The sequence below is a fragment of the Octopus sinensis genome, linkage group LG16 (genome assembly GCF_006345805.1).
Source record: "Octopus sinensis linkage group LG16, ASM634580v1, whole genome shotgun sequence".
Lineage (NCBI taxonomy): Eukaryota > Metazoa > Mollusca > Cephalopoda > Octopoda > Octopodidae > Octopus > Octopus sinensis.
In genome coordinates this window covers 44,575,491-44,647,579 of record NC_043012.1, presented here as the reverse complement: position 1 = coordinate 44,647,579, position 72,089 = coordinate 44,575,491, and the positions used below count along the sequence as shown (strand labels likewise).

The 72,089-nt window shown below is 39.3% G+C and overlaps 1 protein-coding gene across 5 annotated transcripts; it reads right to left on the bottom strand.

Annotated features, from left to right (window-relative positions):
* Positions 1–15,149: 15,149 nt before the first annotated feature.
* On the bottom strand, positions 15,150–70,124 carry LOC115220257 (methyl-CpG-binding domain protein 2). Of its 5 annotated transcripts, none has more exons than XM_036510119.1 (9): positions 70,115–70,124; positions 67,347–67,350; positions 58,036–58,146; positions 45,702–45,859; positions 42,990–43,132; positions 40,448–40,538; positions 29,245–29,408; positions 19,018–19,117; positions 15,150–17,502 (listed from the first exon to the last, which is right to left on the bottom strand). In XM_036510119.1, exons 3-8 carry the CDS (start codon positions 58,128–58,130, stop codon positions 19,022–19,024), a joined length of 747 nt encoding a protein of 248 aa, XP_036366012.1. In that variant the 5' UTR covers positions 58,131–58,146; positions 67,347–67,350; positions 70,115–70,124; the 3' UTR covers positions 15,150–17,502; positions 19,018–19,021. The 5 variants fall into 5 exon arrangements, with proteins under 5 accessions (XP_036366012.1, XP_036366011.1, XP_029646213.1 ...); XM_036510118.1 differs by having other exon boundaries at positions 70,119–70,124; XM_029790353.2 differs by lacking the exons at positions 67,347–67,350; positions 70,115–70,124 and adding an exon at positions 20,845–20,905 and having other exon boundaries at positions 58,036–58,308.
* Positions 70,125–72,089: the final 1,965 nt, after the last annotated feature.

Below are 72,089 nucleotides of genomic sequence, written 5' to 3'. Positions count from 1 at the left end.
TTATGTACTACTAGTACATATTTATGTAGTACACAGTCTTTGCATGTGTATGTACTCTTATAATGCTCCCTTTTATTTTGGAATAAATAGACATAATAGAATGTCTACCGGCTGATGTAAGTCATTTTTGTATCTCCTCCATTTTCTTTTTGCCGCATAAATTAAGGGTAAACCGCTTTTTACCCCCGCACATCATATATGACACACGATTGCGAAATTGCCACGCAATAACCAGCACTTGGGTATTAATAATTGGGCACACTACCAGCAGTATATTGGATAGGTACTACTCCTTAACTCCTTAGTTGGTTGGCTTCCCAACCTCGAACTCTTACGGATATACAAATATATATATATATATATATATATATATGTATGTGCATATATCTATGTATGTATGTATGTATCATGTATGTATGTATGTATGTATGTATGTATGTATGTATGTATGTATTTATGTATTATGTGTGTATGTATTTGTGAATATATATTCATTTTTTGTGCGTCTATGTGAGTGTGTGTGTGTGTGTGTGTGTGTGTGTGTGTGTGTGTGTGTGTGTGTGTGTGTGTGTGTGTGTGTGTGTGTGTGTGTGTGTGTGTGTGTGTGTGTGTGTGTGTGTGTGTGTAAAATCTCAGTCAAAATTCCTGTTTTAGATTTCCGTTTATTTTTTTCTCCTTTTCGTTTCGTTGACATTTCTGAATAATTTAGTTAATAAGGTTTGATTTAATTTCATTAATTCTGAATAATTTGGTAAAGTAAATTATTTTGATTTACTCTCTTTTTTTTTCTATTCAGTTATCTCTTAGGTTGTTGTTTTTTTATTTGTTGAAACACTGAGTCACACGGAATACAAATTTTATCATGAAGTCGTTTCATCTGGTGTTGTCCTCCTCCTCCTCCACCTTCTTCACCTTTTTACCTTCCTCACTCTTCTTCTTCTTCTTCTTCTTCTCCTTCGTTTTCTTCTTCTTCTTCTTCTTCTTCTTCTTCTTCTTCTTCTTCTTCTTCTTCTTCTTCTTCTTCTTCTTCTTCTTCTTCTACTTCTTCTTCCCCGGGCATTGTGTCCAGTTGAACAATGTGAAGCGGTAGTCTTTCGTACTTGCTTGAAACTAGAACTTTCTTTACGGTTTTGTCAGATGCAGAACGAGGACGTTCTTCAACTTTTCCACCGTTTCCGAGGTTGGTGATAACAAAATAAACAGCACGGGAGTATCTTTAAACCGGAGACTTGATCCAAAATGCAAGCAACACATTGTAAGCTTCGATAAGAGCGCCTACAAGCCAGAAGTTAAACTGGGTCATGAAGTCTGTCTACCACACAAGAAAGAATGAGGAGATAAAAAATTATGTCCTTTATTCTCAGCCGAACAATTTTGTAAAGTTGGAGTCAGCGGTACTTGAAACCAGAAGGTTCAAATCCTGCTGAAAGACATAAAGTCACTTATAGTCACGTTCCAGCCTCCGGCCCACTAGCACCTATCCTCTCCCTCCCACTTTCCTGTTGCTACTTCAACGGCGTCCGTTCCTTGGAACTGGCTTAGCTCATGACATCTCAGCTCACTCATTTCTAACTCACTTATCTCTTCTCCTCTCATCACCCTTGTTGAATCCAATCCCCTACCCCTGGCCTCACACTATCACTATGCCAAGTCCTTCGTTCCCAGAACGTTGACCCTCTAGAAATCCATCCCTCCCAGCAGAAGTTGATTGCAATGTTTCAAGAATATTGATGGCTGATCCATAGACACACGAAGGAAAAAGTTGACATTGTTTTCTGGCCATTCCGGAGTTTTCGAAAATAAAGAACCTATCAAGAAGTGAGATCGACTCAAATTGATAGTTCTTTCCAATACAAGTAGCCTTGTACCTAGCTATATACTTTGCTTATTCAATTTTTTATTTCTTTTTGTTAGCGCGTTCCTTGACAATATGATACTGCTGGGTATTAAAGTGAGAGAGAGAGGGGATAGACAAGGAGAATACTAGACATACCCTTTACACTTTACCCTAATATAGCACATAGAGCAGTAGTTCCTAGTGTTTCCACTATTAATAACTCCTCTTATTTAAATGAATTTCCCACGTTCCCCAAGCTTTGAAAGGTTTGTCCGATTTTATTAACTAATAACAAACTCATTTTCCCAGTTTCATCTTTCAACTAGTAAAAAAATGTTACTGAATAACTATATGTTAAACTGCAAACTATTGAATTCTTTAAGACAGTTCACGGATCCCAGGGCTACTTTTGTGGGGCACCCAAAGGGACGTGAAGCCCAAGTTGTAAATTGCTGACATAAGGTATTGAATTATTAAGTTGTAGGTGATGACTTAATGCTGTTCAATAGCGTCTTTGTACAACGTGATTCTACATATTTCAATTAAAACACAGTGACAGAACCTCTACACTGTCGCTCGAGACTAGAAATAGCAACTAAATCTCCCTCAAACCCCGTTATCTAAAATAAGAAGAATACATTTGATTAAATATTATGTCGTCAAGTATGAAATTTGTAGTAAGCTATATGGTAAACTTTGACAGCTGCTCATTTTGTGCCCTTATTATATTTTGACAATCTTTATATTTTGTTAGAAACTCACACATCTATTTCTTTATTCTATCTCATTTTGTGCTTTATAAAATACTTATAAATCGTTTTTTGCTGTTTTTGTTTAGAGATGGGTAAGTCGGAAATTCGTACAGTTTTGAAATATGAGTTCTTTCTTGGAAATACAGTATCACAGACAGCTCGAAATATTATTGGAGTATGAAACTGGTTTGCAAAATTTCGTTCTGGTAATTTTGACCTCAAAAATGAGCAACGCGGTCGGCCAGAAACAAAGGTGGATAATGAACTGAAAGCCACCGTCGAGTCAGATCCATCTCAGAGTGCCCGTGAATTATTGTTGCTGTTTGGTGTTAGCAAGCAAGCAATATTGACTCTCTTAGTTGAAATCGTATTGACAATATGGGTGCATACTTTGATGAATAAAACTCTTCGTATTTATAAAACATTCGCAAACATTTCTTCTTTTCTACAAATTTCATACTTGACGACCTAATAGTTCTCCTGATTTACATACAAAAAGTGGGGATGATCAAGACTGAAATGCCTTTAATTGCAGGTCTACTCGATAAGGACTGACCCGGGGCTAAACAATTACATGTTTCAATTTCATAGATTTCAAGGAATAAGGGTCCAATATTTGGGGGCATCGCTTGCAGACGACTAGCGTTCACTCCAGGTAAAATCTAGAATCATCTCTCCACGAAATACTAAATAATCCGGAGATTAGGTCAGAACTGGTTTTATGAATTCCTTTGATGTATCAAAGCATTTCACATAATTATAACATCACAAAATATTGCACTCGGATCGATAACTACCTTTATCAAATGTGCGCGTCAGTTATCTACTACCGCCTGACCGTCGTACCTTGTCCCGACCCTACCATCACGAAACTAGAACGCATTCTCTTTCGCTTCTTGTGGAAAGGATGCGTCCCGATGGTCAGGCGATCCATTTGCTGTCAACACCCGTTAAGAGGAGGACTGGGCATGCCGTGGTTGATGATGCGCAGACACGCGCTGAGACTGCGACATCTCAGGCTCTACGTAGACGACGGTGAACAGGTGTGGTCGCCGTTTGTGAGGCACGCTTCCCGCAACTCGTCTCCATGACCGAACTGCAGTTGTGGATCAAAAAGAGGCCGAGAAAGGGCGAATGGCACCGCGATTGTCGCGTTGCTCTCAAACAACTATGCCGTCCCGGATCGACCTTGAGTGACTTCAACACAACCAAAGCAGTCTATAGGGGATTAGTGGAGGGGTGGTACGATGACGAGCTCGGGGCGAACCTGGACGTCGACGAGGAATACCTGACCCGCCTGTTCAGAACGACTTTCGGGCCTGGGCCCATGGACAACTTCCATAGATCCCTGGCCTGGCAGTGCTATCGAGAAGCGCTACCCGTTCGGGATAAGCTCTACAAACACGGCTCGAGAAACACGGGGCCGATCTGCCCGAGATGCGGTCAGAGCGACGAAACTGTTCTGCACGAACTCGTGCAGTGTCCAACAATTTCCGACCTGTGGGCTTATGTCGAACAACTGCTGTCACGTGTGGGACGAGTCGGTTTATCAGCCGAGTCTATCGTCAATATTGTCACGCCTCCTTCCTTCAAACGGGAAGGAAGAGCTATTTTCATCATCCTTGTGTCTATGGCGAAAGAATGTATCTGGTGGACGCGTCTGAAAGGATTGGTCAATCTCTCATCAACTTCTTCAAGTATCACTTGAAAAGGAAAGTGAGAGTAGAGAGGCAAGTTTTGTCTAGCGAATGTTTCAAAAAAGATGGGTGAATGTAGCAAGGATGGCACGTATGAATGACGAAGCCACCTTGAGCATAATCCTATGAACCCAGAAAATTTAAAACAGAGGGTTACCTACTTGCAAACAAATGTGGTAGCATGTAACACTATTGACCGAGGTTATCGTGGTCTTTTCCATAGGCTTTTTTTTCCACGGATAAACCTTATCTGCTTCCCTCTTTACACTTTACATCATGACACTGTGATACACGATTGATAATTTTTTTTCTTTTTCTTCTTTCCCTTTTACAATCCCTTTTGATCGAAAACCTACCCCACTTTTTTTTCTCTCCCCAAAAAAGAAAAGCTCTACTTTGTAATCTGTCTCGTCTGTGTGCAGCCCTGTGTGGCTAATAAAGAAACATAATAATTATAACTAATAACTAATAATTTATAACCCCTTGATTTGTAACTAGTTTAATAAGTGATAACGCATGAAACCCTCGGCGCTTGACTCACTGTGTTACGTCTGCCAAATATTAATCAGAAGAAAATAATAATCATTAATTATAATTTACAGATTGTAACTAATAATTTTCAAACGTTAATTTAATTAATCCAGTGATATTCCTTTCTATTATAGGCACAAGGCCTAAATTTTTGCAAAGTACTTAATTTATCGACCCCGAAAAGACGAAAGACACCCTCGACTCCAATTCTTGACCGATACTTTATTTGATCAAACCCAAAAAGATGAAAGTAAAGTTGACCGCTGAGGGATTTGAACTCAGGAAGTAAAGAGCAAGTACAAATGCTCGACTGCAATTTTCTCCTGCAGTTCTACATTTCCCTCCAGTTTGCCGCCTTCGAGTATAAACAACGAAATTTTCGGCTATTTGCAGGGAAAATGCTGCTATATAGGGGAAAGCACTCTGATATGATAAAATGGAGTTACTTACCTTGAAAATCATGTAGCTTTCAATAAATTTTGTGGTTTCAGTTTGTAAATCCGTTATCATAAAATTTTATCATTTTCTCTCTCTAAGGCGGCGAAATGGCAGAAACGTCAGCTCGCCTGTCTTTACGTTCTGAGTTCAAATTCCGCCGAGGTTGACCTTGGCTTTCATCTTTTCGAGGTCGATAAATTAAGTACCAGTTGTGTACTGGAGTCGCTCTAATCGACTGGACCCTTCCCAAAAATTTCGGGCTTTGTGCCTAGAGTAGAAAAAATTATTTTCTATCTCTCCTTACATCTTTTATTTTTCACTTGTTTCAGTCATTAAACTGCGGCCATCCTGGGGCACTGCCTTGAAGAATTTTAGTCGAATGAATAAAACCCGAGTACTTGTTTCATTTTTTAGTCTGGTATTTATTCTATCACACTGCAATATGGGGCGAAAACACACCAGCACCGGTCTTTACCCTTTTATGTATATATATACATATAAAAGAGTAAAGACCCAAATTCGGTCATAAATGACCATGGCATTGCACCTAAAAAGATCCCCTCCGAGGCACAAGTCCGGGTAAGGTTTATGGAAGACCAGCAGTCGCCCATGCACACCGGTCACCCCTCTCCACGTCACTGATGTTATCCAAGGGAAAGGCAAAGGGGCCGATAGAGCTTGGAACCAGTGACGACGCAACTCATTTCTACAGCAGAGTTAACTGGAGCAACATGAAATAAAGTCTCTTGCTCAAGAACACAACACGCAGCCTGGTCTGGGAATCGAACTCACTAATCTCATGATTGTGAGCCCGATGCTCTAACCACTGATCCATGTGCCTTCGCGTGTGTGTGTTCTGTTGTGTCTGGGGAGAGTCATTTTCTTTTTGTGCCTTATAATGTAACACACTCACCGATAAAATTTCCACTTATTTCTTATTTCTATTTTCCTAAAATTTTCGTTGCGTCTTGCAACCTTTTCAATAGTCTTGACTAAATTATAAATTATAAACCACAAAAACAAAATGACTCTCCCCAGACACAACAGAATATGCTTCAACACACGAACGCACATAACGAATCTTGCAAACTAAATCCAAACACGAAATATATATATATATATACACATACACACACACACACACAAAACAGGCTTCTTTCAGTTTCCGTCTACCAAGGCTTTGGTTGGCCCGAGGCTGTAGTTGAAGACACTTGCCCATGGTGCCACACTGTAGGACTAAACCGGGACCACGTGGTTGAGAAGCAAGCTTCTTACCACACAGCCAGTCTTATTCACTTTTTTTACTGCCTCTGCTATATTCCTATGTATGCAATATTAATATATATATATATAGTATGAACATAACTTTATATTAACCTGGGTTTCCGTAATACATTTCGCAGCAAAAAGAATCCTTTTAATCTGATCAAGCAGAAATGTGATCAAATGCATTCTCGCCGTGACCATCCAGTCTTATTTTCAAATATAGTATTTGAACTACATTATCCAATGTGCCTTTTCATTTTTTAAAGATGGTATTGTATGATTCGAGGGTCAAAGGTTTGGGCTTTCTAGCAAGTTGAGCCACCACATTGAGCTCTCTCAAGTAGAATTACTTAAGTATAATTTTGGTTTCAAATTTTGGCACCAGGCCAGCAAGCTTCCTTCTTTGTTTGCGCCATCAGATCGATGAATGACTTTTGGTGATTTCCATGACAAATTAGTGACTCTCAGTTTTCATGCGAGAATAGAGTTTTCTATTAACTTTCTTCTTGTGTTTTTATATAAGGCATCACCTAACCGCCTGTAGCCTATTCTGGGAGAATGAGCAAGAATAAACCTCAGTATCTGACTGGTATTTTATCTATTGACCATGAAAGGATGAAATGTAAAGATGACTGCGACGGATTTGAACTGAAAGAATAAAGACCCAATGCAAATACTGCGAGACATTCTACTAATATTATAATTACTGCCAACGCACTGTCTTATTATAGAACATTGGGTTATTTCTAAAGTATTGGAAATTATTCCGTAAAATTTGATTTAAGGCTGTTGAAGAGAATTGTTCGTAGTTGCTGGTTAGGTTTTCATCACTAAAATTAAATATAGGAAGAAATGTAATGTAATTCTGATGGTTGATTGTGCAGCGACGGATTACAGAAGCAAACTTCTTACCACATAGCCACGCCTTATTTTTTAACTAATGCGCCCTTACGAAATATCAATGTGCATGCCTGAGATATCTTGGTAATAAAAATCTGTAAATCCCGATCCCAGATTTTGTTTAGTAGAAGAGACAAACGTGAGGCTTTACCAGAACTCTGCTGTAACATGTTCGATATATATATAAGTATATCCGATATATAAACATATCCAAAATATAAACATACTCGATATATTAGAAAAGAAAATGAAAGGTTCTGCCCAAGCTCACAAAGCTGGTTTCCCGGATTTTGCGGCGTATAAATTTCTCCACTGGTCGGGAGGCCGTTCCGTCTCAAGATTACTCATTTTTGCCAGACGAGTAGACTGAGACAATGTGAAATGAAGTGTTTTGCTCAAGGACACAACGCATCGCTCGGTCCAGAAATAGAAGCCACAATCTTACGGTTAGAAGTGCAACATCTCTGACCGCTAGACCACACACTTCCGCTGTTCATTCGTAAACATATTCAGTATATAAACGAGTTAAGTTTAAGTTAAGTTAAGTTAATTTTTTGGCTCAAAAAGCAAAAAGCAAGGTCAGGTAGGGGGCCATGGAGTTATGTACAGGGAGGGTGTTCATGCAAAGAGTTCAGGCCATTTCTGGTCAAGAGAGACTTTGAACCGAGCGGTCGTCGGCATCTTCACTATCTCGTCCGGCAGCTTATTCCACGGATCCACAACCCGGACGGAGAAAGCCTCTCTCCTTCGATTGAGATGAAATCGTCGCAGATAGAGCTTTTCGGAGTGACCTCGCAGCCGACACTCTGGAGCAGGAGTGAAGAACAGCTCTTTCGAGAGGTTACACTTTCCGCTCATGATGTTGTGAGCGAGAATGAGATCACCACGGCAGCGGCGTTTTTCAAGAGAATAAAGGTTGAGCGTCTTCAGCCTTTCTTCATAAGACAAATGCTTAAGACCAAGAACCATGCGGGTAGCCAGCTTCTGGACTCTTTCGAGATGATGTATGTCTTTGAGGAGATAAGGAGAAGAGGCTTGAATCCCATACTCCAATATGGGTCTCACCAGCGTGACATAGAGCGGTAGGAATATGGCTGCTGTGAGCATTCCGAATGACCGTCGAATCAAAAACAGAACTCCGCATGCTTTGTTAATAGCAAGGAGCTGGGGATAAGTTCATTGGTCGAAGATGTATTATTTGGCAGCATTGCTTTGAGTTTCCCACCATGGACTACAACTATATTTCACTCCACAAATAAAAAAATATTTTGACTAAGACGATAGAATATCTTTCCAGTAGATGAATTGTACTCGTCTCTGACTAATGCATTAACTCACATTGGTCTCAATTAAAAATAGATTGTCACCAAGATATCCAGTTCATTGCTGAGATGCAGGCGCTGCATGTTTGCCGAGTGTTTCATGAGTCTGCTAAGCTCAAATCTGCATCATTAACCTCAGCCATGTACAGCAGTGATGGAAGCATATGTAGGCTCGGCCAACATTATTGTTGCCTTTCTACAGAACGGCAGAAACATTGAATGATATTGTCTCCATGCTGGCGGGGTTGAGTAGTAAGAAGACTGTTTCCCAACCACATGGTTCCAGGTTCAGTCAAACTGCTGACACCTTGGGCAAGTGTCTTGTAATATAACCTAAAGCCTTGTGAGTGGATTTGGTAGACGGAAACTAAACGCTCGTAGTGTGTGTGTGTGTGTGTGTGTGTGTGTGTGTGTGTGTATGTGTGTGTGTGCGTGCGTGTGTGTTCCCCACCAGCGCTTGTTGGGGTGTTTACGTCCCCGTAACTTAGCGGTTCAGCAAAGGACCGCTAAAATAAGTACCAGGCTCAAAAATAAATAAGTACTGGGATTGATTCATTCGACTAAAAATTCTTCGAGGCGGTGCCCCAGCATGACCGCAGTCTGACGACTAAAACAAGTAAAAGATAAAAAATAAAGAAACACCTAAAATCAGGGGTAGTAATTTCTGGAATATCTTTGATTATACAACACTGATTAAGTAAATCTTTGATTGTACATTTGCTCAATCAGTTTGACCTGGAGCTAAGCAACTACAGCTATTCTATTATTGTAGGGATAGGTTTTATCTCAACTTCATAATCTTCCAAACTCCTCGGTTGCTACTTAATTCAGTACAGTTTTCTATATTTCCTCGCCTGTTTTACCATGTATAACGTAGATTGACGACTCGTGTTAAAATGTCATTCTAAATACGTTCAGCTTAGTTTCAAGATTCAAAAAATCATTCATCGCATTATCTCTAAAAGGAAAGAAAAGTCACAAGCCTCTGGGTATTCAATTTATGTGGTGGAAGAAAAGAACTTTAAATAAAAACTATGTCACTTTTATCTTTTAATCCATTGGTCGCCTAGGTGTACCCACATACATTCTAATAAGTCATACAAATATTCGGGTTTGCGAGCAAAGAAAACAGATACAAAAAATAAGAGGACAAGAAAGATTGATTTTTTCAAATATATTTTAAGCTGACATATTTTACCTCTGTGGGTTTAGAATTATCCTGAAACGGCAAAAATAAGTCTAAGACAGATCAATAAATAATATATATATCACTGCAAGCAATTCATCATATTTTTGGAATTTTTTTTTTTAATTCCTCAAATAGAATGAATATTTTTGTACTTTTACAGCTGCTCCTCGTTCCATACTTTTATATTCATAAGGAAGAAAATCTACTTTAACACTTTCTATCTAACAACTTACGGACGTGAGATGCTGTGGTCTTCATGTCAATAGTACAAAATGATGACATCCAGCGATTGTTGTTGCCCTTATCTAACAGATAAAGACTGATTTGTGTTTAGACACACGCACGATATAAAACCAGTATGATTACGTCGCTTAGAAGAAGAGAAGACGACGATGATGATGATGATGAATTAAGATAGTATTAAAAATAATGCAAAATAATACAACCTCGCATAATAACACTCCTAAGCCAGCTTCTTGTCTTCCATATTGATGGCGAGTATGCCTTCATCACTCTGAATACACTTCTCACCAATAACATTTCGGTTCTCACTAACTGTCCTGAACACTTCACATTGCAGGACATGCGCAAATCTCATCCTCATCCTCAGCCAAGTATACATGTAGCCTAGATGCCCTTCAAGCCATTGGCAATGCTCCATACTACCACCATCTCTCCAGATTTTCCAAGCTTATGTCTCATACCTTATCATTCCAGTGTAACTTTTGGCTTGATCGGGACTTTACTCCAGTCTCGGGTATCAAAATCTAACTCACTACAGTTATATGCGTCAGTCAGAACTTCTCTAAATATATTCCCAACTGTGCAATTTTTCTTCCATATCTTTCTTCTCTGTGTCGTCGTTCATTCCTGCGTCTGTCTAGCTTTGACTCAGAAGTCGTTAGCGACCAATTTTTGTTGTATAATGCATTCTCTACACGGAAAGGTCTGGCATTTTCAATAGCTCTTGTCGCCTTTTCTTGGTGAGAATGTAAACAATCTGGCCTGTGTGCATGCCAGATTGATAGGTGATGAGGTGGTTTGCTTGTTTCTTAAAGTGTGTGTTGCAAATTGTAAGATCAGTTGCGTCACAAAACTCCAGACTTACACCCTCCTCATTTATCTCACGATATCGATAGCCCCTATATATGTCAAAGAAACCATTGGACCATTGGTCAACACATCCGTTGAAGTCGCTGTCGATCGTCTGCTGAAGGGTCTTACAAAAACGGTCCTTCTGTACATCTGTTAATTCCGCCTGAGGAAAGAGTGTTGATACGTTCAGCTTAGTTTCAAGATTCAAAAAATCATTCATCGCATTATCTCTAAACTATTACCGTTTAGTTGCCTTATATCTACTCATCATCATTTGTGTATTGCATACTCTGACAAACACGATTACTTTATCTATTTCTCTACTCCACCCCTGCTTTCAGATACATACATATATGATGGTGTATATATATATATATATATATATATATATATTACTTGTTTCAGTCATTAGACTACGACCATCCTGGGATACCGCCTTAAAGGGTTTAGCCGAACAAACTGACCCCCAGTACGTATATATTTTTTCAAGCCTGGTACTTATTCTGTTGGTCGCTTTTGCCAAACTACTAAGTTACGAGGACATAAACAAACCAACGCCGGTTGTCAAGCAGTGGCGGGATACACACACACACATATATATATATATATATACATACACACACGACGGACTTCTCTCAAGTTTCCGTCTACCAAATCCACTCACAAGGCTATAGTACAAGACACTGGCCCAAGGTGCCATGCAGTGGGTCTGGACGAGGGACCATGTAGTTTCGGGTTTGGTCCTTTGCTGTGCACAGCTCATCATGTAAGGGTTGGGCTGAAATGTTCATAGGCTGACTATGAAGGAGAGATGTGAGATCTTGCATGCATTAATTATATTGTTTCTTTCCAGCTAAACTGACATTTGGCCTTTGAAAGAGGTAACCAGTAGTGACTTCTGAAAATGGACGAAATTTGGCATTGTACCTGCAGAAAGGTTTAGCCCCTAAGGATACTCATGCTAACATGGTTGCTACATTAGGGGATGACGCTCCAGCTTTATCAGCAGTGCAGAAGTGGGCAGCTGAATTTAGGTAGGGGAAAGGAGAGTCTTGAAGATGACCCAAGGTCTGGCCATTCTTCAACTGCCACCACCGAGGAAAACATTGGTCGTGTTCACCACATGATGATGGACAACAGGCGATAGACTATAAATCAAATAGCGAATATAATGAGCATCTCCCGTGAGAAAGCTGAAAATATTCTGCTCAATGAACTTGGCGTGACGAAGGTTTCTACTCTGTGGGTGTCACATCTTCTGACACCTGATCAAAAGCTCACGACTCTGATCACATCACAGGAAAATCTGACATTGTTGAGATCCAGCTGGTTTCTTTAAATGTTTCCTAACCCGGAACGAGTATTGGGTATCATTTGAGCCAGAGACAATCGATGCAGTGGAAACACTCCTCCTCACCTGCTCCAAAGACGACCAAGGTCGTTTCATCTGCAGTTTTGGGGGATGCAAAAGGTGTTGTGTTTATTGACTATCTTCAAAAGGGCTATTAATGGCGGGTACTATGCCAACTTGTTGAAGCAGTTATGAAAGGCTATGAAGACCAAACGCCCAGGAAAAATGATGAGCGAGTTATTTCATCAGAACAATGCACCAAGCACACAAGTCCTTGCTTTCAATGGCTGCTGTGAGTGACAGGCTCTGGACTGTCCCTGCTTTCCTGATTTAGCCCTATCTTACTATCATGTTCTGCAACATGAGAGAAAACAGTTGGCTGGGAACCAGTATCACAATGATGATGATGCAATGTATCTGCTGTTAAGTACTTTTTGACCAACAGGATGAAATCTTCAGCAATAAGATTCAAGTACTGCAACATTGATGGAAAAAGTGTGCGGACTTTGTAAAATAAACCTCATTTGGTTACATTCCATGAGAGTTTCTTGGTTAGCCTATGAACTCTTCAAGTGTTTTGCAATCCTATTATCCTCCATACACACCACAAGGCCTGACCATTGCAGCTGAGTGGATATGAGTAACTGAATGTTTTTATAAAGTCAGGTGTTTTACCTTGCTGTTTCATGTTCAGTAGGAGTCTCAAGTATTTTTCATAGAAGTACTCAAAGTAGCTTGAGATGCCTACGTTGTACTGAGAATGTTTCAAACCTTGTCAATGCCCAGCTTGGCTTTGTTGGTGAGGCTGTAACTTGCCCAGACTTTCTTTTCAAGCTTCCCAACTGCTATGCTTTCTGAATGCGTAGATGTGTTTCAGCATCTAAGGAGCCACCTCTCAATCACATGCTGCTCAAAGCTGTCACCTACATGCAATCTTCTACCATATACTACGATATCAGATTCGACATACGGTTTGCCTGGTGTATATGTGAACATTACCTTGGTTTTTCCAGAGCTATTTTAAGATCAAAGGCCATACAAAATGATCCGTGTTCTATGTAATCAGCAGTGTAAGCCAGTTTGCATCATCTGTGTAAAGGAGTTTCCTATTTGAACATATATATACATATACACATGTATGTGCAGATATATATGCATACCCACACATACACCATCATTTGCTATCTATATTTCAATAGGATCCAATGAACCAGAGAAGTGCATTGAATTATAGTTTCTGCAGTAGCAAGCCTTCTATATCTGAATGTCCTTCCTAATGCCAATCACTTTACAGTATCCACAGATCATTTTTCACCAACCCACCCCATGAATTCTTGGACCTGTAGCTACCACAACCTCCATCCATTTTGAGCAACCTGCTCTTCTCATAGTAGTCATCTTCCATATACCATCATATCCTTGTATCAGTAGTCTTCTCTCATGCACGCTATATTTCCTCTTATACTCAGTCCTAGATATACAAAAAGATATGAGGGTCAAGTACGGACAACCTTTGATTATATGCCATTTCTTCAATCAGAGCTATCATGCAAAGAAGCATCCTAATTTAGAAATCACTATTTTCTGTTACCTTCTTGGTGACCGCCAGCCTTGTCCAGATTATTTATTCCTGTGATTCAAAGACAATATATTGGAAGTAAGAATGGATATCAACTGTTTTATTTTCACTTAACATGTTAAGTGTACAACATTTAAAACTTCATAGCAACAATTATGCAGCTAATTGTCCTATCTTATTCTATTCTCTTGCCTATATTTGCTGGTCTCGGTCACTGTGAATTAGTTTAAGTAGCCCCAGAGCCATGTAAATGCACCCATGCCCATAGCATGTAAAAAGCATCTGTTACACTTTGTAGAGTGGTTGGTGTTAAGAAAGGTATCCAGCCATAGAAGTTATACCAAAACAGAGTCTGGTGCAGCTCTCTAGCTCCTATCAAACTGTCCAACCCATGCCAGCCTGAAAAACAGATGTTAAATGATGATGAGCCAGTGATATTTCATTTCTTTTTTTTTTTTTTGTTACTGGCAAAAATTACCATTTAAAACTAATCACATCAAAATATTTTTAAATAAATCAGTATCTGTGTTCCCATCAAGGTCAACCATCTCCAAAAGAATCATATTGAGTAATTCATTGTTCCCAACAATAATGAGTAGTAATGGAGGTTTTGAGAAAATTCACAAACTATATGAAATACACCAATCTCCAAGCACCAAAACAATACTCAATTTAATGAAATATTCATCAGTTACAAAGAGATCTTGCAGTCTATTTGGCTTCCTTACTATGGCTAGACGACATCCTGAAATACTGGTTTCAAATTTTGACACAAGGCCAGCAAGTTCAGGAGGAGGAGAAGATGATTACATCAATCCCAGTGTTCAACTGGTAGTTACTTTATTGACCTTGAAATAATGAAAGACAACGCTGGCCTCAGTGGAATTTGAACTCAGGACATTAAGACTAAGCATTTTGCCCAGCATGCAAACAATTCTACCAGCTCCCCATCTTCACATCCTGAAATATCTAAATGTAATGCCGATGAATAAATGTGTATCTCTTCAAACCAATAATCCCTACTCCTCAAAATGTTCCAAATATCGAAAAATCATTCATCATAATGAAAAAAAAAAAAGTTATTTGGTTTTTCTAATAATTTATATTGATATAAAAGAGAGAAACTGGAAGAACATGGAAACTGGAGGAAAATAACTGCAAAGAAATACAGAAAAAAACACCAACAAAGTAATGAATGGATCGGTTGAATAGAAATGTGAGAAACAATATTGTTTTATAGATTTATTAGTTTAAATATTTGTAGTCTTACTTGATTTCTTTATGACTAGGGTCAACTTGTATAATTAGAGGCAACAGTATGGCCAGCTGAATCAGTGACAATATTAGCATTGTTTATGTATTTTCAGTTTTCTCCTTTTCAATATATTTATTGAACAGAAATGTATCTTGAAATAAATGATAATATAAAAACTATGGCAAGTACTACAGAAGAGCTGATCTGCCAGCGAGCAAATTCCACGGCTCCAATTTTATTTCGCAGCTAAAAGATTATTTTCTTTCATTTATACTTATATCCCATTTCCCCACTTCACCTATAAATCTGGAGCCCTGTGTTTAGTGGGGGGGGGACATAAGTATATATGACAAAGTAATTGCTAGTAATCAACAACCCTAAAGCAACCTTAATAAGTAAAACAATAAAGTTGAGTATGTGGTCCCTGACATTGCCAGAATCTCTGGCCCCACAGTAAAATTAAAACATTAGCTCAAGCCACTTAACAGAAATGATTTATGATAACGTTAGATTGATGAATGAAGAGAATTTATCAAATAACATTGGTTCAAAATTCTCTTCTGATACTAACAAGATATACTGATGTGATTCTATATCTGAAATAAATTGGAGATGACTAATATTGTGACTCCAGACTAAGTCAGGAACTCAGCAGTCGGAACAATGTGGATCAAATCAAAAATTCAACAGAGTAATGTTGTCAAACTAATCATAACTGAATTATAATCATCAGGATATTGTAATGCTGCTGATCACTGAGTCACTGAACAACACTTTACTGCTGCTACTATTGATAATGATGATAATCTTGAAGCTATTTCACATACATACACAGAGCTCTTTATTACATTCGTTTATCACGGGGCCAGGTTAACCATGATAATCTTGTTACACAATGGATTTGAACTATCTTCTAATTTATTTCAAATTCTTCATTTTTGTCTGGCACTTTTTCTGTATCTAATCATCTGGGTCTGTTTCACAGTCTTATTCACTAAAAAATTGTTTAAATTTCAAACAATGCTCTTACATTGGCAAAAATACATAGATTTATAGTGAAGATGGGACACAGAAATGGAGATTTGATGCCCAAAACATTTTTGCTCCTATAAGTAGCCTCATAATAAGCACTAGAACTGTCATATGGATCCAGTTTCCCAACAGCTTGCTGTTTTACCATCATGCCCAGCTGCCCCATGAATCCAAATAAGGACTTCTGTTGTTAAGAACAAGGCTGTTTTTGTAAAGAGAGTAGAGTACAGTTCATTGATTCTACCACAATATTATACTGATACTTTATCAGCCCATGGAAAGATAAGAGGAATTTTGGGCCTGGCAGAATTTGAAAACAGAAATATGTGGCGCCAAATTAGATATTGTAGAGTACCTGTTCCACTCTACAACTCTTTCTACCCTCTCTGCCACCCTTATGTGAATACAAATAAACTTTAAACTTCATATGATAGTATATAACAACTTTGAGTAAACACAATCAGTCACAGGCCTGTTATTTCCTCTTTTACAATACAGATAGAATATGAAAGTCTGTGACAATAAGCTGAATCATAAAATGAAAATATAATTTATCTCAAATGTGTCAAAGAAACTTAAAAATGAAAGTGAATGAAATGAAGGCCGATGGCGTGTGTGTGTGTGTGTGTGTGTATGCAAAGAATCATGTCCTTTTTGAATAAGTGATTGACTGTTATAAGCATTTTGGCTAGCATCATCACACACAACAACATGGCCAGCTCTGAAGAGAAGATGGAAGTCAAGATTTATACATGTAAACATGGATGGTTATACACGTACACACATGCATACAGATATAGAGGCATACACAGACACACACACACACACACACACACAATATTGTTAAGTTCTGAATCCATGCATGTATGTACACACAAATCTGTACATCATTTATACATACATATATTGTGTTTATGAATCAGCTTCATCACTGACAGAGGTGACAGCCAATTTGACCCAATTATATTCTATACATTTACATGTGTGCATGTGTGTAGGTATGCTCATATATATATATATATATATATATATATATATATATATATGTAATGCATTGTTTATATATAGAATTACACCTAATATCATGAGAAACAGGAACAAAGAAAAAGAAACATTATAATGTCCATGGTTGTAGTTCGGTGGAGAGGGAGAAGAGATATCAGCCATCAATGCCATCAGTGCTCTTGTTACTGCTGGTGCTTCTGTTGTCATCTGTTGTAGCTACAATTGCTGCTGTGGCTGACATTTAAGAAAAGCTCTGGAAGAGAGAGAGAGATGAAAAGAAGCAGGTTATTAAAATGAATGACACATAAAACAGGGGGGAAAAAATGTCTTAAACTTAATCTCTATTATTTGCATTGCTTTCAGTGGAAGAAACTTGTTGGTTGAATTCCAAGAGGTTATGGGCTTAGATATTTCAAAGACTATCTCTCTGTTTATCATCCAAAAAGAAAAAAAGAAAAGAATGAAGAAAATGAGATGTTTGTTGAATGATGTGAGACAAGAACAGAAGATGAGAGGGAAGAGGGAGAGAGAGATCATCTATAAGTGATTGGGTGTTTATGAAAAAGAAAACAAAAAAGCCTGGATCTAAGAAAAAGATTTAAAGTAGAGACTAGTGAATGGAATAAAGACTGGGTGTGTTGTTTTGGAAAAGAAATGACTAACAGTTTGGTCATGGCATTAGAATAGGAGCAGAATGAACAAAATACAAAATTGATAGTAAATGAAGTCTAAAATAAAGGATATTGTAATAATACTAGCACAGAGGCATAGCTGTATGGTTAGAAGTTTGGTTCCCAACCACATGGTTCTGAGTTCAGTCTCACTGCATGGCACCTTTGGAAAGTGTTTTTTCTACAGCCCAGGCCAACCAAAGCTTTGAGAGTGGGTTTGGTAGACGGAAACTAAAAAAAAACCATCATCTGTTTATATTTATATATATATATATATATATATATACAAGTATGAATGTATATATATTTTTGAGTTTGTGTCACCTTGTCTTGACATTGCATGATGGTTATCAAATGAATGTCACTGTCATATAAGCCAAGCAGTGTCATTCCTTTCCAATATTCCACAAGAACATGTCTGGCCATGGGAAAATGTTACTCGTTTGGAAACAGGTAAGGGTTGGCAACTGCCTCAATAAACTCCATTTGACCCATGTTAGCATGGAAAAGTGGATGTTAAAATGACAATAATATACAAAAAGTGAATTAGAGGGGCAATGATGAATAATTAATTTTTATGTTATTAGCCAGAAGAGGATACATTGGAGAGATTTCTTATTACCATTTCAACAAACAATAAGAGGATTTTGGTCAGCATTATAAACTAGCATTCCTCACTCCATTTTCTACATTAATTTCCAAGTCACAGCATTGGCCGGCATAAAGGCATAACAGTCAACACATGCAACCAGAGAAGTCAGCTTCTTCCATGAGAATAGATATAGTAACCAATGAAGAGAGCAGCTATACAAAATCAATGGAGACAGTTGTTACCATGCACCATGAGAAAACACCTCACAGTACAATCTACATTGAGTCACAAATACAAGCCAATGCTGGTAATGGGTCACAAAATCTTTATTCTTCAACTAACAGATTAGTATACTCAATTTTCGAAATTCAAGTATGCAAATATTTTAAAAGCTGACCATAATAGGTGGTTGTTTAATTCAAAAACAGAATCAAATCAATGACAGAAAAATTTATACTACCAAAACCATGAAATTGTCAAAGACAAACAAGTAGATGAAACTCACAAAATTATGAAACTCCTACAAGAGCATCTTGAAGTTTCTTTCTAGCTTCCACTACTTTGTACTCTTGGCGTTTCACATCTGTATCAGAGACCATCATGTACTGGAGAGAAAAAAGAAAAAGAGAGACTCTCAAAATTAAATAATTGAAATTTAAGAACAAACCAAAGTGATGTTTTAACTTGATGCAGGAAGTAATTCTTTGAAGAAAAGAAAACACATTGAGAAAATCATTTACTTTAGAGTAATCACCTGATCACCAGAAACTGTTTTTTTCTCTTTTTTTTACTGGTTTTACCCATGTACAAAAATGAACATTGGTTTGTTTTTAAAGAATTTACAAGTTTTTCTTCACCAAGGATAGTTGTGACAATGATTAGTAAGCATGACAATAATGATAATAACTGGTTATTAAATTTGCAGGTCCTCAGGATTAGACAGTCACATCTACCCATAAATGCTCAAGCCAATACCAACTATTTCATAGGCATGTTGCTAACTAAACTTAATATTTTCAGTTTGCAGAGACTGTAGCAATAAAGGATAAAAAGTTTGGCTCCACTTTAATACTTTAGAGAAAGTAAAGATGAAAGAGACTACTTCAAATATATTGAAATCACCAATAAATGAAATGGAAACTAACGAGATAATTTACTTCATTTTCAGAAGTAGAGATGAAGTCGACCATCTCATGATTTGGAATGAGTTCAAAAATATTAATGAAGTGATCTCATTAATTAAAAAATTTAGACAATACCTTATGAACTAATAATGCATGAGCTGGTAAATAAACATACATTTGTGTCACTCAAAATATGTCACTTATTTCTATATCAGTTTACATCGGTGGAAAATAAGTACCAAGGCTTCTTAGGAAAAGCTATCAATTGTTTACTAGATGACTACATTCTAAAAAACAAAGTTTTTCGGGAAAATCACTTTAACTAGATTCAAAGACATAAAATTTATCTCAACCTATAACTGTTGCAACAGAAAAACAAAAAAAAACACCAATTTCACAAAACCAATGATTTAGTTAAATAATTCCTGTGTTAAGTGAGAACCATATGCTCTACTGTTTAACCCCAGGGTCAAACTGCACAGTGCAGCCAGAAGGTCACCAGTCTAATCTCGTATACCCAATAGTTTATAATGTTATGGTCAAATCTTACCAGGACTGACCCTAATTCATACACAGACCACAATAGGTAAAACAACAGGATAAAGACATTTTCTAGTACAGAGCTTACTGTTCAGAGGTTTAGTTTTTTCATTCCTCACAGACTGATAAGATAAGTACCAGTAACAAGCAATCTTGGGTATTTTGACCAACATGTTTAAGTGATTCAGAACTTACTCTAGATTTCATCTCTGCTCACACACATATGAACTATGCACAGGGATAGAATCCCACCCAGAGTTGGTTTTGTGGGTTACCAGTAAAATACTTGGGTAGATCAGCAGTGGTTGAAGGTATATACTGTATAATAGGTATTTTTGACAAACTAGAAATAGCAGCCAATTTTCCCACAATCACAGTCATCTTCGTAAGGGCTGGGTATACAGGACAATGTAGTCATGATGTAAAAATCAACAGTATAGTTACAATTAGGTCACCTTTGGTCTTAGGTCTGCTTAATTAGGAGTAACCCAGGGCTAAACACAACAACAAACAATGCAAAATGTCACTGGGTTTCCGGAATCACTCAAGAACGGAACAAGATCAATTGATTTTTAGATGGGAAATAAATTCATAAAAAAGAAGAGAAAATTAAAATAGATTTAAAAAAGTGGGAAGGAAATTGACAATTTAAAAAAAAGATAACTAACCAGGGCTGTTGCTGCTTAAATTTGCTGATCCATTGAAAACTTGTGTTTCAACATGATTTGGCTGTAAGTTGGAAAAATGAAGTAAATAACCTCCTAGTTTAGAGTAAACAAATGATGTCATTGCAACTTTGGATTCCACATGACCAGTGAATACTATTGCAAGTCTCTAGTTCAAGTACTAAGTGGTAACAGTTAAAAGTTTTGGTCTTAGGAAGTAACAGCTTCAATAAAATTGTGAGAAGATATATATATAAATCATTGTTTTTCATTCGAATTCAAAGAGGGAATGTAACTTGAGATGTAGAAGTTTTAATAATAAGGGGGAAATGAGGAATTTTATCTGTAGCAAAAATAAAAGCACTGACTGTGTAGGTTCTCTTACAAACAAAACCCAATAACACAGAGTTTTGTTTTCAGGATATGAACAAATCATTTCTTCACCAAATGAATGTTTGACTGCAATGACACCTCCCCAAATTATTTCTCTACAGAATACACAAATGAAGTAATTATTCCCTACATAGACATGTACACTCAAAAGAACCAAGAACTACAAAGTATTTTTGAAGAAACAAAGAAAGGAACCGAAGAATACCTCTGAAGTTTTTCATTATCTATCCATCAATAAATCTAAAATACTAAATTCCTTATCTACACATAATCTCTTATTTACATGTAATCTTGTTCAGTAACTATCATATTTCTATATTATGAGGGAAAACAAAAAGATATCTAATTATATACAATTTAATGCCCATTTTATGAATGTTTCTAGAAATATATACGATATTTCAATTCCCAATTCTTCAATAGCAGATATTGTTTAATTTTAGCTAATAACAATCTAAAAATCATATCTCAATGATTTCTGTTTCAGCTGAGAATAACAATTATCAGTAAAACTTTGGTTTTTATATTACATGAAAAGCTGAGTAACATAAGAGAAAGTAAACTTAATGCAAGCAGCGTTTTTAGTAATTTAGGTATATTAATTTTTTAAGTTCTTGTTATAAAAAATTTGTTTCTGTTACTAATTGATATTTTCCAAAATATATGATGCATAAGAAATAAATCCTAAACAAAACTTCTCTAATATCGGCTGCATGCAGACACCACCAAATTTTGTTATAAGCACATTTTCAGTAGCATGCAATTAGGTACAAAAAGGTTTGTGTTTAGACAGAGCTGAAACTTTATTACAATCACTCAAGTGTTAGAAAAAAAGTGTTCACAAATATCCACACCTTTTACAATAAAATTAACATTATAAATGGATTTAAAATGCCTACGACCAGAAAACTAGACAAGTCCACAGATTTAACTCGCAGAAAATATGTACCCATATTACTTTCCAAGTGAAAGCAGTCACAATTTAAAATTTCAGCAAACTGGGCCCAGAAGTTTGTAATAAACAGAACTGAATCTGTCAAAGATTTTAAATGGGAGTCTTGGTTATTTTGTCTATATATGTTGATAAAAACTATCACTAGAATTACATTCTAGTTTATTACTAGGAAGGACAGAGTTAGAATTTAATACTTTTTCTCCAACATTTACACTAGCAAATATTAAATGGTATTTCTAGCTGGAGAATCTGTGAACTTGACTAACTGTGAAAACCTAAGATGGGGGTTTGCTTCAGATAGAATTCAATTCTACAGGAATTTATCAGTAAATAATTACAAACAAATGTAACTTGGAATGAGTAACAAACTTTGACAGTACTTTTATTATCATCCACTCAACTGTTACTATCCAATAAACTAGATTCATGTTCTATTTGTCCTCTATTGTTCTCTTCTTACTGTCTTATATATATATATATATATATATATATATACACAGATGAATATGGTACTTACGTTGAGACACCAGAATTTAGTACGGTATTATCCTTACAATTTCAAAATAAGGTGATTAAAATCAAAATGAGCAACAAGGATATCCAGAGGTAATGCAGTATGATCGTTTCATGCAATTCATCTTATTTGAACAATGCAATCATTTCATAATTTAAATGCAGAGCATTCCTCAGCTGCACAAAGACATAGAATTTAATTAAATTAAAACAGATGGACACATTAGTATAATTATACCTAAAGTCTCCAAGAAGTTAAGGAGATAGACAAAGAACATGCTGCCTTCACTCCAGCATAGAAGCTACTAAGGTATCAAGAAGATACACATTGTTACAGACTCTGCCTGTCACTGATTTTTTTTTTGTTTTTATGGGGTCAGATTTAATTTAGACTAGTTTTTCAAATCCTTGTATATCTAAGGCCGAAAGAACAAAGGGGCAGTGTCTGTTAGGGGTAGGGCTGAGGGAGCAGACAGACGTCATAATTGGTATAGTTATAAAAATCAAGATTTATTATAAGCAATATCATGAGGTTTGGTAAAGGAAAACTTAAAACAAGATGTTAGCTGACAATTAAGTGGGTAGCCCACTAGCAGACCATTGATAATGGAACAGTATAAATCTTATCATGTAGTACTATAGTTAAATGCTTTAAACACTGTTGCTAGGGTTATGGATTGTAGTTCCAGTACATATACAGGCATGGAAACTATTTGTATACCTGATGATGCTGAGGTGATTTTATATGATAATACGATTGAAGTGGAGTTAGAAAATAACAGACGTGAACATAACATACTTGATAGTAGAATTATTAATAGCGAAAATATTAACAATAAATATGAAAATAATAATTTAAATCTTAATAATACTAATATTAATAATAATTCTCCTAATTGCAATTGTAGAGTTAAATCCGGCTGTCCATTATTAGGCCGATGTCTTACCCAGAACGTAGTATATAAATGCACAATAATAACTACAACTAATAATTATATTTACTTCAGTTGTTCAATTAATTTGAAACAGCGTATATACAATCACATATCGTCCTTTAAACTTAAACATAAGGCAAATTGTACAAAGGGGCAGCCCACTAGCAGACCATTGATAATGGAACAGGGGAAGTCTTATCATGTAGTACTATAGTTAAATATTTTAAACAATGTTGCTATATTGTATACAGTTAAAGTTTAGGGTTATTCAGAGGATTATTAAGAATAATATTATATCAAAAGGATAGAAATTAATGAATACTTTTGAGTTTACACCAAACTTTTACCACAATAGAGGGAGGAAAAGAAATTATTCAGAAATAGTTTAATATTTATACATATTGTACACTTAAATACTAACTCATCAGATGGTGTCTGTGAATATGGATTAATTGGTAAATGCTGGTATTAATAAAGGAGTATTGAGGTAAAAGCAGTTTTTTTATAAGTAGTGAATATACCAGTATAGTTTTATATAAGCTAAGTATGAATTTATAGAGGTACAAAAATTAGATTAATTTTATAAATAAATAAAAGCTAATTATAAAATAATACAGAAATAAAATAATCAAGTATGGCAGAACACCATAGAAAAGGAAATAAGATAGCTTAATCACTAAAACCGTGATATAGTACATATTAACACCAATAGAGAAGATTTATAGAAAATGTATAATAATTCAAAATATATTAGACTAAAAATTATATATTTATTTATTTAGCTAATATCAATAATAGACTGATACCTGGTATTAGCTAAAGGAATATTCAAGTTATGGGACATTCATATTTTATATTGATTTTTTAAAAAAACTAAGGGTTATATTATAGGTTTAAGAAGTTATTGTTGCTCCCTACATGATATTTATATTTTCTTAGTGGTACTTGTTTAGAAGGGTTAAAGGCCCTTATAAATACTAAGATCAGGAGGGTAGAGCCATTTAACAAAGGGATAAATCAAGTAATTTATAAAGATCATTTCCAAAAATATAGTCTTATTGTATAAAGTTAAAATTTAGGGCAATCAAGAAGATTATTTAGAATGATATTATAACAAAAGGATTAAACTTCTTTGAATATTTTGAGTATATACCAAATTTTACTACAATAGAGGGAAGAAAAGAAAATTACAAAGAAATAATTTAATATTTTTTCTTATTATTTATCTAAATATTAACTTATTATATGGTTTCTATGGAGATTGATCAATTGGATTTAACTGGTATTTAATAAGGGAGCAACTGAGGTTGAAGAACATGTCAACTATATACTGATTTAATTAAATTGAAATATTTTGAGTTGTGGAGATACCAGTATTACCTTATATAAGCTGAGTATGAATTAACAGTGGTACAAAGATTAGATTTATTTAAGGCTACTATAAAATAATAATAATAACAATAATAAAATGATCAGTTAGGGTAGAGCACCATAGAAAAGGAATAAAGACAGCCTAATTACTAAAAAACCATTATAAAATATCCATACCTTATTAACTTCAATAGCAAAGATTTATAGAAAATCTATAATAATTTAAGTATTATGAGCTAAAAATTGTTAATTATCTTATTTAGCTTATTATAATCAAGACTGAAACCTGGTATTGGTTAAAAGAATAATTGTTATTAAAAGGACATGCTAATTATATTCTAATATTAAGAGGTATAATATAGATGTCAGTTGATACCATCTCTGGCAAGGGCTTTGAAATAAAACCAAGAAGTTCCAGACACCCAGCGGAAATACTTGACAGACACTAACTTTGCTGACGACATCGCTCTTATCAGTGATTCTCTCTCCAATGCCCAGTCTCTTTTACAATCTCTTGAACAAGCCTCAAATTGTGTAGGTCTTTACCTCAATGAGGCCAAGACTGAATATATAAACAAGTGCCTGTCCAACAGTGATTTCATCATCCATACTCTCAACAATGTGCCCTTAAATATGGTTTCTGATTACAAATATCTTGGGTCATACATATCATCATCTGGAAAAGATTTTCTAACTAGAAAGGGTATGGCCTGGTCAGAAAGGGTATGACATGCATAAGATCTGGTCATCAAATCTAAGTAGAGACTTCAAACTTGAAATCTTCAAAGCCACAGTCGAACCAATTCTACTATATGGCTCAGAAACCTGGACGTTATCAAAGAAGCTTGAGAGGCGGTTGGATGGAACCTACACTCGCCTCCTTATGAGAGCTCAAAATCTCTCATGGAAGCGCCATCTAACCAAAATACAAATATATGGGAAACTACCACCTGTGTCATCTCTTGTGAAAGGTAGGAGAGTCCAGTTTGCTGGACATTGTTGTAGAGCTGAAAAAGAGGTAATTTCTACTCTCCTCCTCTGGAAGTTATCTACTCGCAATGCCAGATGGCGCACACTCTCCTACCCTGATGTAATCTCCAGGGATACAGGCATCCAACAACAGGACCTCCGTAATGCCATGATGGACCGTGAAGTCTGGTGTAGCATGGTAAATTCCATTGTCTCGACCACGGTCGAACAATGATGATGATGATAATATAGATTTTAAAAGTTATTTGTGTTGATCCATAAATGATATTACAGTTTCTTAGGGGTACTTAATTAGAAGGGCTGCTTCTATAAAGTCAATATAAATACCAAAATTAGGAGGACGGAACACCTTAAGAAAGAGATAAAAAACTTAGTTACTAAAACTATTTTAAACAATATATCCATATTGTATAAAGTTAAAATTTAGGGTTATCAGGAAAATTTTATTATTAAGATGAGAGCAAATTTACTATAAATTAGTTAAATCATAATTTAGGCAGTTTAATTTTAAGTCATGAAGATACCCATATTGTTTTTTATAAGCTAAGTATGAATTTATAGGGGTACAAAAATTTAGGCTTATCTAAAGGCAATTATAAAGTATTAAAATGATCGGGTAGGTTAGAATTTGATAGAAAAGGATATAAAATAGCTTAATCACTAAAATTCATGATGAAGTATACATACAACTTAGTAACATCAATAGAGAAGATTTAGAGAAAATGTGTAATAATTCAAGTATTTAAAACTAAAAATTGTTTATTTACTTAATTAGCTTGTATCTATAATGAGTGTGTTAACTAAAGGAAAATTAATGCTGTAGGGCATGCCACCTATGCACTGATTATAAACTAAGAGATATATTGTAGGTTTTAAATCACAAGATCAATAAAGTACTACTTTCTAAAATATTTAAAGGTACGGGTGACATTATGTACACATGATAATCTAAGGTCTAATCGATTATTAATCAGGTTGCCTTTATCTTTATGTTTAAAATTTCATATGCTTCCATAGAGCACAGCTCACACTCATATCTGCTATTTCTATAAGGCTGAGCTTTTCTTATTATTTCCCATTTGAGGCTAAACCCAATTCCACTTTCTTTCAATCCCCAAATCTTACTGGATGACGTACAATTTGCCTTATGTTTAAGTTTAAAGGACGATATGTGATTGTATATACGCTGTTTCAAATTAATTGAACTAAAGTAAATATAATTATTAGTTGTAGTTATTATTGTGCATTTATATACTACGTTCTGGGTAAGACATCGGCCTAATAATGGACAGCAGGATTTAACTCTACAATTGCAACTAGGAGATTTATTATTAATCATCATCATCATCATCGTCGTTTAACGTCCGTTCTCCATGCTAGCATGGGTTGGACGGTTCGACCGGGGTTCTGGGAAGCCAGAAGGCTGCACCAGGCTCCAGTCTAATTTGGCAATGTTTCTACAGCTGGATGCCCTTCCTAACGCCAACCACTCCGTGAGTGTAGTGGGTGCTTTTTACGTGCCACCTGCACAGGTGCCAGGCGGAGCTGGCAACGGCCACGGTCAGATTGGTGTATTTTATGTGCCACCGGCACGGAAGCCAGTCGAGGCGGTGCTGGCATCGGCCACGAGTCGGATAGTGCTTTTTACGTACCACCAGACCAGGGATCCTGGCTGGTTCATTCGATTTCGATTTCGCTTGCCCCAACATGTCTTCACAAGCAAAGGGGGTTGGCAAGGGTGCCTGTCGTACGGTCGCATTGGGGTATTTTACGTGCCACGGCCACGAGTCGGATAGTGCTTTTTACGTACCACCAGACCAGGGATCCTGGCTGGTTCAATTCGATTTCGATTTCGCTTGCCCCAACATGTCTTCACAAGCAAAGGGGGTTGGCATGGGTGCCTGTCGTACGGTCGCATTGGGGTATTTTACGTGCCACTAAGATTTAAATTATTATTTTCATATTTATTGTTAATATTTTCGCTATTAATAATTCTACTATCAAGTATGTTATGTTCACATCTGTTATTTTCTAACTTCACTTCAATCGTATTATCATATAAAATCACCTCAGCATCATCAGGTATACAAATAGTTTCCATGCCTGTATATGTACTGGAACTACAATCCATAACCCTAGCAACAGTGTTTAAAGCATTTAACTATAGTACTACATGATAAGATTTATACTGTTCCATTATCAATGGTCTGCTAGTGGGCTACCCACTTAATTGTCAGCTAACATCTTGTTTTAAGTTTTCCTTTACCAAACCTCATGATATTGCTTATAATAAATCTTGATTTTTATAACTATACCAATTATGACGTCTGTCTGCTCCCTCAGCCCTACCCCTAACAGACACTGCCCCTTTGTTCTTTCGGCCTTAGATATACAAGGATTTGAAAAACTAGTCTATAAATTAAATCTGACCTCATAAAACAAAAAAAAATCAATAACAGGCAGAGTCTGTAACAATGTATATCTTCTTGATACCTTAGTAGCTTCTATGCTGGAGTGAAGGCAGCACGTTCTTTGTCTATCTCCTTAACTTCTTGGAGATTTTAGGTATAATTATACTAATGTGTCCATCTGTTTTAATTTAATTAAATTCTATGTCTTTGTGCAGCTGAGGATTGCTCTGCATTTAAATTGATGTAATGATTGCATGAAACGATTGTACTGCATTACCTCTGGATATCCTTGTTCCTTATTTTGATATATATATATATATATATATGTATATATATATATATATATATATACACTCTGCAGTATATATATACATATATACTCTGTGGTTGGTGTTAGGAAGGGCATCCAACTGTACAAACCCTACCAAAACAGACACAGTAGCCTAAGGTAGTTTTCTACCTGGCCACCTCCTGTCAACCATCCTACTCTTGCATGCATGGAAGGCAGATGTTAAACAATGATGATGATGACACATATATATATGCCTGCATGCACACAAACACACTTAGCTAGTCTCATATACAGTAATTCATAATAAGATATCTTCGAAAGGTAAGTCATACATACACATCTATAAGTCAAACTATATTGTAATGTATTATCATATATGAAGGTAGTAATTTATTATACAGATAGAATTCAGTGTTATAAGGAAAGGAGAAATGGCAGTGTTCATGCCAGTTTCAAAGGTAAGCAAACTGAATATATCTTACCTCTATAGCACTATATGAAAGTAGTAATAAACAATGTATACAATTAAAATGGTTTGGTTACCTGCATTTTAGGTTGGTTAGCATCCATGTTGACTCCAGGATTTTTCTGAATTGATTTACTAGAGTTCTGGCCAGTTACAGGGATGTTACTAACGTGTAAAGCTGCGGCAATGCTCTGCAGAATATTTTCAGTGGTCAAGTCAGGCCCAACACCTACAAAGAGAGCTAGAACATTTCAAATATGTCAATTCTTGTTAACTTGAAAGAATGTTTGTTTCATCATCATTAAAAGCAGACAGGTAGCTGCAGATAGCTTTGGAACAGAGAAATGAAACCCCCAATATGCATGCATATACACACTCACTTGGGAAATTATGGAAATAATGGAGAAAATAACAAAACAGAAAGAAATTTCTGGAGCATATTGTCAATGAATGCCCAAAAGAAATAAAAGGTAAAAATAGATTGATTCTGCAATTGACAACATTTATGACTAGAAAAACTAGATGACTGGAAAGTTAAATGAAAATTATACAATGTCACATAAACAGTAAAAAACACATTATACAACCTGTAGTGACCCTATAACGGCGCGCGCTCGCGCACCGTCCATTTGTATTTCGCGCGTGTTGGTGCCTTCACCAAGTGAGAGGAAGGGCCCTCTCAGGCATGCGCGAAGCACCGGAAGAAGAACCCTATTGCCTACGTAGCAGTTAGCGAGGTAAGGGGGTCATAGAACGTTTGACCGCTAGTAGCAGCAGCGGCGACTTGGGACGGCAGCGATTGAAGGCGGCGGTCACGCATATTTTCTCTCCGTTCGAACTTGCTTCTAGCAGTCCTTACCAAAAGGCCTTTAACCAAATTGTTGCAGACCAACATCGTCTCCATTGTTCGACGCCATCTTGAATCCGTTCTGGTTTTAGCGGCTGAATATTGTAAATATTACAATCGATTAACTTTCAGCCTTGCGCGCCCCGAACCAAGGACATCAGATAACACACTTATTGTTACTGTTACCAAGAAAGAGAATAAAGTAGTTATATGTATATTTTACGTCTGCGTCTTGTTGTTTCTGACTGGTAGAATTCTGGATTATTAAAGCAACGGCTAGTGAGTGATTGCTTTCTTGTACCCCGAAAGTACAAGACAGATATTCACTTCACACATAAGTTTGTTACAAACCTAAATAGTAAAAGATCTAAGTGAAGCAAAGACTAATTTGAAGGTAGAACAAACATGACTAATTGAACATTAGTAATAACAAAAGTTATCATCATCATTTAATGGCCATGTTCCATGGACAGTCGCACTTATCAAGACATAAATGAAAGAATTATAAGACAAATTATAGAAAGATAAAAACAGAAAATAATCACAGAGGTATTCTGGATACACAACAAGTAACTAGAAGCCCATCTCATCAGTAATAGGAACAACAACTGAATGCCACAAGTTCTTAAATCAGATCATGAACTCAAACTTACCATGTGTTAAATAACAAAGCATGCAGAAGTATTTGACAGAGAAACCTTTAACAATACTTTCGGTTAATCACTAATAACATGAAAATAGTTCACTGAAGAGAAAAGTAGCTAAGGCTCAGATTCTCAAATATCTTTCAAACCACAAATGTACAATTTATATTTCAGCTGCTTAAAAAAATATCACATATATCTGAATAGAAAACTTAATCCATGGCCATGTTTAATACTACAATATGGCACATGGGTGATTTAACCCTTTAGCATTTAAACTGAACATATCTGGCCAAAATAATCTGTTTTCTCACACATACCCTACAATATTATTATAAAAATAAACAATTACATCATTGAAATCTCAAAGCTACAAGGTAAAGTATGACTACCTCATATCAAAGAATTCTAAATGCTAATGGTTCCATGGAGTTTGTAGTACACATTTAAACCAATCTTTAGATCTAAAGATAACCTACAAGCCATGCTTTCTTCCTCTCAATGTCTCCACCAGTCTCAGACTCTGCAAGAAAGTCTTGGGTGCTGGGCTTCCTTCCTCATGCCATTACAAATTTTCAAAAGTGCCAGCAAGAGAATAAGATCGCACCAGAAGCAAAACAAATATCTGAAATGGCAATCCTTGCTGTAAAAATTTATCAAACCCTGATTAAAAATAGCCACGACTTTGTGAATTGACCCACACACACAGAGTCTGAAAGCACTAACCATGAGCTGTCAAAAACCAATCATACATGCTCTGAGAAGGTGAAACACAACAATACACTAACACAAAGATAACAGACTAATTAAAAGTCATCAAATTCCCTTTCCTTACAATCTACCATGCCTAACTGACTGAATTTCAATACAACTGGTATAACCATCAACCATTTTCTTCTACAAAGTGATTGAATAAAAAAAGAGAGACAGAGAGAGTCCATCATTATCATTACTTTAATGTTCACTTGCATGGGTCAGACAGAATTCAATAAGGTAGGTCTATGGAAGTGATCACTGCATAAACAAACTGTTACACAGAATGTAAACAAACAGTATATGCCAGGAAAGCCCACGAAATGGGGGATCAAAGTATGGAAAATTTATGAAGCAAATACTGGGTACTGTTGTGGATTTAGTTTTTATACAGGGAAAATAATGTTAGTCAGCATGGCCTAGAGTACGATGTGGTCTGGAATTTATCACTTCTATACCATAAGAAGGGCCACGTATTATTTTTTGACCGATTTTTTTAGTTCAGTCAAACTTGCAGTGGATTCCAGTATTTCAGTTTATTCCACCTTTATGGTACACCTGTTCTGTTGTGCATTAAATTCTACTGATAATCTAGTGATGTGCACAATTCTTCTATATCAAAATTTTGTTGCATATCTCAATTAAATATTAGCTGATGATTCATATTCTATGGTAATGTTTAAACAAAATTTTAATATTTTTACCTTTTGCTCAGTTTACCTGGATTTACCTGTAATTAAAATCACTTTGAGACAAAAGTTATGCAATAGAATTGATTAAGAACCCTTTCTTTAATTATGCTCCAAATATCACATTAATATGTTGATAAGTAAAAAAGTTACAGTTGTTTAGTGAAACTAGTCTAAATTCATGATTATTTTAGAATTTAATTGAAACTCATAGGGGTGTTTTACATCAGAAATATAGTAATGAAAGGGTTAATCATAGTTATGAATGTGGGTACGTGTGTGTGTGTATAAACAAAACTGAGTGGCCAATGGTTTGAATACAGGCAATAAAGACAAATAAAGATATATCAAATATCATGCAAAGTGTAGCTGTGAGGTAAGAAGTTTGCTTTCAAATCACATAGTTCTCAGTTCAGTCTCACTGCATGGCACCTTGGGCATGTGTCTTCTACTATAGTCCCAGGCCAACCAAAGCCTTGTGAGTGGATTTAAAAGGAGAAATAATCCCAATAATCAAGAATTTTCCAAAACAGCATGCCATCGTAATTGCCACAAGGCATTCCATTTACATTTCTCTTAAAGAGAAAATAATTTCAAATAAATAAAAAAGAAAATGGATCATATAAGGTATCTGATATACCTTTATTCATCATTTGCTGTTCACAGCCATGCCACTGGCTACTCTGAAATATTTCTCATAGCAAATATATGCTTAAATTTTGCAAATTATTCCTCACAAAGCTTTCTACTCTTTTTTGTATATGTGCAAGTTTCACATGTGCTGGAGTCAGAGTAGAACTACTGGTGTGCTGATAACACCTACTGAGACAGAAACATGTGTCCACTGCTGTCCTCTTGTTTCCAGGTAATCAAACTGTTTTTCGTTAATGACATATCACTTTCAGAGAATTCCTGATTCTTGGAATTATCTCCCCTTTTCAATCAGAATTGGTGACAAATACCACAAGGTAGTTGCTTACTTACCTCTTGAAAGGAAGATAATTTCAATAAACCAAGGATTTATCTTATCTGATATTTAATATACTTAAATATGCATTTATTCCTCTTATTTATTTATTACTATTATTATTATTATTTCCTCTCGAGCGGACGGATGTGTCTCCAGAAGCTGCGTAAGTTTTGCATCATTTCTGTTGGAAATTTGTTTAAAAGTGTAAATATTTTTGGATATTTGTGTGGCCAAGCCGACTAACTTCTTTCGGAGCTAGTTGGCTAGGCAAAATTTTACCCCATTAGGGGTAAAATTTTCGTTTGAAATATTGACTTTTTAAAATTACATTCACATACATATTGAAAAAATGTTGTTAAAAAGAACAGTTGGCTGTTCCCCTCTTGGAACACCATCCCCTCCACAAGAAAAAATTGATTTGAACATTTCTCCAAACCACCCATTTCGTGCCTTAAAAAGCAAACAAAAGTGTTCGAAGGAACGTGCTGGCAAGCCTAACGTTCCAAATGAAAATGAAAACGAAGGCGTCACTTTTGACGCCATCGAAGATTTTCCTTCTCTTCCTTCCACCAGTGCAACAGTACCGGAAAAAGAAGCAAAAAAAATGACCAGCAGCCACACTGACACCACCACCAGCAACAACACAACAAGCCACCATAGCAATTTTGCCTCCGCCACAAAAGAAAACTCGGAGGAAGTAAAAGTTACAACAGACCAAATAAAAAACGCAAAGGAGTTGTTGAGAAAAGAAGGAAACTGTTTTCCTCAATACACCTCAACAACTCATAAATGACACAAACAAGAAAACAATACATTACAAGGTTTTCGACAAGAAAAACAAGAGTAATAAACGCAACACCCCAACAATTGGAAATAGCTCTGAAGCCCATATGGGGCAAAAAGAACTATGTCACCAGTGGGAAGCGGTTCGGAACCGTGGAGGTTCGCTTCCCAACAGAGGAGGATGCAAGGGCGCATGCCATTTCGCCCTTACAAAATGAAAATTTGTTGCTTGTCCCATCATATCTCGGGCGTAAGGTCCAAAAAATAAAAATCGACACAGTACCCCCCCGAACTCAATATATCATGGCTGGTGGCGGCTGTCCTCTATGACATAGCGAACACTGCCACTATTCTAGATGTACGAACAGTGAGGGAGAAAAACTGGTCAGGTATGGGAGTTCAACTGCTGGTACAAATCCAGCAGGAAAACATCAATGCCATACCTGACTCGGTAAATTTGCCAGACGGAACCAGGCTGCACGTTACTGTGGAGGGGCAAAAGCCAAAATGTTACCTCTGCAGCAGCGAAAGCCACCTAAAGAGGGACTGCCCCATTCAAAAAAAAAGAATGGAGGCAGACGGCAAGAGGCGGTGGCGGCGGCAGCAGCAGCAACAACATCATCATCATCATTGTTCGACCGTGGTCGAGACAATGGAATTTACTATGTTGCGCCAGACTTCATGGTCCATCATAGCATTACGGAGGTCCTGTTGCTGGATGCCTGTATCCCTGGAGATTACATCAGGGTAGGAGAGTGTGTTGCGAGTAGATGGCTTCCAGAGGAGAAGAGTAGAAATTACTTCTTTTTCAGCTCTACAACAATGTCCAGCAAACTGGACTCTCCTACCTTTCACAAGAGATGACACAGGTGGTAATTTCCCATATATTTGCATTTTAGTTGGATGGCGCCTCCACGAGAGATTTTGAGCTCTCATAAGGAGGCGAGTGTAGGAGGCAACAAAAACAACAACAGCAAGAAACACCAAAGGCTGCCACACCACCAACACCATCACGACACCACCTCCAACAACAACCACCAAACCAACACCAACCCCAGCACCAAGAAAAACAACAACAAAAAAAAGAAGAAGAATCACCGACACCGTCACCATCACCAACAGATACAGCAACACCACCGCTACCAGCAGAACCAACAATATTTCGCCCTGCAGCTGAAGCGGACCCGACAACCATCCCCTTTCCGGATCAGGACAGCTCGGATTGTGCAAGCACTGATACCGAGAAAGGTGAATGGCACACAGTGCCTCCAAAGAAGAAGAGGAGGAAAAAGCAAAAAGAGACACAGGGGAAGCACAAACAAACAGTGCTTCCCAACAACAACACACACTCACAACAACAAACAACCACAATTTCGACACCACTACTGCCACTGCCACACACCAACAAACACAGACACAATTACAGCCATTAACACAAAAAATGAAAAACTTGTTTCATATCTAAAAGACAACACAAGTACAAACATTACAGATTTCATTATACCTACACACAACACACCACCAGCACACATTCTCACAATCAAAATTAACCCAAAAACATACAGTGACATAAAACAGATATTCCCTAACGATGTAGCATCGCTAGGGAGAAGTTTCTCAAAGAAACTTTATAAAAATATTGTAGAAACACCCGTGCAAAAGCACAAGGGAGCCACCCCCACCACCAACAACAGTAAGTAGAGCCTTTTTCTCCTTTTATTTTTTTGTCACCTTTGAAACATGGCAAAACTTAGAATCGGTTGCTTGAATGTGAGAGGCCTCGGGTCACCTTGGAATCAGGGTCACCTGTTAAACGACCTGAGGTTTCATGATGTGGATGTAGCAGCCATTAGTGAAACCAGGCTCTGCGACCCGCAGGAACTCGCAGCCCTTTTCGGTGGATACGAGATCTTTCTATCTCCATGTCGGCCGGGAGCGGGCGGTGGTGGTACTGCAGTGTTGTTTCGGAAGGGCCTGGACTTGAAAATAAGGACAGTCTTCCTGGATCTGGAAGGTAAGTTAGTGGTCCTCGACGTAGACAGTAGTGACTGCGGTGCTTTCAGACTGCTGGCTGCCTACGCCCCGACAGGAGCAAGGCAGTCGGATTATTTCAAACGTCTGGAAGTTTTCCTGGGAACGTCACGCACTCTAGTGCTAGTTGGAGATTGGAACGCTGTCTTAGACGAACGTTTCGATCGGGTGAGCAGGGGAGCATCTGATAGGAGAGGAGGGTGCAAGAGCCTCGCCAACCTACTCGGACGCTTCCAGCTGTCCGACAGGTTTCGACTAGACAACCCGAATGTGCCAATGTGGACTTGGACCAATCGCATCGGGTCGTCTAGATCGTACTTAGAGTGTTTTGTAGGCCAGCAGATAAGGACAGCATAGGGTGTCCACAATTCCACCTAGTCGACTACACGGACCACAAATTCGTGATCTGTACGGTCGACTTAGATAGGCTACATAGACAGGGACCCGGCTACTGGAAGCTGAACGCGTCTATAACGGCGTGCAAAGCTTACAGAGACCGGATTAGTTTACTAGTTAAGCGGGCGCAATCATCAACAACAACTGGTGGTTTGCCCTCAAGAGAGCAATTAGAGTAGAGTCGATTAGGTTTAGTAAGACTCTAGCTATTGAACGTAGGAAGAGAGAGCAGGATTTAGTTAAGAAACTAGACGAGGCTCTTGAGACTGGCATCGCGACCGACGTGTTGGCCCTCGACCAACACTTTGACACAAAACACGAAGGCTGCGTTGTCAGAGCTAAGGCACGTTCGCTAAGCGGGGAGGGGACTAGAGCCACTCGATGGGCCCGCGTGGCGGAGGCGAAGCGAGGCAACAAAGCAAACATTCGGTCTTTGGTGGACCAGAACGCGAGGTTACTGAACCGAAGCATGTGTGCGGTGTTTCAGCGGCACTTTGCTCAACTGTTTGGGACAAGCAGTGGAACGGACAATGGTACAGACTTGCCTGCCGCAACTCTCGGACAGCGAGGCAGAGTGCTGTGAAGGACCGATATCTGCCTGGTAAGTGGAGGAAGCGATGAAGAGTTGCACGAGAGATAGATCGCCAGGTTTGGATGGTTTGCCCTACGAGCTTTACACTTCAATGCCAGATTTGTTTGCGGGCCTGTTGGCAAACGTCTACTGCAACTGGCAGCAAAACGGGAGAATTCCTGCTTTTGTCTGTCGAGGGGTGGTGGCTTTGCTAAAAAAGGACCCAAACAAGGGGGACATTATAGGGAATTTTCAGCCCATCACTCTGCTCAATGCAGAGTTGAAGATTTTGGCCAAGGTGCTAGCCAAGAGATTGGTGCTTGTCGTGGACAAGCTGGTTGGCAAGACGCAGACATGCGCCATGCCGACCAGGTCGATACACGACAACCTCCATCTCATGCGCTACATCATAGAGAGGGTGGGTAACGACGCTGGCACGGGTGGGGCTTTGATCAATTTAGATCAGAGTAAAGCCTTCGATAGGGTCGACCATCGGTACCTAGCAGCTGTTCTCAAGGCAGCTGGCTTCAGTCCAGTCTTCTGTGGGTGGATCACTGCTTTATACGGCTTTATCTGCTCAGTGATACGGGTGAACAGTCACCTTTCGGAACCGTTTGACATCTCGCATTCGGTCCACCAAGGATTCCCCTCTCTCCTCCATCTTGTACATATTGACTCTCGAGCCATTACTGCGCAAGTTGGAGGCTTTGAGGGGTATCCCGCGTGATCTAGGAGGTGGAAACAGCATGTCTGCCTATGCCGACGACGTCACTGTGATGGTGTCGAGCCACAGGCACATTGGCCTGATTGGCGAGACACTAAACGAGTACGAAGCGGTGACAGGGGCAAAGATTAACGCAGAAAAGTCTGTGGGCTTGCAACTGGGCACCTGGAGAAGCAAGCCCATGCCATCCAACAGCGTCGTAGGGCGCTGGACAGACGGACCCGTTAAACTGCTCAGGGTCTGGTTCGGTCCGGACCTCCAGGTGAATAAAAACTGGGAAGAAGTGATGAGCAGGGTGGCACGTCTCACCCAGAAATGGGCCGAGAGGAAGCTGTCCCTGAAAGGTCGAGCAGAGGTAGCGAATGCGTACATCACATCCGTCATCTATTACCGCTTGAACATCGTCCCTTGTCCCAACCGCTGGTTGGCCAAGCTGGTACGCCTGCTCTTCAACTTTTTGTGGAAGGGTCAGGTGCCACTGGTCAGGTGATCCATCTGCTGTCAACGACTGCTGAACGGAGGCCTTGGCATGCCGTGGTTACTGATACGCAGACATGCGCTCAGGCTGCGACATCTCAAGCGTTTCCTAGACGATGAACAGGCGTGGTCGTCTTTTGTCAGATGCGACTTTCCGCAGCTCGTCTCTTTGACAGAGCTGCAGACCTGGATCAAACTTCGAGTGCTGTCAAGCTCTCTCTGCCCTCCGCCAGGCGGGCAATGCGATCGGTTTAGTTCCACTCTAGCGTTCTATAGAGGGTTAGTGGAGGAAAAATGTGACAACGTTTTCGGGGAAACTCTAGGCGTTGATGATAACAAACTGAGCGGTCTGTTCGGAAGGACTTTCGGGCCGGGGCCAATGGATAATTTCCAGAGGTCGCTCGCCTGGCAGTGCTACCGAGGGGCTCTGCCTGTTTGGGATAAACTCAGCCGGGCCTGCCTGAGGTGTTGCCAGGACGACAAAATCGTTCTGCACGCACTCGTCCAGTGTCCGAGTATTGCTGAACTATGGGTTTATGTCGAACAGCTACTGTCACATATAGGACGGATCCGGCTATCAGCTGAATCCATAGTGAAGATTGCCCCGCCGACCTCCTTTAACAAGGAGGGCAAGGCCATTTTCCTGTGCCTAGTGGCTGTGGCGAAAGAGGTTGTATGGTGGACCCGTTTAAAAGGGCTAAAGTTAGACACTTTCCTCTTTGGTCAAGGCCTCATCAACTTTTTCAAGTTTCAGTTGAAAAGGAAGATGAGGTTAGAGAGGAGAGTGCTGTCTGATAGCAAGTTTTCTGAAAGGTGGGTGAATTGTGCAAGAATGGCCAGTGTAAATGGACCAATTCTCAGGTTTCGCCTGTGATTGAAAAAGGTTTTATAAAAGGAGAAAGGGGCTCTCTACCCCCCTTTTGACCAGGCTCCCGTTGGCTTTTATGGGTTTTTTCCACCAGGAACCTTTCGTAACGCCTCCCCCTATTGGGAGTTTTTCATTGTTAAATATTTTCTTTGTTACACTGTTTTTTACACGGATTTTTACAAACGGACAAAACCCTTTGTAACCTTTCATCCTGTTTTGTCCCTTCATGTTTTCTAATCATGTGTGTCAGCCCTTGTGGCCAATAAAAAGAATTATTATTATTATTATTATTACATACTTAAGTGCTTTTAGATCCACCCCAACATCTGAAAAATGCAAGCACAGGACCACCCAGGCTGGTGCGGCAGTACTAACAGAGGTGAAACTTCCTACAAACAGAACATGACCACAGGGGCAAAAAGAAAACATGAGGTACACACGTCCAAAGCCAACTCCTTGCTTTCATTCCCTGCAGACCACCAGTGCCTGACCTGCTGCAGAACCTTCTAAGCACGCATTGGACTGATTGGCCAAAGCCAGACACTTCTCCCATGTTATGTCCTGGTCATCATCGACAACAATAGACAAAATTTTATAAAAATATATATATATGTGTATATGCATACACACACACACATACACATAAACACACTGTTATACATGAACATGTGTACCACGTGAACATAAAGAATGAAAATATCTTTGTATTTACACTCCTCATGCACACACACATCAAAAGAAAAACATTTTTATAAGCTGGTTGTTTTTAAATGTTTGAAAAGACAAAACTAACAAAAGTGGAAATATTGAGTGATATCAATATCCAATCAGTGAGTCTCTTTGCTGTCTCAATTTGGTGCCTGTAATGTCCAATAACATTTACATTTGATATCTTAGTTAATTCTGAAAACATTCAATTATTGAAAATATCATTTTGAGAATAAATAAGTTACTTTATATCTCAATTAATGATGGGTAACATTTGGTGCATTTTATGAAGTGAAATGCAAAAGATATACAAAAGATAGAGCTGTGTTTATCTCTTTCTAAAACATGCTATCTCAACAAAAGATACACGGCTATGTATAAATGACTATTTAACCCTTTAGTGTTTAAACTGGCTAAATCTAACCCAAATATTCTACCTGCATTATGTTCAAATCAGCCAGATTTGGCCTCTCACAGCAATCCTACAATGTCATTCTAAAAATAAACATATTATTGAAATCTTAAAACAATAATACAATGCGTGATTAATTGCAAACAATGTAGATAAATAATATTACTTTTGACAGAGTAATGGATTTACAAGAAAGTCAATAACATCAGCAACGATGGTTGCTATTGGAGGACATTAGGAAACAGAGGTAAATCAATGTCTACAAATTTTTGTTTACCATTTTGAATTCTAAAATTTTTGACACTAAAATTTCAGAAGTTCAAAATAAGAGATTTACAAGGTTAAAGTAACAAGACATGGGCAAGGTATAAGAATGATTAAAGAAACAATCTGACAGAAACATTTACCTTGCATGTTAAGAGGAAGTTCCAAAGCAACAAATGGATCATCATTAACATCACGAGGCTGGACACCACGCAATCGTTTTTCCCAAAACAGCTGTAAAGAAAACGTTTTACATATCAGTTGAGGTAACTTCTGATGAAAGAAATTTAGATTTACAAATGAAATATGTCACATCAAATTTTATCTTCTCTGTCATTTTGAGACTGTTCAAGTTTAATGGTTCACAGCCCAACCCATTCTGCAAAAGCAACAAGACGTGTGCATTTACAACACTAAATTTAGCACAAACATGATATTATACACACTGGGAGGAGTGTCACAAGATTAAGACTCAGAGGTATACTTCATTGATCTCAGGATATTCGATGGTAAACCTAACTAATCAGGGCTAACAAAACAAAAAAATTATAGGGATAAGAATGATGATAACATTAGGCTTCACCTACAGGGTGTTTGGGCTAAATTTGATTATTTTTATGCCTCCTTTTTTCAGGAACAGCTTGATGTATTGGTGAACAGGCAATGGCATTGAAGAGCATAAAGACTAACCCTTTTGATAGCAGCCCAAGGTTCTATGACATAAACTTACTGTTTTAAAGTGGTCTAGATTATAATCTTCCATGCTAATTTGTTCCAGACCCCAGCTTAAGAATTAGAAAGTTATTTTACTGAATTCTTCATTATTTTAAAAATTTATTAAAACAAAAGTAGCATATGTTAACAGGAATAGAGTAACAAAAGAATTAAAGTTGTAGTTGAGAAAAAGTTAGCTGTTCTGAAGGAATGGAAACCATCTGAACATTCGAAAAGACTTACTTGTACAATGATGACTTGCAGCGAATAACAAAATGCCAACATCATGATTGCTGCTCAATGCTCTACGAACACCATAATGGCTGTGAGATGTGATGTAGACATCATGAAAACCAAGTTCCCCCAAATTATGATGGTCTTTGGGTGTGTCTCAAGTGAAGGTGACATCATGCCACCCCACATCTTTCAACATTACTCAATTCAGGTGGCTATGTGAAGTTGCAGGAGACTGTGGTCAAACCCTGGTTGGAAAGGGTTGCTGCTGGAAGGCCATGTGTGTGGCTGCAGGATTTGGCTACTTGCTGTATCTCAAGAAAGTGGTTGTCAGAGAATTTCTATGACTTCACCAGCCCCAAATTCTGTTCTCCTAGTTCTCTTGATTGTAATCCCATGGATTACTATGTATGGAGTACAACTGAGAAAGACAGCAATTGTTCTGCCTGCAATACCAAGGCCAAACTGATGGCCAAGATCAAAGACATGCTTCAAGATCTTCCTGGGGGCACAGTGGGGTATGCATGCACCAGGTCCCATAACCTGCTTGAGGCCATGGTGGAAGCTGAAGACAGCTATTTTGAGTAAACAGTTATCTTCCAGCTATAATCAAATTGGTAGCTTTTGCTTTTTTAAAAATGCTTTTATCTTTGGATTAGATATTGTGTTTTCTTTTCCTTTTGTACAAATTCAAATTCAGCCTAAACACCCTGCATGCAATTCAATAAACAACAACAGCTATTTCAGTTAGTCTGGATATCATTGGCTATTTACAACCATAATTTAATTCATTAACAGTTGTTACTCATTAGCAACTTGACAAGAACCCAAATATTCCCAAAGAAAAACAAGAAAAATGAGAGTGTAGTTGTAAATTCTAACTTTACAAGCATCAGTGTACCTCCCTTATATTAAGTGAGAGTGAGTGATCAACAGACAGGTTAAACATGATCCAACACCCAGATTAGAAACAATCTCACCCAAATTGTTACGACAAAAGGTAAAACAAGAAAAATTGGAATACAAAACTGTGATCATTGACTTGCAAGAAATAACAACTAGGTCACTTTCAAGTCCTACATTACCCTCTTACATAAAAGGACATGGGTAATGTAATACAGTTGTATATTTAAGAGATGAGGAATTATGTACACTGATTACATTCAGGCGGCTATGTGAAGGTGCTGGAGATGGGCATATGGCATAGTGGTTAAGAGCACGGGCTACTAACCCCAAGATTCCAAGTTCGATTCCAGGCAGTGACCTGAATAATAATAATAACAACATTGAAAAATACCTTAGGAATGAGAACCCAGGTTCGAAATTTCCCCCAAGACACCTGGAGGGTATATCAGCTGAAATGTTGTATTAACAACAAACAAGATGACAAATATCCATCAAATGTAAATAATGTGAATAATGGGTAATGTAGTTCTAAATAAATTGCCTGAAATAGATTGTATGGTCACAGCTGGAACACGTTTCATCATAGGTCTGCTCAATAAGAGCTGTATGATGTTTAAAATAAATATAGTGGCATTGAGGCAAAGAAAGGGTCCGTTGTTTCTGTTTTGTGCCCCTTTATCAGAGAAGAGAAGATAAAGAGTGACCTGGGGCTAAACAGCAATAACCACAACCTACCTCATCATCAACACCCAGGTAGAGGGAAAAAGTTACATTCTGATGCCAAAACTGAACAGAAAGGTTTACACATTAGCTGTAAATTGAAAAATTCACCTGTTTAGGTTGCTCTTGAGGTCCATGTTTGAGATCTGTCTTAGGTCGACTCTCTGGACGTGTTCGAATGACTGTCACTGGTTGTTTAAATATTGAAGCTGTCTGACGGATTGGCAATGCTAAACTGGAGTCATGGCGCATTCCTGTCAAAGAAATAAGATCGAAAGCGATAAAACAAAAGGGTAATAATAGTTTCTACTTGCTTCTGTAACTAGTAGCTTAATGTTTGGGACCCAACACCACCAACATAGATATGTTGTTATAACCCACAATATACCTGCTTTAAGACATAACAAGATCAAATCTGACACTCATGTATATCTGTGTTCCGTAAACACAAAGGACAATAGAAATGAAAATCACTAGAAATGAAAATCTAAAATCTAATGAACAACAGACACAAAGTAACAGCAACTGGGTTGAGAGAAGTAGTCTATTTAATACTTAAATGTGTGACACATCAGATACCTAACTCATATAACTATATACTCAATACTTAAGGAAATGAAGCATGTTCAAAGTTTATAAGAGGTGATACAATGCGAAAGACCACTGATGGTGTTACACAACCCACAAAAACTCAGTCAAGGAGTAAGACAACCACAAAAATCAACCAAGATGTGACATAACATGAAGATCAATCACGATATGATACAATCCTAAGTTCACTCACAAACTGATTACAGGCCAAAAATCAGTCAATGTAATACTGCCAATTTAAAAACTATTTTGACATATTCAAAAATTACTATTTGTAAATCTCACAACAAGAGATGTTCAGCAACAGTACTTTGGAGTAAAGATTGTTTGCCAACATAACATGGCAGTCCTGGTTTAGGACAAATGTTACCGTAATTTAGCCCCAGGAGACATCATCTCCAGCTGGCTATATGACACAATCCTTACATGGGTTGGGGTGCTAGATTCCCTTGTTCGAAAATAAAAGGACACAGATCATTTCGTATAGCCAGCTGGAGATGATGTCTCCTGTTGCTAAATTACAGTTCTAAACCAGGACTGCCATGTTATGTAGCCAAACAATCTTTATTTTGACATATCTTCCAAAAATTTTGACTGTGGAATAAATTTTATGCCATGAAGAAGTCTATCATTCACTGATATACTTTACTAACAATTCTCTTATGAAAGCAGCTACAGTCCTAAAACAAACTTTAAACACTGTACAGTAATCCCTTACCATATCGCGGTTCACCTATCGCGGTTTATTATTTAAGCTTATGTTGATTCCTCCATGGTGTCGTTTTGCATTTATGATAAAATAAATATATACAAATTATTAAAATAATTAAAAAATACACAGTACAGTACTGTTTCTACTTTGCGGATTTCCACCTATCGCAGGGTGTTTTGGAATGTAACACTCGCGATAGTCGAGGGATTACTGTATAAGTAACAGGATAACCAATGCGAAATGGCATTATTACAATTAGGTAAGGTGAGCTGGCAGAATTATTAGCATCTGTCTTCACATTCTTAGTTCACCAGTCTGACAAAAGAAAAGATACATTGGATCTGACTTGGAACCAAAGAATAGTGAAGTAAAAACCTGAGTGCCTAATTGGAGTTATAATTAACTCAGTTATTAAGATTTATGTGCCTTGGACACAACGCAGAGAGGGAGAGCCAAACTCCTAGCTGGCCTGTCCAGTAATTCAATGAATAGAACTGTCTATAAACTCACACCACTAATATATATATATACTCTTTACTCTTTTACTTGTTTCAGTCATTTGACTGCGGCCATGCTGGAGCACCACCTTTAATCGAGCAACTCGACCCCGAGACTTATTCTTTTATAAGCCCAGTACTTATTCTATCGGTCTCCGAACTGCTAAGTGACGGGGACATAAACACACCAGCATTGGTTGTCAAGCAATGCTAGGGCGACAAACACAGACACACAAACACACACACGCATATATATACATATACACGACGGGCTTCTTTCAGTTTCCATCTACCAAATCCACTCACAAGGCTTTGGTCGGCCCGAGGCTATAGTAGAAGACACTTGCCCAAGGTGCCACGCAGTGGGACTGAACCCGGAACTATGTGATATAATATTAATCTATTGTTGTTAAAGATCACTACTGATACATGACAGTGAATGTTATTGATATTTGCAAAGGTGATGTTATTAATTTTATGAAATAATGTAAGGTATATGTTGGTGAAACATCATCATCAATACTAACGCTATTGAATAACAATTTTTTTTTAAATAAAATTCTCCTCACATTATCTATCTGAGGATTGTGTAATCAGCATGAAAATTAAGGTCATGGATCAGTAATGGATCTCTAACTACTATACATTAATAAATATACATTTATATTAAATATCCTCTATTTTGTTCATGAAACCACTTGTAAAGTATTATTGTGATACATACATACATGCATGCATATGAGATACAAAAATTTATATATATATATATATATATATATCTCCACTTCATACAACTTATACTCAGTCACATTTTATTCTAACATCCTACCAATCATGGTAAAATTAATTTTTATGCAAAAAAGGAGAGTAAAATTGAAAAATAGTCATACTTATCATAGCTGAAGGGGCACCCGAAATAGAAATCCTCTACTGGCAAAGACAGAAACAACAGAGTCTGTCCACCATTTCCCAGTACAGAGCAAGTATTAAGCAAGTTATAATCTGAAGTAAAGAATTACAAACCTCGAGCAAAGTCAAACGACGAACCTTTAGACCGCTTGCTTTTCCGCAGAGCACTGTGGATGATTCGTCCGGTTCGGAAGTCAAACGCACTGAGATCAATGACATCTCCTAGATGTCGAGCGAGCTGGGGCTTGCTGCGTATTTTCTTGCCATCAGGGCTTGAAATGTAAAAAGAAAATATATTCATGCAATAGGACTGTTGGGTTAACTAATAGCATCCAAAATAAGGTAGCAAAACAAATTCTGCGTACATGACGGTCTTTGGTACCACACCAAAAACTATACAGTTAAAAGATATTTTAAGTAGTCTCACACAAGAAGTTTTATTTCTAGAAGCCCCTGTCAATGTTGATATTATCATTATCATTTACAATAATACCTGAGAAGATACATCAAGCTAAGTGAAATCATAGTCATGGTTCATACCAATGACACATGACAAGCACCTGTGCTGGTGACATGCAAAAGCCACCCAGCACATTCTATGGAGTGGTTGGTATTAGGAAGGGAATCCAACCAGAGAAACCAAACCAAAATGGACTAAAGCCTGGTGCAGCAGCTCTCTGGCTTACCAGCTCCAGTCAAATCATCTAACCCATATCAGCATGGAAAATGAACACTAAATGATGATGATAGTTTACAATATTTCCAAGCTTATAGAAGCTATATGAAATATACACAAGTATGATAACAGTAATGTGTATCAGACTAGGTGTAGCTTGGGCCAAGGATTTTATGTATAACTGCCCCACCAGAAATATGCTCCAGAGCACAAGGCCAACACAAAAGGAACAAGATTCCAAGGGAGAGGAAGTTCCTCATGAGACAATAGATGAAGGTTGCAAATCACCTCAACCAGCATCCAAAAATAGTGAAAGATCACACCTAAAAACTACACTGATGGAGATTGAAAAAAAGACTGCAACAATCCTATGTGAAGGAGAGAGCAAAACATATCAAGTCAAATCCAAAAGCCTTCTTTCATTATGCCAAAGAAACAGTCTCAGTGCGCTGCAAGATAGCACCCTTCTTCCAATAGGATGGCTCCCTCACAGACAACCCACCCAGGATCAGTGAGGTACTATATGAACAGTTCAAAAGTGTCTTTACCACCCTGTTGGGACACAGACAAGTGAACGAAACAGTGGATTTTTTTGTTGCCTCATCTATAACCAGTGAGGAAGATATTGGGGAAGAAGACATAACACTAGCCATAGATGAGGGGGACGCAACTCAACTGTTGGTCCTGATGGTTTCCAAGCAATCCTCCACAAATTGTATAAGTGTGCCCCGGTGAAACCACTACAGAATCTCTTCCAGAGCTTTCTGGCAAATGGCAAGCTGCCAAGCAAACTGAAGGAAGGAATAATATGCCCAATCCATAAAGGAGGATACAGAGCAGATACCAAAAATTATAGGCTTATCTCTCTGACTTCACACATCAACAAAATCATGGAACAAATAGTCAGAGGGAAGCTAATCACATTCCTTGAAGAAAACGACTTGCTGAGTAATAGCCAGCATGATTTTTGGCCAGGTAGGGGCTGCCTGACCCAGCTCCTACAGCACTATAGGTACTGAAGCAGTTACTCGGCAACTCAAATGTGGATGTAATATACTTTGACTTTGGAAAAGCCTTTGATAAAGTTGATCATGATATGATATGCCATAAATTGCACGATCTTGGCATAGTTGGAAAACTTGGAGAGTGGTTACATGATTTTTTTGAAAGATAGACATCAGGCAGTGGTGGCCAATCGAGCCACCTCAAAGAAAACACAAATAGTGAGTGGTGTTCCACAGGGCACTGTCTTGAGACCACTGCTTTTCATAGTGGCCCTCTCAGATATGCCCTCAGCTGCCCATATAGCCATCCTTGCTAGCTACACAGACAATAGGAAAAGTCTTGCAGAAAATACAAAACCCTAGCAATGTTGCATGCCTACAACAGGAGTGGGATGCAATTTACAGATTGGCTAGGGACAATAATATGCAGTCTAAAGATGGAAAATGCCAAGCCCTATACTATCAACACCCCAAACTGAACAAAAGGCTTACAGAGTACACTGGCCTAGGGGTGATTACAATCACAGAAGCTAAATCAGTGCATGACCTGGGTATCGAGAGGATTCATGATACCTCTTTCCAAGTGCACATTACCAAGATGGTGATAAAGTGCAGATGGCTGGCTGGATGGATCTTCAGAACCTTCAGAATCAGAGAGAAGGAAACAAAGATGGTCCTCTAGAAGACATTCATACTCAGCCACCTTCACTAGTCTGAGCTGAAACTACAAAAAAATTATATATATATATATATATAGGAGTGGCTGTGTGGTAAGTAGCTTGCTAACCAACCACATGGTTCTGGGTTCAATCCCACTGCGTGGCATCTTGGGCAAGTGTCTTCTGCTATAGCCCCGGGCCGACCAATGCCTTGTGAGTGGATTTGGTAGACGGAAACTGAAAGAAGCCTGTCGTATATATATATATATATAAATGTAAGTGTGTGTGTGTTTGTCCCCTAGCATTGCTTGACAACCGATGCTGGTGTGTGTTTACGTCCCCGTCACTTAGCGGTTCGGCAAAAGAGACCGATATAATAAGTACTGGGCTTATAAAAAATAAGTCTCGGGGTCGATTTGCTCGACTAAAGGCGGTGCTCCAGCATGGCCGCAGTCAAATGACTGAAACAAGTAAAAAGAAAAGAAAGAAAGATATATATATATATATGTATATATCATAGGTGCAGGAATGACTGCATGGTAAGTAGCATGTATACCAACCACATGGTTCCTGGTTCATTCTCACTGTTTGGCACCTTAGGCAAGTGACTTTTACTATAGCCTCAGGCTGACCAATGCCTTGTGAGTGGGATTGGTAGACAGAAACTGGAAGAAGCCTGTCATATATACATATATATACACATATGTATATATATGTATGTGTGTGTGTGTGTGTGTGTGTGTGTGTGTGCGTGTGTGTGTGTATGTGTTTGTGTGTGTCTGTCCAACCAACATCGCTTGACAACTGATGCTTGTGTGTTTATGTACCTGTAATTTAGCAATTCGGCAAAGCTGACCAATAGAATAAGTACTAGCCTTACAAAGAATAAGTTCTAGGGTCGATCTGTTCAACTAAAGGCGGTGCTCCAGCATGACCAGTCAAATGACTGAAACAAGTGAAAAGAGAGAATACATATATTACAAATATATATATATATATATATATAATATATATATATATATATATATTATATATATATATATATATTGTTGTATATTATATATATATATAATATATATATATATAATATGGATGCAGGAGTGGCTGTATGGTAAATAGCTTGCTTACCAACAACATGATTTCAGGTTCAGTCCCACTGCATGGCACTTTGGGCAAGTGTCTTCTACTATAGCCTCGGGCTGACCAGAGCCTTGTGAGTAGTTTTGATACATGGAAACTGAAAGAAGTGCATCATATATATATATGTGTGTGTGTGTGTGTTTGTGTGTCTGTTTTTGTACCCCCACCATCGCATGACAACTGATGCTGGTGGGCTTACATCTCTGTAAGTAGTCAGTCAGCAAACGACATCAATAGAATAAGTGCTACAATTCAAGAGAATAAGTTCTGGGGTCGATTTGTACGACTCATGGCGGTACAACAGCATGGCAGCATCAAAAGACTAAGATAATACAGAATAAAAGAATATATACATACATAATATATATACATAATATATATTTCTGTCCCCAAACAAAACTTTGCTTGTTTGTTTCTCCTCGCTTCCCAGTCTGTTCAACCTAATTCTATCACCATCATTTTCATCCCTCTGTCCCCAAGCTAAACTCGCTTCCAGTTGCAGCATATCTGTTTTAAAAACTCCCATCTCATTCCATTCCTTCGCCAAACAATGTCAAGAAGCTAAGCTAATATTCTTTCTTTCTATCTCACTTTTCTGTTCCTGTAACCATTCGCCATTAACACCTTAAATGTATTATTTACTAACAGCTTGTTTTCCATGAGGTAACCATTGAAAATGTCCCCTTAAAATATAATTTTCATTCTATCTTAAGTTAATAACTCGTTTCTCTTCCTGTTTAATCTCATCTTTATTACCATATTTCGTCCTTCTGCCCCCAAACAAAACTTTGTTCACGGTGTGCCTGCCCTTTCCCACTCCCACCACCAATACCGGATATCTCTATCGTCCCACCATCTACACAAGATATCCCTTCTCCCACCACCATTACCTGTGTCTATTCTCCCACCCTCCTCCTCAGTGGGCTGCTCTCCATATATTACTTTCACTTGTCCCCCTCCTAGGACAAATGCAACCAGCCCAGCTGCTCATCCACCCACCCACTTCACCAACTATCTTACGTTTCATTCTGTCTAGAAATTTGTCACCACCCCTTCCAGTTATCTCTTCTCTCAATTCCCCCCTCCTCACTGGTGCTGTTCCCTATATTACCTGCACTCTCTCTTTCTTTATCTCTCTACTGGGACAAATGCAACCAGGTTATCTGCCCACCTACTTAACCGGCTATCTTTCGTCCCATTTTCATTCTGTATAGAAACACGCCAACTACTACCCAGGAATTTTCCTTGGCCTTATGAAGTGAAGGAGAAAGCTATTCGGCTGCCCATGTGTGCTTATTCCTGTGTGTGGGTGCGCTTGTGTATATATAGGAATGAGCTTGTTTCCTCTCCCTTGTCTGAACCCTTCCCTGCTGGTGGTACTCTCCATTATACCTGCAATCCCCCTCTACCCGGACAAACGCAACCGGTTTCAGCTGACTCCCTCCTAACCTAACACTGGAATATCCATATTTTTGCTACACCACTTGAATCTACATCATTCAATGACCATAATGCTTATGCTTACAACGCTGCTAACACCGGCTCCTACCTCCAGTAAGGACAACAATCTTAACATGCCTGAATGCTTAAATGTTGTCAGGTTGGAAAAGATGAAGCATGCCTAACAAACGAACACAACAACCCTCTTCTTTTCAGGCGCTGAATAACATCCCTCCTCCCAAACCCTCACCCCACATTCCCTTCCCAGTTTTCAGAGTTGGCACACTGAAAGGTAGGTCTAGTGAGATTGTAGAGATGCTTGAAAGATGGGTTGATGTATGCTGCATAAAGAGGTAAGATGAAGAGGAGCTTCAGCTAGGGTCCTCACAGGCAAGGCACATAGGTATAAAGTCTTCTGGCAAGGTAACATGGATGGTGTAGGGGTGAAGGCACACTCCTTGCAGAGAAATGAGTGGACAAGGTCATAGAGGTTGTTAGGGTATGCGATAGTGTGCTTAAGCTCAGGCTACTCCTGCAGAACAGCACAGTTACAATTATCTCCGCCTACGCCCCACATGCGGGGCTACCAAATGATCAGAAGGACCACTTTTATGATACCCTTCTACAGGCTTCTTATCACACAGCCACTCCTGCAACTATGGCTAACTATGAGAGAATATCTTCTAGATATTATCTTCCCATGGGCCACAATGTGGTGGCTGGAACAATCTGGAACAGAATTTTAAAGAATAGAAAATACCAGCAAAGTTGCCTATATTGAGATCAATGGGTTGAAAGAATGCCTGTGGAATTTAGCATAACCAGCCAGATATTGCTGTGTGGGAACACAAGAAAAAAAATGCTCTGTTGAAGAAATCCACTGCTCTCTGGACAAGAATGTGACAAAGATAGAGGACAAAGAGGATGCCAACAGAGCAGTGATAAGGAAGCTGCAAATCCAGGACCCAAGATGAACTTTCAGTTTCATACATACTATTATGGGAGCAACAGGATACATACTGACCCAGCTGGAGCTAAGTATGGCTGAACTTTGATTCTTGGGGAAGGAAAGCAACTCCATATTTCATACACAACAAACAACTGTGAGTGTCTGGGACAATAAAAATCTGAAAGACATTCTTAAGATTTAAAGGATGATTAATAAAAATGAGGTCTCTCACAACTTTGATACCAAATAGACAGCGAGTCAAAATTAACTCTAAATTAAAATAAATTAAAAAGAGAAAAAGGTCATATATACATATAAACACACACACACACACATATATATACATATATATACGCGATATGAAATGTAGCAGGGGATCAGTGCTGACCGTAGTTTCTGTAGAAGTAGCCTTAACAAGGTAATGTGGGGAGCACTGCTAGCACAGCAAGATGTGTTGACTTGTAGAAGCATTTTATGTGCCTTATAGTATAGTGTGGTTGCATAGAAGGGTTCCACATGTTTGCAAGTCTTCAATATTTGTATGTCAGCCCCAAGAATGCATTTAATATGTGAACTGGTGTATCCAATAGCATTGCACTGCTGTATGCAGTGGTTATATAAACAATGTGTTCGGAGGTAAGAGTGGGTTAGGTGGGTGCTGATGAAGGAGCAACCCCACCCTCACCCCCCACCCCCCAAAAATATGGCATATGCATTCATTACCCATTTTTGTCTCCGATCTCATTATTTGTTTGCATCTGACATCTCGATACGAAATATAGCGAAAAACCAGTGCTGGCTGTAGTTTCTGTAGAAGTGGCCATAGCAAGGTGATGTAAGGAGCACTGCTGGCACGGTGGGACATTGTGTTGACTCATGGGAACATTTAACATACTTTATAGTATATTATGGTTGCATAGTCAAGTTCCACCGCTGTATACAGTGGCTAAATAAACAATGTGTTCAGAGGCAAGAGTGGGTTTGATGAGTGCTGATGAAGGGACAAAAACCCTCAAAATATGGCATATGCACTCATTACCCATTTTCATCTCTGATCTCATTGTTTGTTTACTCAATACGAAACATAGCAAAAAATCAGTGCTGGCTATAATTTCTAAAGAAATAACCTTAACAAAATAATCAAAAAATTAATAATTGTATAAACATTATTATCAATTAAATAATTACCAAATATAAATTATTATTATAAGAGAAATGGTGCATTTAACAGTATAGATATATACATATACAAACACACATATATATTATATACACACACACATTATATATTTGGGTGGCCAAATTAGTAATGGTAGAAGATGCTCTGAAAGTATTGTTTCTAGAATAAGAACTGGAGGAAGTTCAGAGAACTACTACCTCTGTTGGCAGCAAAAGGCCTCTCTCTCTCTCAGAGTGAAAGGCAGATTGTATGATAGTTGTGTATGAACAGCTATACTCCATGGTCGTGAGACATGGGCTCAGAATGCAGAAGACATGTATAGACTGGAGAAAAACAAAGATAGTATGCTCCATTGAATGTGCAACATCAGTGCATATGTACCACAAAGTGCAAATGTATTGAGAGAAAAGTTGGGCATAACAGGAATCAAATGTAACATGGAAGAGAGAAGACTACATTGGTTTGGACATGTGATGCATATAAATGAGGACAACTGCATAAAGAGGTGCCATTCACTGAAAGTGGATGGTATCTGTGGAAGAGGAAGACCCAGGGAGACATGAGATGAAGTGGTAAGGACTGATCTCAGGAAGTTGGACCTCGCGGAGGAAATGACCGTGGACTGAGATGTCTGGCAATATGAAGTTCTTGAGAAGACCCGCCCACATCAGTGAAACTGAGTTCTAGAAGTGCTGTGTATCCCACCCACACTTAACAAGAAAACTTCTCACACACTTAACCACAACGAACCAAACTACGTCTCTACATGTGTTCTCCACCTCACATTTCCACTTCACGTACTACGATTACCTCCCACTCCCCAATCTTGTCCTCTTGGCCCGGTCCCACTGTATCATTGCTTTCTGCTTGACCAGGACACTCTATTATTGCCATCTGCTAGCCCCCGACCTGGATGTTTCACCCACACATAAGAAAACTTCTCCTTCACCCTACCCCAACAGACCAATCTACATTTCCTCTTTCATTCACTATGCTTAGCCCTCACTTTCCAATCCTGTCCTCACACCCCTGTTCCTCTGTATCATTGCTACCTGGTAGCCCCTATGCACTCTTTAATCGCACGCCCTTAGCAATATCCTGTCACTTATATTATGGCATCTGAACCTCAAGGGTATGTCCTAGCACTTGCCACCATTTATCTCTCTCTCTTCCTTTACTCAACCATTCCATTTATATTCTGATCCCCATCCCTTGTGAGTTTGCCCAACATTTTTGCCACCATCTCCATCCTGTAGTCTCCCACTCTCTCTCTCCATCTCCTGCACTTCCCTCAGGATGGGTAACCATATATTTTCTTTGTGGCAACACACCTGTTTCTGTCTTCATTCCTGATCTTTCTCTCTCCAGCCAGGTAACCTTGTACTTCCTCTACAGCAAGACACCTGAATCTGTCTCACAATAACATTTTCATCATCACCTCCTCCAATCTGAAAAGTTTTTGTTTTGCAAGTACTTGGTGATCCGGTCAACTATAAAAACCCTGCCAAAACAGTCACAGAAGTTTGGTACAGGCTTTGTCCCACCCATGCTAGCATGGAACACAGATGTTAGATGATGATGATGATTATATATATATATATATATATACATACATACATGACTAAACTGTAATAATCCCAAGGATACAGACTGATTTTAAAGTCACGTGATTTGAGGAAACAAGCATAGCTATATATTATTTATAAGCTCCATCCTAGAATTGTTATCATTATATTTATCCTACATTATATTGGTATAACCATGATGAAACCCCAAAACAACTGACTCACTAGTCAGTATCATTAGATAGCAGCTGGGAGAATGAAATAGGAGCTTTATCTGCATGCCCTTAACATTACCATATACAACTTCATTAGCTTACAGCTGTTTCTCCTATAAGACTCAGTGGAGTGCCTGAGCAACACCCTTATAACATCATTGGAACCTATTTAGGAAAACAGAAAACTGGAAAAATTTTTGGTATAACTTATTCCCCATTACATATTAACATATGCACACAGAATAGTTAGAGCAGTGGACTCGTGGTCAATTCTCAGACTGGGCGTTGTGAATGTTTATTATGCAAAAACACCTAAAGCTCCATGAGGCTCCAGCAGTGGGTGGTGGCGAACCCTGCTGTACTCTTTCGCCACAACTTTCTCTCACTCTTTCTTCCTGTTTCTGTTGTACTTGTATTTCAAAGGGCCAGCCTTGTCACACTGAATCTCCCTGAGAACTACATTAAGGGTTCACGTGTCTGTGGAGTGCTCAACCACTTGCACATTAATTTCACGAGGAGGCTGTTCCATTGATCGGATCAACTGGAACCCATGTCATCATAACCAACGGAGTGCCACGATACACACACACACATACATATAATAAAATCCATTGGAAGGATAATCCCAAGGAGAATGAAATAAGAACCCATGGTATGGTAGAAGCCATAGCCACTCATAATAAAAAGAAGTACTGGTGGAATGTCCCAGTGAAAACTTCAATAAAATGAAAGCACAACAGACCTGATATAATGATATGGGGTAGAGAAGAGAAACTGTGCACAGTTGTGGAAATTAGCTGCCCAGCAGATGCTAACATAAAGCTGAAGATCAGTGAAAAAGAGAACACCTATGCTGAACTATTGAGAAATCTGTAGTTACTCCATCCAGATTACAAGTTCAGGTTTATACCATTAATTAAAGGGGCACTGGGATATGTAACACACTGCCTAAATTACCAATCTTGAGAAATTAGGCTTCTCAAAACCAGAAAGGAGAAAGCTGATTAGAAGACTACAAATCCAATCCATCCCTGGAACTGTAAACATCAGTAAAACATTCCAGAAGTTTATCATTTAAGTATATATGAGCATGTCTAGATATGCAAGTATATGCTTGAGAAGACATACATAAAACAAAACATACAAATCTGCATGCAAAAATACTTTGTTGATGTTGAAATTCCAATGAAAGAGCCTTGGATCGAGGTTAGAAACTAGCTCTTCCTCTATTGCTCTTTTTACTCTTGCAAGAAATCTTGAACTAAAACTGAATAATGACATACATACCTCTATGTTACCCTACCTTCTCCACAGCCTTACTGCTTGTATGCTTTCTCCGCATTCATACTCTACTCTTGTCTGCAATCCTTACAATATTCCCTAGACTTTTCCATAATTGCTCCTGTTACATCCACCCACCACTCCCAGATCTTCTATCTCATTTCTTTTTCTGGACTCTCCTCACAATATTTTCCTTTCAACACCCTCTCTATCCTACAGAATTCGAACTGCAAAATTCCTCCTTCCCTCATCTGACCTCTGACCCTCTTTGGATTTGTTACCATCATTACCAATTTCTCCTTTCCTTGTTCCCTTGTCCTTCACACTTTCCACAATACTTGCCTATATATGATAACACTGTATCATCCATCACTACACGACCCACGTCATCATCGTCCTTACTCTCCATCCCTCCCTTTCTCACTAACCCCTGATAATTTGACAATATGAAGTTCTTGAGATAATTTGACACCAATGCGGCTGAAGCTGACCTTATTATACAAATCTCGGGTTTTAAAGTAATCTAGTTAAAATCTTCCACCAAAATTTCAAGTTGATTTGTTTCAAACACCAGTTTCATAATGACGATTATTTGAGAAATTTTACATTAATTTTAAAATTAATTGAAATGAAGTTGGTATAGCCCAGTGCTTCTCAACCGGGCTCAATATAACCCTAGGGATCCAAACAAGTAAAACAGTAAAATTGGGTACACACAGTACATTAAGAGCCAATGAAAAAATTTTGATTTCAATGTATTTATTGGAAGAAAGAGCCAAGTTTCTTTTTCTATCGTTTTACATAGTCCAAACCATTAGTGCCCAATTTTTTCCTAATTTTATTACCAAAAATCTTTTATACAACTTTATCTGATACTAAATATATATCTAAAAAATTATTGAAAGGCACTCCAGCCTTGGTGACTAACTAGATATCTCAGAAAAATAATACAGGTGCTGCAGAAATATGATGGATTATCCTTCTGGTCCTAAAAAACAAATATACCATGGGAGCTAATTGGGTTAATGTGTAAAACACAAATAGTAATCAAAGGAGTCCACAGATAAAAGAACGGTTGGGAACCACTGGTAAAGCCGAACGAATTAATTCCGATTTGTCACTTATGTTAGTAATTCTGGTGGATCTACGAAATTCCAAGTCAGAGTGAAGAGGGACAAAAATTCGTTAAATAGCTAATTTCTCGCAGCAGTCTCAGGAGAAATAATGAGACAATATGACTGACGTTCACACTTTTAAATCAGCGACACAAATGAACAACAGCCGGCAATAGAAACCGGATTATCAACTCGCTAATGTTGAAAACCGCGGTACTCGCCATAATTTTTTTTGATTTTGCAAAGCAGTTGGTCTCAGATGTAGTGAAGGCAATCGAAATGAATCCAAAATATTATTGTTATTTATGGAATAGATTTCAAAAAAATAAAACCGATCCCAGTAATATTTAAACATAAAATCACCCAAAAGATGATTTATATTCTGCCGGTTTCGCTGTCAACTAACTGTACCATCAGACGAGCAATTAAATACATAATTGCTTCTTGAATATAATCATTAAGTTGTGATAATCATTATTTTACCAATAAAATTAGCTGAAATAGTCCCAACTCAGAATCAATCCCGTTTTGCTAATTACTTGATTTCTTCTACATAAAACACTCTTCACTAATTAGCAACCGTTTCTTACACCAACATGTTATGAAAATGATAGATCGTAAAATAAAATATCACAACAATATCATAAGAATCACAAATTAATGGAAAATTTTTGATACTGGGAATGTAAGAAACGAGTGAGATAGAATTTAATCTTCATTACTACATGAATTATCAAAGATGAAGAATAAAAATAAGGAATCGGATCGGGTTGGCATCGGCGGAGCTTGGTGTTGTTAGGGTCGGTAAGGATAATTGATGATGGGTCGAGAATTCGGAATGAAAATGGAATTTTAACGTAATCTTTAGAGGAAATAAAAGCAGATATGTTATTAAAACTAATTAAAACACCAGGATATATATACATATATATACACACACATACATACTATAAAATAAAGCAACCGGACAACTGCTGGGTTGTCGTGAAAATCATACAAAAAAAATATATATATATACACACAGGTTATATACACATTATATACGCACGATATGTGTGTGTATATATATATATATATTGTGTACCAAGTAAAAAAAAATAAACATGTGGCTGAGTTTTCCCCGGTTTTTGGACACAGGGATGTATATACTTTTTTAGAATCTAAATCAAAATATTTGAAAATAAGTCATCTTATTTGGGATGCAGCAATAAGGTTGAATCAAACCTATAATAATAGACATCAGTCTTCCCAGCAGACAGACCAGATTTCCTAACCACTTCTTCTCTTTTCCAGCCAGAAGGTAGTCCAACGCAGTCCATCTTTTTTTTTTCACCTCTCACGCACGCGCGCACACACACACTTCCTCTTACTTTCAATCACTCAGCTTTTCTCATTATTTCTCTCTCTCCCCTCTCTGTCTTTACACTATTTCTTTCTGTTCTCCCTCTCTCTCTCACTATGCTTTCTCTTCTCCCTTTATCTCTACTGTTCCTTTCCTCTCTCTCTCTACACTCTCTCCTTTCCTTTCCCTCTCTCTTCCCACTAAAGGAGAGAGGAAAATAAAAGAAACAAAGAGCGGAAGTGAACTTTTGTAAAACCGGAAGTGACATTATTTTTATTGTTGGTCATTTGGATTCTTTGTTTTCATCGGTAGAAACGAAAAGAGGAAGCTTAATATAACTCCGCACATACCAGAAAATGATTGCAGAAAAAAAAATTAACAATTAATATTATAGACATCAATATTTTTTAAATAATTTATAAATTATTTACATGTATACTAATTATTTTTTTTAATCCCTCTCCTTAACTTTATTTCTTACGTACTTCAGTGACTGCGGGCCTGTGAAGGCTTCATTCTTATTGTGTGACTCCCTCATACATATTTCGACAGAATTCTGGTTTAAGAACCTATATAACCCCTAATAGCATTTAAAAAATTTTGGGGAATTTTCTGGAAATGTTTGCGAATTTGTTTTCTACACACGGGAATTCATACGATTATGCAAAAAGAAAAAAATTATGTGATTTCAGGGCGATTTAGCTGGTGTTTTTAGCACAATCTACGACCACCAGGTTTCTTTGTCACTGACGTTTTTCGACAATTTTCTCCCCAAGGATGCGGGGATTTAAGCAAAAAATTTGGATTGTCTGTATTTTAAACTCTGAAAATAACAAGTTCAAGAAAGTGGAAATTTTAGGATTTATGGGGTTGGGGAGGATTTCGAAAAATTAGAAAAAAACTTTTTTTTTCTCTCATAATCTTATGGAATCCCGTGTGTAGAACACAAATTCGCAAAAATTTTCTGAAAATTCCAAAAAGTTCTGAGGGGTTATATGAGGTGCTTAAACAAGAATTCCGCCCTTTTATCGTTTTTTAAATGTGACTTATCTTACACGAGTGTTTTAAGCAGCAATCTTTCGGGCCAGTTTTAGTGCTTATCAGAATTTCTTTTAAGATGAGAAGAGGTCATAGTTAGGAGATTTGAACTGCGATTCTACCAAGTCGAATAACAGCCTAGAAGCTCTTGATAAAATAAAATCGAAATTATTCTATTATATTGAGGTTATCTTTCGAAGAAAGTCTATCAAAACTAAAAGTTCGGCAATTTTCGTAATTTTTCTTCTTTTTTTTTTTTATTTTTTCCATCTGAATAGCTTACATTTATGTATTTTTGTGTATGTGTGCGTTTAGGCAGGTAAGTATAACAGACTGGAGGATTTCTTAGTTTGGAAAATTGGTATCTATAAGAAATTTTACCGAAGGAAGACAATATTGTTAGAACAACATTAATTTTTAATGCATTAGGAAAAGTTTATCTTATTAAGGATGAATGCAAAGGGAAAACAACTTTTGTTTTCTAACCAAGTTAAGCCTACATGCGTGGCACGAGCACACAGGCATATAAAAATAGACTACTATATTGTGTCCTATGCAATAAACCACAACCTACGTGAGTGCACAATATGGACACCCGCTTGACGAAGACACGATATACCTGGAGAACTGGAGCTTTGATCAACTAAATAGATACTTCACGCTTTTAAGATTCTGCTTGAAGGGCCTCAGAAACTCACAGTAATAATGGAGCGTGATGTGTGCGGAACGAAAAGTGCGACCACTTTATATACGAGTGTTTGCTGTAGTCGAAAGTGTAACGTGAAAGGATCTATCATCGAAGCACTGGCAGGGTGTCGAGATCCTTTCTAGTCACATACAAAAATTCTTGTAGAAAACAAACAGACGAAACTCAGGTTAAAGGTGAACAGACAACTTGGTTTATTGATTCATGGTTGTACGTTGTCTGATGGGGGAATAGACAGCCTCTGATGTATTGCTGGTGTTGGTCGTTGAGGTTGGTTGAAGTTGGTTGAAGCTGGTGTGTGGCTGTCAGAGCCAGGAAAACCGTGACCGATCGCAGTGCTGTCTTGAGCCGAAGAGAGAGATTTGAGGTTCGCGGGCTCGAGAGATGTTTTCCCGCACATGCGCATGGGGAAGACTTCCGGTGGCCACCCGGAAGTAGTCCCATTCTGCGCATGCGCGCCGAACCCTACACTGTAGCATCACTACAGGGCTCCCCTCCGAGTGCGAAGTACGGCAACCAGAATATTGTGGTGGTGCTGCAGAAAACAGAAGGCTTGCCGATCCCCCAGAAGACTTGGTACATACTATTATACAATAAGAAACATTTTAAAGTTAAATGTAAATTGTTTTTGAAAGTTTCTTGGGCCAATGCACTGTTCTGCCCGACTTGTAACATACGGTGTGCTCGGGGCACCCGTTGACGGCGAGGGTGGTGTTGTAGGAGCCGGTGAAGGTGTTTGTGCAGGTGAAGGCGTTTGTGCAGGTGAAGGCGTTTGTGCAGGTGAAAGTGTTGTTAAAGGTGCATAGGTGGGTGTGTCAAGGTTGTCATCAAAAGATGAAGACGTCTCAAAATGTGCCTTTTTTAAACGGTCCACGGAAACGGTCTCCGAACGACCATTTATCTCAATCGTGAAAACCTTTGGTGTGCGAGAAAGCACACGAAAAGGTCCTTTATAGGGAGAAACAAGTGGGCCCTTCACAGAATCGTCCCGAACAAAAACATGCGACCAGGTGTTCATATCCGGTGGAAGATGGGACGGTGGAGATTGCTTTCTGGGAAGCATGGGCGGAAGGTTTGAAAAATATTCCCGCAGTCTGGTGACATAGGTCGCCGGATCATGGGGCGGGGAAGTGTCTGGCACCAACATCGTACCGGGCAATGCCAGTGTGGTACCATACAGCAGCTCTGCAGCAGAAAACCCCAGGTCTGCCTTGACAGCAGTCCGACAGCCGAGAAGCACAATGGGCAGAAATTCGATCCAGGACTGTGGGTCCGAAGAGGCACGAAGAGCGGCCTTGAGCTGTCTATGGAACCGCTCAACCAATCCATTAGACGCTGGATGGTAGCTTGTGGTGTGGATATGGTGCATACCCAAAATTCGCGACAATTCGCGAAATAGCGAGGCCTCAAACTGTCGACCACGATCAGTTGTCAATCGGGACGGGACTCCGAAGCGAGAAATCCAGTTTGAAACGAAAGCTCGCGCAACAGTCTCAGCAGAAATGTCTGCTATCGGAATGGCTTCTGGCCAGCGGGAGAAACGATCGACACAAGTTAATAGATAAGAGAACCCGCGACTCACAGGCCATGGTCCAACCAGATCGATGTGGACATGGCGAAAACGGGCCTCCGTGGGGGGAAATTGTCCAAGCGGGGCACGAACGTGCCGTTGAATCTTGGATCGTTGACACTTGGAGCAGGTGCGTGTCCAACAAGTAATTGTGCGACGCATATTCGGCCAGAAAAACCGAGCAGTGATTAGTTTGAGGGTGGCAGCGATGCCAGGATGTGATAAGGAGTGCAGTGCTTCAAACACTGAGCGTTGATGGGTCTCAGGCACCAGTGGCCTGGGAGATCCAGTTGAAGTGTCACAAAGAATGGTGCCTTCGGCTGACGGAAGCGGAAGGTAGGAAAACTGGCAACAGGAGAACTTGGGAGAAGTTAAATCTAACGACGCCAAAGGTGGCTGCTCCTGCGATATGGCAGCTAAGTCGATAGCAGCAGGAGACGAAAGGGCGCAAACTGGAAGGCGAGAGAGAGCGTCAGCAGGAACGTTCTCTTTTCCAGGTATGTGTCGAATGTTGCTAGTAAATTGAGAGATAAAATCCAGGTGCCGAAAAGCACGGGGTGAGAGTTTGTCCGTTTTTGAAAACAGGGCAAACGTAAGGGGCTTGTGATCCGTATAGATCACAAAATCTCGCCCTTCAAGTTGATGCTGGAAATGACGAACCGATAGGTAGATCGCTAGGAGCTCACGATCAAAGGTGCTGTATCGTCGTTCAGCTGGTTGCAGTTGACGGGAAAAGAAGGCTAGAGGTCGAACATGGTCATCCACTGTGTGTTGTAACACAGCGCCAATGGCAGTGTCCGATGCGTCCACAGTCAAAGAGAGAGAAGCACCAGGAACTGGATGTGCAAGCAAAGAAACAGAAGCCAGCTCCTTCTTAATGGACTCAAAGGCTGTCACTGCCTCAACAGAGAGGGTGACTTGACTGTCCTTTCTAGGAGAGTCCTTTAACAGCCTGGTGAGAGGTAGCAGCTTATCTGCACAACCGGGAATGAAGCGTCGGTAGAAATTGACCATCCCTAGATAATGCCTGAGCTGGCGCAAGGAAGTGGGGGGTGCGATGCGTTGAATGGCATCGACTTTTGACGAGAGGGGGCTGATTCCAGTCGAATCAATATGATGCCCTAGAAAATCTAGGGAAGAGCGTCCGAAAACACACTTGTCGGGGTTTATGCGTATGCTATACGCGCGAAGACGCTGGAAGAGTTGAGAAAGGTGCCGGAGATGATTTTCTCGTGTGTCGCTCGCAATGAGTATGTCATCGACATAGGCAAACACAAAATCAAGACCGCGGACAACCTCATCAATGAAACGCTGGAAGGTGCTAGTAGCATTCCGCAAACCGAAACTCATGTACAAAAACTCAAAACACCCAAACGGGGTAGTGATTGCAGTTTTTGGAACGTCGGCTGGGTTGACCGGTATTTGGTGGTAAGCGCGTATCAGATCGACCTTCGAAAAAATGGTACAACCATGGAGATTTGCTGTAAAGTCCCGGAGATCTCTAATCGGATAGCGATCGGCTATTGTGACGGCATTGAGGCGTCGATAGTCTCCAACCGGGCGAAAATCAGACTCGCCCTTTCGCGCCAAATGAAGGGGAGATGCCCATGGGCTGGTGGAGGGGCGTATAATGCCAAGTTGAAGCATGTGCTCAAACTCGGCTCTGGCCGTTTTAAGTCGGTCTGGCGCTAGGCGCCGGGGGCGTGAGAATACAGGTGGCCCATTGGTGGTGATGAAATGGAGGGTCGAGTGGGTAGGATTTTCCGGTTTAAAGGCAATGTCCACTAGCTCCGGAAATGAAACCAAAAGAGAGTGAAAAGGGTCTCCAGAGGTGGCAACAAAGAATGTCGGGCTAAGGACCGCAGTGGTGGAACTCCCAGTCGGTGTAGAGAGCGACGTCGTGCTATCAAGAAGCCTCCGACGCCTGACATCCACCAATAGGTTAAACCTATCCAGGAAATCAGCGCCGAGAATAGGATGTGGGATGTCAGCGATGACGAAAACCCATCGAAAATCTCGACGAAGGTTGAGGTTGAGGCGCAGCGAAATCTGACCGTAAGTGGTTATGGGAGACGAGTCAATAGCATGCAAGACAATCGAAGAGCGCTTCGGCTTGTCTGCAGCCAGACGAAGGGGCCAGATGCTGCAACAGGAACCGGTGTCTACCATGAAGAATGTCTTCGACACCAGATCTTTTACATAGAATGCACGATGTTTGGGAAACGAGATGGAAGAAGGTGACGTGCTCACCTCCTCCGGATTTAGTTTTCCGAGGGCTTGAAAGTGCACGGCTGGGTACACCGATCTGCCCTTTTGGTAGAGCGACTACGACTGCGTTGTCGGCGCTCGATCGCACGGGATAGATCGTCGATTCGCCGCGTGAGCGCATCAATCCGCTCGGCTAGTGAAATTTGCGCAGGGCCCCCTATACATGCACAGAGGCCTCGCGATGGAGATGGATTCGGAAATTCCAGTATTCCATCGGCCATCGTGGCAATCTGAATATTGCTCTCCCCCGAACGTGTGTTGCGGCGGAGGATTTCTGCTTTCACAGACGCGTATGTGGCATCCGGGTGGGGACTTATTATTAGATCCCTGATCGATGCGGCGAGTCGGGGATGTAAGCCGGAATATAGCAGGTGCAACTGCTGCTGTGGAGAAATGGCATGTGCAACAAAATACCACTCCACTTGGGCAAACCACAGGCCCATATCCCCCGTAAATGAAGGCAAACCTGAAGCCATGCCTTTGTCGGAAGGAATCTGTGAGAAGGGGGCAGAAGGTATGGTCTAGAAGTGGAGAGAGAACACGTGGAACCGAGAAGGCAATTCAAAATTGTGTTAGTGTGTGCACCTCGTGGGTAGCAAAAAAAGGAATAAGTGTGTACAAGGAAAACAAAATACAGAAAAGGAAAAAAAATGAATGTGTGTGTGTTTTCTTTTTCTTTGTTTTTTTTTTTTTTTTGTACTGTGTGCGATGAATAAGGCTATTTGACCCACCTCGCCGTGCTGAAAAGGAGAAAATAGGAAAATAAATGTGAATTTCCGCGCTCTTCGGCCCCAAAAAAAACCTGTTCGCTGTGTCTTTTTCTATCCTGTTCTTTTTCTCAACTAGGGGTCACCAATTGTAACGTGAAAGGATCTATCATCGAAGCACTGGCAGGGTGTCGAGATCCTTTCTAGTCACATACAAAAATTCTTGTAGAAAACAAACAGACGAAACTCAGGTTAAAGGTGAACAGACAACTTGGTTTATTGATTCATGGTTGTACGTTGTCTGATGGGGGAATAGACAGCCTCTGATGTATTGCTGGTGTGGTCGTTGAGGTTGGTTGAAGTTGGTTGAAGCTGGTGTGTGGCTGTCAGAGCCAGGAAAACCGTGACCGATCGCAGTGCTGTCTTGAGCCGAAGAGAGAGATTTGAGGTTCGCGGGCTCGAGAGATGTTTTCCCGCACATGCGCATGGGGAAGACTTCCGGTGGCCACCCGGAAGTAGTCCCATTCTGCGCATGCGCGCCGAACCCTACACTGTAGCATCACTACAAAAGTATGACACGTTTAAGGGAGTGGCTAATCTGATACCTATACAGTTAAAAACCCTCACTACTCTAGTGACACGAGGTCAATGCAATTTATGTACTTCTCAATCGATATTTGGAGGAACAAAGAGAAAACTTGGATCTTTTCGGTTTGAACGGCAGTTTTTTCTAGCGGTGTCATATGAAATTGTCACCCATTATTATGACCCTAGTATCGATCTATTGCATTTCTATCTGTTTTAGGGTTAGGGGTGGGAGAAGGGTATCTTTTTTTTTCTTCACAAATGTAAATAAACCCAATCTGTTTCTTAAACGAGCGACATACTCATACGGCACAGAATGTTTTCACCTTAATAGACGTCATTTATTGGTTGAAATTGAAGAAAAAAAAACAAATATCTTACAAATTATAGAATTTTCTCAATAAAGTCAAGAAAAAAAGATGTTTTATAAATACATTCTACCAGTATACGAAGTTTAAAAGTGTTTAGTTACGTGGAAAGTATTTTAAAAAAACTGCCGTTCAAACCGAAAAGATCCGAAAACTTGAGTAGGGGATTTCCAAAGGTTTGACATTCTAGGAAGAAAAAATTGATAAAATAACTTGTGCCAACCACCATAATTTACAGCAAATCGAAGTAATTTTACATTACGAAACAACAAATCCTTGAATTAAAAACAGTTACAGAACCCAAATAGCAATCAATTTTTTGAAACGCTCGAATATCATTATGCACATATGTGCACTAGCGTGGGAAGAGGGGGCAGTCATCCCCGGGTGGCACCACTTTTGGGTCTGCTGTAGTCAATATGTACTTCTGGGGGTGGGGGGTAAACTGAAGGGCCGCCCTGGGCGACACACACTCTAGCTTCTCTTTCAAATAACTACCGAAAAATTCTTCAGATGTACCAATCAATTGAATCAGTTTTTTTCTAAACATGAATCCGAAAGAACATTGTATGTGTGAGAGTTATCAGGATTGACAAAATTCTTCCTCTGGTTCAAATACATGTGGAAATAATTCTATTCCATCAGACAAATATCGCTTGACCAACTATAAAATTAAGCAAATTGCTTATTCTTCTATTCTGTGTTTAGCCCCTTGTGGGTAGTAAAGAAATAGGCATTTCGTCTGCCGTTATGTTCTGAGTTCAAATTCTGCCGAGGTCGACTTTGCCTTTCATCCTTTCGGGGTCGATTAAATAAGTACCAGTTGCGCACTGAAGTCGATGTAGTCGACTTAATCCGTTTGTCTGTCCTTGTTTGTCCTCTCTGTGTTTAGCCCCTTGTGGGTAGTAAAGAAATAGGTATTTCGTCTGTCGTTGCGTTTTGAATTCGAATTCCGCGGAGGCTGACTTTGCCTTACATGCTTTCGAGGTCGATAAAATTAGTACCAGTTACGTACTGAGGTCGATGTAGTCAACTTAATTCCTTCCCCAAAAATTTGAGGCCTTGTGCTTCCAGTAGACAGGATTTATTAAAGTTGAAAAGCTGTGACACACTGACATTCACAATTTGTATATTAGATACGTTTAATTTGGGGGAAACTTTATTTCAATTAAAGGGTATTTATATATGTGTGTGTGTGTGTTTGTGCGTGTTAAAGAAAGCAAAAAATAAAACAAAAATGATAGTGTTCAGTATGTTGGCAACAGGAATTTCTGTCAAAGAGACATGGTTAAACAAAGCTGTACATCATCTCCCTCTTTCTCTCTCTTTTAATTATTACTCCCAGTCACCATCAACACTACTACTTTTAATAAAACATCATCATTCTCATTAAATTTCTTTGTCTCGCTTTTTCTCCCTCTCTCTCTTTTTCTTCTCTTCTCTCTCTCTCTCTCTCTCTCTCTCTCTCTCTCTCTCTGTATCTATCTATCTATCTGTCTTCGCCACTGCCCTCACCTATGCCTGTTATTACTCTCACCCCATCATGAGGAATAGTAGGAGTATCTAAGTGTGACACACTGACACACAGAAATTAGTTTTCGCATTTGTTATATTAGATAAACATGTACGTCTTTTAGAACATCGTCATTTTATAAGATTTTGCTGACAAATTTTGAAATTAACACAAGCATTTATTTACAGGAAAGAAAATTGCCGGAGAACTTTCATCTAATTCTTCCAAATCCTTCTGTTCAAATTGTATTGAAACTATTTGTGGGGATTTTTTTTCTCACCACAGCAACTGGTTTCAAACCACAAGGTTTAACAGAACCTACTGAAGCAAGCCAGATGCTCGCAGTATTACCATGGGTGATGGCGTTGGGAAAACCAAGCGCCCTCACGGACATCACCTGACACCTCGGTGAGGTGAGCTGCCAACGTTTACAAGAACTTCGCTGTTAGTGACTCAGTCCCTCCGAACGTCTCAAACGCCACAGGTTGGAAGAGACGGTTCACTGTTAGGTCCCGATACTTCAGAGTTTTCTTCCGGTCAGCTACGGAAGCAGTGACACTCCCATTAACTGCAGTACCCAGGATGTGGGAGTGAGCAAAAGAGTCGCAGAATGTGGCGTCCCAATTGAGAGGGTAAGACCATCTGGTCTCTTTCCATCACTTCTGGATAACCCCGACAGCTCTAGAACTGAGCGTTAACGAGCGAAGCGACCAACATTTAGTCGGCAAGACAGACCTTGAAGACCTGCGGGGTCGAAGGGCATACCACAGCAGCATCTCAGTCCCCTACTGACGTCAATTTCCACTTTGAGTGCGATGGACATGCAGAGTTCATTCACACTGAGTAGACCTTCAATGTTGGCCACAGGCAGGGCATCGGCCCAGTCCCTGAGAATTTTGCACAAGCTGAAAGTAGGTGACATCTTGAAAATTGATCAGATTGATCAAGGAGAGAGTTGAAAGTGGCACCTGAACGTAGATTGTTCCACATTCTCTGTTTCCGTCTATTCTCCACTGTAATCGGAACCGACAAACTCAGCTCCTCCCACTGTGATTGAGCTTCATCCATTTCCCTGTTGGAATTAGTCTATTTTGGAGAGAAGAGGATGTTGCCTACCAAAGAGAAGCAAGCGTGGATGGAGGAAAGAAAACAGGGAAGAGATATAGATGAGCACTTGTGCAGCTCTAAACCCCCAAACCGTTTGGGCAAAGCAGCTTGGTCGCGGGAGTCTGGGGAGATTTTGACATTGACCAAACATTCGAGTTTCCTGAAAATTAGGTCGTCTGGAGGGATGCAGAAATTGAAAGTGTTGTTCCCGGGTTAGCTGAACATATATGGAACAAAAGTTTCGAAGCTAGTAACAAGTAGTTATGACAAATCGTTACGAAATAGGTTATAAAATTGCCCATGGTGAATCAAGAAGCAGACAAACCAAGGAAACCGAACTATTCAGGAAGAAAAAAGAACTTTTAATTTCTAAAACGTATAATGATAGCGAAATTCTACAACATTGGTAGCAATTAACTTGCAATCGCCAAGCTTTAACAATGACGCCTACACACCTAGTCATAAAGAACAGTTTATGGTGATGTGTTGCGCGAATGCGGACGTTAAATTCCTTTCAAAGTTATCGGTCGTGAGAGGTAATAACGTCAGCGATCAGTGCATTACTACCATTCAAAAAAATTGAGGTTCAATTTGTATATTTTTCATTTAATGGCTGAAACGAAAGAAATGCGTAATGCCAGGAAAATCTCAATGTTTCTACTGATGAGATGAAGACATCGTTAGTTTTTAACAATGCAACTGCTCGCATAGGCGTTCCCCTAGTTGATGGTAAAATAGGATGCATGTTCTTGCCACCCAGTGTTATCTACGCGATCCAGTCAATGGTTCGAGATATAATTGAAACCGACGAAGATATTTCGAAGAAGGGTTCGTGGTCACAGAAACGGACACTCTTACAAAAGATACACAAGGACTGAAAACACTCAATAACATCAAGGACTACAACCTCAAATCTGCTATGTTCAATTTAGTAGCAGTATGGGAGTTGTCGAAGACTAGCACAGAAGCCAATAATTGGTAATACGTTTCTGTAGATGGAAATAGAAAACGATTTTGGTGGATTCGAGGCAAGTGATTTTCATCGTATAATTCAGGGAACATGCGAAACAGATGTCACGGAGGACAACGTCAGAGGAAATAGAAGACAACGTTTTTGTTGATAACAGCAGAGTGAGAGAGAGAGAGAGAGAGAGAGAGAGAGAGAGAGAGAGAGAGAGAGAGAGAGAGAGAGAGAGAGAGAACGAGTGAGACAGATGGTGATGATGCGTGTGACGAGAGTAACGACGAACCATTGACCAAGAAACACAAACTCTCTGTTAAAAAAGAAACCCTTGAATCGCCTGTTGGTACTTTGTGAAGTGATTTGTCTTAACTACAATTAACTATAATTCATTAACTACAATTAGTATCAGGGCTCTAAGATCTCGAAATTACTAAGGATCGGCCCTGCCTCTGCATCAAACTCATCAGTCATCTACCACGTTACAATTTACGGTATCAACTTTGTAATTTTTACGTGCAGTACTGTTAAATAATTTTATAGAATATATATATATATTTCATGTTTTATATGATGTTTACATTTTCTGTTAATGCTTCTCATACCCATCGTTGAAAATTAAATATCTCGCCTTTCTCTGACAATATATTCCGACTTTTGCGAAACAGGATTGGTATAAACTCTGATTGATAATCAAGTAAAAGTTGTAGTGATGCTACTGTGTAAGGTTCAGCGCGCATGCGCAGAATGGGACTACTTCCGGGTGGCCACCGGAAGTCTTCCCCATGCGCATGTGCGGGAAACTGACCCCTAAGGAACACTAAACTCGATCACTCACTCTCTGTGATACCGATTCCAGATCCTGTTACAATTGGTGACCCCAAGTAGAAAAAAAAAAAGAACAGAAGACGCAGCGAACAGGTTTTGCCAGATAGAGCACTGAACACTCAGTTTTCATTTTCATTTTTCTTTGCCTTTCAGGACGGCGAAGGTGCGTAAAAAAACAAAAGTTTATTCATCGCACTCAGTACACTAAAAAAAAAAAAAGAAACATACACACATTATTTTTTTTCTTTTCCGTACCTTTGTTTTCCTTTGTGCACACACACACTTATTTTTTACTACCCACGAGGTGCACACACACACACACACACCAGTACACAAAACACGATTTTGATTTGCTTTGTTGGTTCCACGTGTTCTCCATTTCTCGTTCATACCTTCTGCCCCTTTCTGACAGACGATTCTTCGGACAAACATGGCTGCATCAGGTTTGCCTTCATTCACAGGGGATGTGGGTCTGTGGTTTGCCCAGGTGGAGTGGCATTTTGACGCACATGCCGTTCCTCCACAGCAGCAGTTGTATCTGCTATATTCAAGTTTACATCCCCGACTCGCCACATTGGTCAGGGATCTCATAATAAGTCCCCACCCGGACGCCGCATACGCGTCCGTGAAAGCCGAAATCCTCCGCCGCAACACGCGGTCGGAGGAGAGTAATTTTAAGGAGCTGATGGCCGATAAAATATTGGAATTTCCGAAACCATCTCCATCGCGAGGCCTGTGCGCATGTACAGAGCCCCCTCCGACAGTTTCTCCGACGCAAAATTCATTAGCCGAGCGGCTCGATGCGCTCACGCGGCGAATCGATGATCTGTGCCGTGCAATCGGGCGCCGACCACGCAGTCGTAGTCGCAGTGGCTCTGCCGAAAAGGCAGAACGGTGTACCCAGCCGTGCACTTTCCAGCCCTCGGAAAACTAAATCCGGAGGAGGTGAGCACGTCACCTTCTTCCTTCTCGTTTCCCAAAAATCGTGCGTTCTTTGTAAAAGATCTGGTGTCGAAGAAATTCTTCATGGTGGACATCGGCTCTTGTTGCAGCATCTGGCCCCTTCGTCTGACTGCAGACAAGCCCAAGCGCTCTTCAATTGTCTTGCATGCCATTGACTCGTCTCCCATAACCACCTTCGGTCAGATTTCGCTGCGCCTCGACATCAACCTTCGTCGAGATTTTCAATGGGTTTTCGTCATCGCTGACATCCCGCATCCTATTCTCGGCGCTGATTTCTTGGATAGGTTTAATCTATTGGTGGATGTCAGGCGTCGGAGGCTTCTTGATAGCACGATGTCGCTCTCTACGCCGACTGGGAGTTCCACCAATGCGGTCCTTAGCCCGACATTCTTTGTTGCCACCTCTGGAGACGCTTTTCACTCTCTTTTGGCTTCATTTCCGGAGCTAGTGGACATTGCCTTTCAACCGGAAAAGCCTACCCACTCGACACTCCATTTTATCACCACCACTGGGCCACCTGTATTTTCGCGCCCACGGCGCCTTGCGCCTGACCGACTAAAAACGGCTAGGGCCGAGTTTGAGCTCATGCTTCAACTTGGCCTTATACGCCCCTCCACCAGCCCATAGGCGTCTCCCCTTCATTTGGCGCGAAAGGGCGAGTCTGATTTTCGCCCGGTTGGAGACTATCGACGCCTCAATGCCGTAACAATAGCCGACAGATATCCAATCAGAATTCTACAGGACTTTACGGCAAATCTCCATGGTTGTACCATTTTTTCGAAGGTCGACCTTATACGCGCGTACCATCAAATACCGGTCAACCCAGCCGACGTTCCGAAAACTGCGATCACTACCCCTTTTGGGTATTTTGAGTTTTTGTATATGAGTTTCGGTTTGCGGAATGCTACTAGCACTTTCCAGCGTTTCATTGATGAGGTTGTCCGCGGTCTTGATTTTGCGTTTGCCTATGTCGATGATATACTCATTGCGAGCGACACAAGTGAAAATCATCTTCAGCACCTTTCTCAGCTTTTTCAGCGTCTTCGCGCTTATATCATACGTATAAATCCCGACAAGTGTGTTTTTTCTGACGCTCTTCCCTAGATTTTCTAGGCCATCATATTGATTCGAGTGGAATCAGCCCCCTGTCGTCAAAGGTCGATGCCATTCAACGCATCGCACCCCCCACTTCCTTGCGCCAGCTCAGGCATTATCTAGGGATGATCAATTTCTACAGACGTTTTATTCCCGGCTGTGCAGATAAGCTACTTCCTCTCACCAGGCTATTAAAGGATACTCCTAGAAAGGACGGTCAAGTCACC

What these genes read in the sequence shown, in the direction of transcription:
- LOC115220257 (XM_036510119.1), bottom strand. Translation starts at nt 58,130, where the DNA reads ATGGACTGCGTTGGACTACCTTCTGGCTGGAAAAGAGAAGAAGTGGTT. An exon ending in GTCGTTTGACTTTGCTCGAG is followed by an intron (nt 43,133 to 45,701) that starts GTTTGTAATTCT and finishes TTTCTTTGACAG; the next exon opens with GAATGCGCCATGACTCCAGT. An exon ending in ACTTCCTCTTAACATGCAAG is followed by an intron (nt 29,409 to 40,447) that starts GTAAATGTTTCT and finishes GAAATGTTCTAG; the next exon opens with CTCTCTTTGTAGGTGTTGGG.